The sequence below is a fragment of the Dioscorea cayenensis genome, unplaced genomic scaffold, assembly GCF_009730915.1.
Source record: "Dioscorea cayenensis subsp. rotundata cultivar TDr96_F1 unplaced genomic scaffold, TDr96_F1_v2_PseudoChromosome.rev07_lg8_w22 25.fasta BLBR01002019.1, whole genome shotgun sequence".
Lineage (NCBI taxonomy): Eukaryota > Viridiplantae > Streptophyta > Magnoliopsida > Dioscoreales > Dioscoreaceae > Dioscorea > Dioscorea cayenensis.
Window position 1 is genome coordinate 1 of NW_024088410.1, and position 62,117 is coordinate 62,117.

The window sequence follows — 62,117 nt, forward strand, 5'->3', positions numbered from 1 at the left end:
TGAGCTTCTTTTTCAAAAATTTTTGAAGGGTTAGTCTTCTCGTTCTTTGTAGTTTTTTGTCTCCGATAAATCCAAATTCACATAGATTCAGGTTGCAGAAGTAGAAGACAAATATATGCTTCCTATTAAATAATATGAAATGTTAGTAGTTTCTAATTGACTATTTACGTAGAGTAAAAATTGTTTATTATAATATTTTATACTCACCTTGGATTTGTAATATATCATGATCATTTAGTTGGGGAAAGTAGGATTCCCATATAATTATTCTAAATTCATCGGCACTTGTTTTTATTTAATTGAAGATGGTCAGAATATTGGGTAATTACATATATGTCAAGTGTACAAACTATATGCAAATATGTTTTGTTATTGCTTACCTTCGTTCTTTAATGAAGACATCTCTTTCTAAACGGTAAGAAAACTTGTTAATTGAATAAGCAGCACGTGGTCCCTAGCAGAGCGAAAATACCAAATGCGATCAGAGATGTGTGTACATATATTTGATTTTGTTAGTAAAAGTCATGACTATATATAATATGCGACAATATTGATAAAAATTAGAATTGGAACTTTCAGGTATCAGAAATGCGAAAAGGCCTGACTAAGTAATAAATATGTGAGTCTAATTGTAGTGTAGACTCAACATCGACTTCATCATTAGCATCAGTATAACAATGCAATTGAAGATGTCTGGTCATTGGTTTATTAACACCTCTAAGCACACTTTTAATTTCTTTCTTATTTCTACTATGCGTTCTTTTAGCCTTTATAATATCCATTCGTCTTATTCTGTTGCATGGAACCTCTGATCTACTCACCACAGGTAATAAATCAGTCTTTTTAATATAAAGGGGCTTACTCATTTTTGAATATTTCATGGATCTTTTATAACATAACTAGAGTAAGATGATCAGCAAGAAATAAGATTAAAAAATTTAGTATAATACTAACTTTACACAGTATAAAATATCATAAGAGCAAATAAGGAAATTTACCTCAAAAAGGAGTTTGCAAACATTAAAAATCATCAGTCAATATTCTAATCTAGCTTTTTTTAATCTGCATAAACATATGAATACATTGAAGAAATAAATCATCAAATTTGCAATGTAAGCACAAGGCATAATTCTGATTAAAATTATTATTGGATTTAAATTCAAATAGATTCTATATTAACTGAATACATAAGAATAAAAATGCATTTTTCCAATAAATACAATGAATAATCACCCGCAGACAAAAATGAGAGCATTACAAAGTTTATACTTATCAGCCAAGGTAATTGCTTGAAACATTATTGAATAAATCTATATTTTATAGATTTTGAATGAAAGAAAATTATCCAAACAAATTAAGTTATATTTTTAAAATCTATTATAAAGGTATTAATAGCAATTTTTTTTAAGGCGGGAGCTTTCAAAATCTTTATAATCACGAGCTTAATTAGCATTCAATTATTTGAAGTAAAAAATAATTCAGAACAGGTCAAATGAAGTGTTTTGGTTTAATTTAAAACTATAGATGATATTAGATTTATATCCATTCATAACCAATCTTGAGGAGGGAAAATAAAATATTAACTCTTCTCGAGTAGTTCCACTATTCTATTTCAATAATTGAGAATATAATTTGGCCTCCACCAATGAAACTATGATTTTAGCCTTATAATAATATATGCATGGTTCTAAAGCAATTCAATTGTGGTGCTTCTAAAACTTTGGGTTTCCTACTATTTCTACAACTACTGTCCCTTGTTTCGATTTAAGGTCCACTAAAATCTAAGTAACTTTTAAATGGAAAAACTTAATTATTTTTGTCATATTTGGTTTTATAATGTGTTCATAGCCTTCAATGAGTATGTGGTCGTTCGGATGAAGCCACGATGTATGTGCACTTAATTTTGGTGAGGTATCGCTTCAAATAATAAGTAAAGAGTTGATTCCCTTTACACTTTCAAGAATAATGGTGATAAATATATGTAAATAAGTCATCTACTTACATATTAATATGTAAAAACTGTTTTAATTACTTAATTGTTATGCAATGATAAGAAAAATTGAATAAAGCTTTGGGTGCTCCTTTTTCTTTTTTTCACCCGGCCTTTGATTAGGGTTTACCGGTTAAAAATAAATGGATGACAAATCATAATTTTATATATAGACTAAGGGATTATGGGTTCATGACATTCCATTAGGGGTATTACCCTAGACATTGTCTCGAGGAACTCCGATTGAGAAATAAGTGTGAAAAAGGAAATAAGTTGTGACAATAATTTTTCATTCATTTCAATAAATATGAATTTACAAATGTGATGTCACGAAAGGAATTTGAGAATCATCTTGACAATCATCTTAACTTATGGACTTGTATCCGAACTTGTGTCTTGGACATTTTGCATTTTTGGATTTGATTTCGCATCTTGAATTTAATTTGGGTTTCAAGTCATGAATTCTCCTATTGATGAACCATAAGCTTTGCTTTTCAAACTTTCATGCTAGAAGCTTCTTTTCCAATCTTGACTTGTGAAACTCTTGAGCCTTTGACTTTGATGTCTAGAGACTACTGAGTTCAAATATCGATTTATATTTTGACTTGTGAAACTCTTTGTGTCTTTGACTTCTGATATCATGAGACTGTTGAGTCCAATTGTCGATTTATATTGATTTTTTTTAACATTGACTTGTGAAACTCTTTTGGTCTTCGACTTTTGAGGTCTCGAGACCGTTGAGTTTAATTGTCGATTTATATAGATTTTAAGTCTTGACTCTTTTCATATCTTGAATCTCGACTTGGTTGTTTTGGTTTTGAATTTGAATTTTTTTTTTGTTATATATATATATTATCGCATGTCGCCGATACTCATGCCTTATCATCATGTCTACGTGCCTTGTTATCGTCTTTAAGATAATTATCTCATTATTGCTCGAGATTTGTATATTTATTCATTTATTTTAATTACCGCTGCCTCAAGATATGACAACTGATAATAAAATCAAACCCTAAGAAATATGAGGTTTTGAATGGGGTGCATAACCATGCCTTAACCTTGTTTTGGTGGCCTCAGTTTTCAATTAATTTCATTTGTTTGCCTTGATGAATTCACCAGCTACATCCTTGATGTTAAAAATGGGATATGAGTTGTATGGTGCATGGGCCATTCTTTTACATGATTATATATATTTCTTGATTATATATGAGTGCAGGTTTTTATGAAGCACTCTTTCAAAGTAAGACTTGCCTTAAGTGCCCATGCATGCATGCCATGCTTATATTCACCTTTAAAAAAATTTTATTAGTGCACGTGGGTATATAGTAACATGCTTCTCATTATTTTGAGAAAACAAACGCATGAGTATGCATGCTTCTGATCCTTTCTCTCATATATATTTTTTTTTAATCATGCACGTATACATGGATATTGCATGCTTTTCTCCTTATTTTTATAAGAGATTTTTTATAAAAGATTTTATATTATAGTTTGCCCCCACACCAGATCATCCGAGATCCAATTCACTTGCCATTTTTCTTATTGTTATTATTATTATTTCTTCCTATGCATATTCCTTCTTGGTGGGACCCACTGGATTTTATTATTATTATTATTATTTTAGTTTTATTTAAAGACGACACATATGCATGTCATATATTCTTTTGATTCCATTGCACACCGAGCAACACCACTTGTATTTCTGGATTTTTTAGATCATCGAGGCGTGTGATAAAGTCATGCTTTGCCGCTTAATCGGCATCCATCAACTGACCATTATATACATGTAAAAAAAGTTATATGATTTTATTTGATGTTACAGTTGTACACCACGAGAGGTGCTGCTGCCAATGGACTTAAGATCAATGACCTATACATTGATATATATATATATATTTATCTCCGGATGCGAATACCATCACTTCGTCAATGACTCCACTAGCATCAGTAGCAGGAACTTTGATAATGTGGGTAGCTATTCACTTGTCTTGGTCACACATTTTAATATCTTTTACTAATGAAAATGAGATCAAATCTATAAAAGATTATTGTCTGCAAATCATCGTTAGCCTCTGCACCCATCATTCCGGCCTATTTTGGCAATGGATATTGTTTACTGCTTCATGGCATTTTTTTTATTATTTATTTATTATTTTAAAGCATAAATCCCTCACTCATGTTTCTAATTATTACAAGCGAAGTTTTCTTCTGACTCCATTTGCCACGTGTATTGATCTTAAGTCCACTACCCTTGCCAAGTAGCCACCACGTACATCCCATGCAATTTTATTATTTTTATTATTATCACATATATATATATATATATATACATATACATTGCCTACTTTTGATTCTTTTTTTTAGTGGCACTTCTCTGGTTGCACCTAATGAGATCTCTCTCTTCTTATGTGGTCGGCTAGAAAGAAATAGCAGATGAAAGATTTTTAAAAGAAGATAAAAACTCAATAATTAAGGTCAAGTATGGGAATCAAATTTTCAATCAACCAAGCTCTAGGAGTTCAAATAACCTCCTTTTAGACTGCCAAAACACTTGATAGTTGAAGGATTTGTTTTTACTCATCAAACCCTTTGGATCACAACATGAAATCCTTGGCAAAATCCTTCTCACGATTGAACTTGAGAAGAAGTGAATTTGCAAGCACGATTCGACTTCCAAAGTGCAATTTGCTCACAACAATGCCACGCTCTTCTTGATCTTCTCGCTCGGAGACAGTCATTATCCAATGCCAGAAGCACCGAGGGCAAAATCGTGAATATCTTATATCGCGAAGCAAATCGAAATATCTCATCCGATGTTGTCTCCTGGTTCACATGAACTCACATAACTCTTCCGCTCTGAAACCATCTCCAGGTCAGCAGACTTCTTTGGCCGCATTGTAAAGTGAAGTTCTCTGTGTGTGTCCTCTCTGGAGCATTTCATCAAACACCTTCATGGCATTCTTCGGGTCACCAACCTAAAAAACAAAAATGTTGTAAGTGCTTGCATCAAGCACTACTTTGCTCTTTATTCCATGAAACAATAGCACTGCTTCTTCAGCCAAACAACACTTGCGCAAAGAACCAAGAAACAAGTTGAATGCATCCAATGCTGGCTCTTGTCTTCAGTTTGAACTTCTTCTTCTTGGCGAAACTCCAAGACATCGCAGACAACGCCGAATCTGCTTGTTCTTGTTAGTTCCTCCCGTGTGGTTTGTGGGTATATAGCACTTAAGCACTCATAGAAGTCTCACACAAACCAATAAAGAAAAAGCACACAAACAAACACAAGGAGACATACAACGTTAGTAACCTGCGCTCGCGCCCACTCGCTTACGTCCCTGGGGGCCAAGCCCCGAGATAAAACAATCCACTAAAAGAGGTAAAAATAGATGAGTACAAACACTTTGTCACTCACACTCTCAACAATAAAGATCACTACCCTCTCTAGATTGTTTGGTGCTCACACACTCTCCTCAAAGAGTCACTCAAGAGTCACACCTACAATCTACGAGCAAGGTAGCTTATATAGACGCCTCAACGTCCCAAATATAGCACATACCTCTTTTAGAATCTCCGCGGCTACTAATTTAAAAACTCGCTGAATTAGTCATGCTGAACTCCCGCTGTAACATAAGTTGCAACATGGCCCTCGATCGCGACTTGATCGAGTTCTCGTTACGCTATGGACGACCTCAAGACCCATCAACCTCCCCGATCATGCTTAGTCCGAGTCGATGAAGCTAAATCTCCCGATCCCGACTGCGCCAAGAACTCAGCCTACCTCCTCGCCTCCTCATCACGCAGTCCCCTCGCAAGGGCGCACGCCCCTTGTGCGTCTTCACGTAAACTCTGCCAAACTTAGTCTTCAATTCACCTAAATTTGGTCTTCAAAGATTCTCCAAACTTGATCTTCAATTCACCCAAGTTTGGTCCTCAAATCTTGCCAGTTAATAGACTTCAATGATTCTCATCAAGGATTCTTCAAATCATATCTCCTTCATTCACACCATGAATATATCTTTCTTTAATTAAGCTCCACCATATTTAGTCTTCAATCAAATCACCTAAATATGGTCTTGATATGATCTTGTCTTCAAGTTGTAATGCATTGCCAAAAATAACTCCACCAAGATCTTTAAGATAGCTTCACCATGATCTTCAAGATATTTGGCTCCATGTTAGAGACTTACTAAAAATAGCTCCATCAAAAATCTTCAAGATGTTTCGCTTTGCACTCCAAGTCTCCATGCCATGTCACCATGCTTGCCACGTCATCAATTATGCCTTGTCACCATGGTCGCCACGTCACTTGGTCTAGGTGTCAAATCATGCCAATAAATAGTGCGGTTGCACTAACAGTTCTTGAACTTGATGCTGGATAATACGTCAGTCATGAAGTTGTAGGTCTGGCATTCGTACGCGTAGCTATTTTGGTAACCGGCCCAAGTAAAAAAAAAAAAACTGAAAGGCGAGCTTTTTTTCGTAACGGAGCCTGTGAATGACATCAAGGACGAGCTCAGTGGAGAGTTCGATGCCGAATGAATCCAGGGTTGTCTCCAAACTCCGTCATCATGAGGAAATGATCTTCTTAACCAACAACTCTCCTTCTTCTCTTCTTTAGATTTCAAAGAGGGGGTGAAGACCTCGTGACCGACGTTCCAGTAAAGACCTTGTGACTGTCGTTCCAGCACCGCCATACATCTCTCGACAGCATCTTGCTGAGCCCGATCTGCAGCAACTTTGTCCTCTCGGTCATGATGGCCGTAGGATTTTGGGTTTGCATTCCTTCCTTGTAGTGTTCTTATTTTTTTTTATTTTTTTAAGCTTGACATTTCTGACATCTCCAACAAGCATCTTGGTCTTGAGAATAGCTTGAAGGCCTTTGGCGGTGTTCATGATCATATGCAGCATCGCTAACTTGTTCAGCATCTCAGCATTTGGATCGAGAACATGTAGAAATGTCTTTGCATGGGTGAAGCAAAAGCCGGTCTGGATCATTCAAATCGATGCTCTTAGACTCCCTATTCCATCTCACAGAGAGACGACGGCTGTAGCAGCAACAACATCGAGCAACGTCGGCAACAGCAACAGCATCAAACAGTGATAGCGACGCTAACAAAGGTATCATGCATGCTTGGTGCCATTATTTCAGCCACTCAAGCAGCAACGGAGGCTTCAACGACGAGCAGCAGGTAACAACATAAAGTGACGATGGCATCATGCAGTGGCATCATCAAAGAAGTATAAGCAAGCAAAGATTCACAATGAGCATAAGCAAAGCAGCAAGTGATGGCCCTCTCTTTATTTCCTTTATTTTTATATATACCCATATGGGAGAGAATGAGAACTTTATTATTATTATTATTTTCTCACCTTCTCTAAATTCTTCTCCCTCGATCTCTTTTTCTTTTTCTTCTTCAAATATTATGGCTTCCTCCTTCGTGGCATACTTGGCGGCATTATTTCAGCCAATCAAGCATGCCGCGGTGATGAACAATGGCAACGACAACGAACAGCGACAGCGGCATGCTTAGTGGCATTATCTCAGCCATTAAACATGCCGCGGTGATGAACAATGGCAACGCGACGAGCGACGACAGCGACTTCTTCCCCCTTTATATATATATATATATATATTATATGAATAAGCAAAAGAGAGAACCTTTTTCCTCTTTTTAAATTCTCCTTTTTCAATACTCTCCTTCCCTCTGGCCGATCCTCCCTTTTAAAGAATCTTCTCGATTCTAATCTTCAACATCCCAAGTATCCGAACCCCCTGCATAATCATAACCTTCATAGACCAAGCGAGAGAAAAAGGATAAAATCAAAATTTAAAATTTAAATTTTGAATTTTGAATTTTGAATTTTAATTAAATTTAATAAAATTTCGAGAGAGAGAATAAAAATCAAAATTTAAAATTTTACTTAAATTAATAAAATTGAATATGCCTCGGGATATGTGTTTGGGAGCCCCAGGATTTGCATTTTCTCATGTTGCCTTGAGATTTGTTCTCAAGCTACATGAAATTTAGGATTGCCTCAAGATATGTATTTGGGTTATCCTAAGATTTGAAATTACCTCGAGATATATATTCTCAAAGGCAATCTCGTAATTTGCATTTTGCCTTGAGATTTGATCTCATGGGCAATTTTGTAATTTGCATTTTACCTTGAGATATGTTGTCACACCCACCCCTTCTACTGATGTAAATGTGGCACCCATCAGTTAAAATTCCCTTTTAACCGAACCGACACCGCTTTTAAACAAAAATCGTATCTACAAATCACAATTTACAACTTTACACCAACTACAGTGTCTCAAATACATAAATACTCATGAATACAATAACTCAAATTTATGGGTACAACCGCTACAAGATCACGACAACAATAAATAGAAAGAAAGATATGGGACTCCACCGCAATCCCCTCGACTCAACTCCCGACTAGCTCTATAGCCTAACGCGATCTACTAGGGTCCTCGCCTCCCGCAACTACAAAGACATTCAATGGTCGACAGTGGCTCAAAAATTTTTAAATAATTAAATATAACGATATAAAGCATATATCAATTTCTCAAATAATTTTCCCAACTTTCGAGAATACCAAGATTTTAGAAAAATACAACTTTAAAAAGCTTTTGAACCGAAATTCAACTAAATCAAGATCAAATCGATTTTTCCTCATAAAACACAAATTTTCATGTGTAGGACCGCCCTCCTAAGAGTGGCACAATGGGCTTTCGCCCCTCACCACAATTCAAAAATAACATAAATCTCAAAATCAATATAAAACAATACCCAACACTCACCAAGCATAACATGGTCTAGAAAACTCTCTAAACCTTCGCCGTGGCGCTGTTAGGTCTCAGTCAGCCAAGGAACCCATGTCCTTAACGCCGACCCATCAGCCCACCCAGTGCCACGACCCTCGGCCACCCAATGAATATCCAGCCAGCCTCCGCCCCCACCCGAACCGGCCCCTCGAGAAATCAATACTGTGTCCACCACGCCACCCCTAAAGGTCGGCCCGTGGGGACCCACTCATCGCAGAGTCGGGCCTTAGCCCGCCCGCCACCGTCCCAAAACCATCAAGTAGATACAAAGAATAATACAATCGATATAAATCATATCACATGATCCTTATCCAGGACAAGCATTCACATCACGGAAATAACCATTATTTTCCACAAAGCCAATGCCAAAAGTATAACAATGTATAATACCAGTAAAGATCCAGATCCACGATACCATTCCTATACCAGGAATGAAAACCAATTCTACTAACAATGCCGATAAAACATCTTTTAATATGCTCACATGGTTTCGCAAATCACTCCAAATCAAAAGCATATATACCCATCAAAAATAAATACAAGAATCGAATAATTAAATCACATATACATGTATTTTTCACTATTCACAAAATACGATAATTATACAAACCGATGTATCAATACGTTATCATAGGGCACATCGAGGAAAAATAAATATAAATATATTTCAACCTTATACGATAATTAAACATGATAAAATGAAATACTTAAACATTTATTTCCAAAAATACTAGCATATTAAACAATTATTTCAAAAATAATAATAATAATTTATTTATTTTAAAATAATAGCCACTACTAACTCACCCTGTCTCCTTGTTTCTTGCTGCACTCTGAACTCCCTCCCAAGCCTAATCAACACCCTAACAGATAACACAATAAAATAAATAAACAATTATGTACAACTAAAAACATAATCGAACCCAACAGTAAAAATACATGAAAGCAATAACCCGACTCTAATTGGGCCCACTCACTCCAAATCGGCTCAAACCCCGACCTTGCACAATCAAATCGGTCTCCAATCGCACTTAAGCTCAACCCAATTCGCTAGACCATTCGGAACCAACCCTCGATTCCAATCGAACCAAACTCAAATTCACCGAACCAGTTTAATTAAACCCACTAGCCTTGAACCAACTTAATCTTATACAAATTCTGTTGAACCAGCTTGGTTCAACCGAACCCAATTTCTTCCAATTGGTTCAGCCCAAAACCTCTTTAGCCCAACATCTAAAACCAAACCCAAATCAACCTCAACCACGTAATTCTAACCAAACCATTCAAGTTCAACCATACTCAACTTGATCTGATCAAAAACCCGCATCTGATCAATTCAATTAAACACACACCAATTTTCTCATCCAAACCCAATTCCAATTCAATTAAAATGAACTTGGTTAAACCAAATCAAACTCAACTCAATCAATTCAATTCAACTCAAGCTAAATCAATTCCGGCTAAACCCAACCAATTCCAATCCAACCATCATCATTAACACCTTAATCATCATAATAATCAACTTAATTAACTAAACCAAACCCCACTTTCGCCACTACAACACAATGAAAGTGTCCCCTACTGCCAAGCCATCACCCCCATGTAACTCTCCCTCCTGACGATCTCCAATCCTCCACCTCAAATCTCCCATTTTTCTCCCTCATCTTCTTCATTTTTAACTCTCGGGTCATCGAGCAATATGGATGGAGAAGTAACAACACAAGCTCTGCATTTTTTCTCTCAATTAACTCTTCAGCTGAAATTCACTTTTAGTCCCCTGAAACATAATTTCACAAAATAGTCCCGAAAAACTCCCAAATGGTCCTTGAATTTGAAATAAGTATTCTCAAAAGGTCCTTTCAAATTACCCAACGGGCCCCAGGTTATAACACAACATTTTAAAAAGATCCCTTCCATCTTACCTTTCAGTCCTCGGTTTCCATAAACATTTCATGTCCATCCTTTTCATTTATTCTTTAACCCAAAAATCTTTTAAAAAGCTTACACTTAGGTCCTTATTCTTTCCACTGGGGTTTCAACAATATTACATCAGAGAAAAATCTCATCGCAACCGTAGTAATACCTCAAATATATTTTTCCAAAGAATTATCCAAAGGTGTCTGTGGGTATTACATATGTTCTCAAGGGTAATTTTGCAATTTGCAATTTGCATTTTGCCTCGAGATATGTTCTCAGGGGCAATTTTGTAATTTGTATGCCCTCGATTGGTATTATAGTCCAAAACAACCAAATAATCAATTAAGATTAAGATTAGGATAGTTAAATTTTAATTCTAAATATATATATGATTAGGATATATTAGAATTTAAATTAAATTCGGATTTGGGTTCCATTAGGACACTGGGTTCTATTAGGACATATATTACATTATTTATACATAAACAAGCTTTTCATTTTTCTTCATAATATTTCTAAACAAATTATTATAATCATAATATTTATATACAATCAATTTTCCATTCATAAATTGTATCATTTTAAAATAACATATTTGTTGTATATTACTTGGTTACTATAAATATTAATTGTATCTAATGAATGGGCAGATTGTTTTAATGATGAATTCTCATTAGCTTTCATCAACGATGGAATAATTATTCATCAATAATATATACTGTTTAAGAATCTTAATTGTTATATAATGATAAGGGAAGGAGTTTAAAATCTTTTCAATTTTATGTAATATTTAGAGACTAAGCATTGTATTTTATAAAAAAATATTACAATATTATGTGACAAAAACAATCATGTCATTAATTATAAAATGTGCAACATCATTGTTTTATTAAAAGTGGAAAATACCATTGTATAACAAATATTCAGATCATAATGTTAATTTTTTAATTGCAAAATAATTAGCTTAAAGTCATTCCATTAAAACAGACAAAAACTGTATTAGTGATTAAACTATGACACTTTTTTAAATACTAAATTTAAATGTAATATAAATTAAATAGAAGATTTATAAAAAAAAAAAATATGAAAACTTATCATAAGATTGTTATTTAGACATTACAAGTAGAACATAAAGATAATATAGATATGAAAAAAGAAAGTGTTCTTACCTCAAACAAATATGGTAAACTTTTGAATCAGCTTACCCTTGTTCTTTTAAGCATATGAAACAATAGCAAATGAGATACAATTTCATGATAATAAAAAGATTTGTTAATGATATTTTGATAGGAAATAGATACACACACACACACACACACACACACACACATATATATATATATATATATATATATATACATATGATATATATTATTATTAATTTAATGTCTATGATATATAATAAATGATATTAAATTTATGTATATACAAAATATTAATTTTTAGACAAACTTATATTTATATTTAATATTATAATAGTTTTTTATATATGGTTTGCATGAGAAATATTTTATAAGAACTTAACATGTGGCACTTTACTTAAATATTTAATATAATATAATTTATGCTTATATGATTAATTAACATATATAACAAAAGTAGTATCTATCTAATAATAATAACATATACAATGATACTGTTATGCATATAATTGCGGAAGAAATATAAAACACACATTTCATTACTTTTTTAATATAATTAATATTGCATAGAAATATTAAACACATCACATAATTTTAATAACTAAGGCAACTATGTTCTTTTTCCCACAGCAAAGGAAGGAAGCATGTATTGAAGCAAAGCTTCTTTTTTGCCAAATCACAAATAAATCTTGATTACTTTCATATTGTCTTGCTTCATTCAATCTAATCCTGGCCTATAGCTCTTCCACCTCATTAGAAAGCAGTGCAACACTTTCTGATAATATTTCTTTAACATCCTTTAATTCTTGCTATTCATCTTTAATCTCAAACAATTCTCTCTCATTTACATCTTTAATAATAATATTATAAATTTTTTTAAGGTGCTTTATAGAACGTAAGGTAGCATTATTTTCAGCTTTTTTTTTGGTAGATGCTTCCGATCCAAGCTGTTCATGAACTCCACAAGTATCTTCATATGTGATTTTACATACAAAACATGGTTTTTGATCTGGTCCATGTTTTCCACATTCATAAATTGTAGGTGGTGATATTAATTTTTTCAAAAGTTCTTTAAATATTACCTTAAATTGTACAACAATAACAACAACAACAACAACAACAACAACAACAACAACAGGCCCGACATCTTCCATTTTTTCCACCTGTTTTGATTTATTAAAATAGGTAAAAGTTTCAGTTAATAACTTAACCTTAAAAACACAACTGGGATATATAATTTTTAAATGGTCCAAACTTTATGGCCTATTTAGTGGATATGATAGCCTTTTATGGGCTAATTCCATATCAGCCATATTACTTTCATAGTAGTAAAATCTACTTTGTCAAAGATTTTTTTTTAACATATATAGCTTACTTGTTTTATGTTAAGCATAAATATTATAACAAAATATATTAAAACATGTATTAATTATTTTCAAAATTTATCTGATCTATTCAAAAAGGGTATAAATATCTTTATATTTGTTTTATGTAAAGCGTAAATATTATGACGATATATATTTAAAAATGTATTAATTATTTTCACAATTTGTCTAATCTATTCGAAAGGTGTATAATATTTTGCATTTATTTTGATAATAATGGGATTAAAAATTGTTTTATTTTTATATGTAATGGAAAAACTCAATATTATTCTTATTTTTTTCAGTATGTAATTTTGCCTAACAAATTCACTTTTTGAATTTCGTTCATGAATTCACACAAAGATTAATAAAAAAACAAAACTTTTAAGTCAAACAAATGTACAAATAATTCAACAAAAGAATGCTAAATTTTGCAATGATTTAATTGGTTATCTACATGAATTTGAATTATCATAAGCAACAAATAACATTATTTTAACTTCTATACAAAAGGTTTTTTTATCAGCATATGTCTATAACCATTATATTATATTACATTATCTTAACTTCTACAAAAAAAAACACTTGTAGCAGTTCTCTTAAAAAATCAAGCCAAAGGCTCCAAAGATTGTAAAACCAAGTCCTAGATATGTGAAATAAGTCTTTGATGAAGCTTTTGATGGGATTTACGTGTTTTTTTTTCTTTTTTTTTTATTCTTTTGAGAAGGGCAACAAACGATTTTGCTCAAAGGGACATCTTAAGTCTAACAAATATACAAACAATTCAACAAAAAATGCCAAATTTTGCAAGGATTTAAATGGTTATTTACATGAATTTGAATTATCATAAGCAACAAATAACATTATCTTAACTTCTATAAAAACGGGTTTTTTTATCATCATATCTCTATAACCATTATATTATATTACATTATCTTAACTTCTATAAAAAAAACTTATAGTTGTTCTCTTAAAAATATGATATATATTAGTCGGCTTGTATAATAATAATAATAATAATAATAATAATAATAATAATAATAATAATAATAATAATAATAAACCACTGGGGTTGCTTCAACAAACGAATTCTTTTTTTTTTTTTGTGGTTAAAACGTAACCAAGTTCTAATAAACAAATTTTAAATTATTGGTGGAATTAGACATTATAAGATGTTAATCTGATCCTAACTAGTCAACTTTTTTTTCAAATTATCATAAAATTAATATCAAGGATGTTATTTATTAACATTATCAAATAAAAAAGATCATGACTATAAATTTACCTGATTTTGGATAGCCTCAATCCGTCAAGCTTCAAACAATCTTAATTTTGGTGTAAAATGTGTATAGATCAAATTTAAAAGTGCAGCCACATACTTTTATAAGCAATGAATGATAATTCTTTTTTATTTTATTTCTTGTATACGTACATAAAAAGTCAAAACAGTTTCACTAAAATGTCAAAATGTCAGAAGATTCCCATGATCACATTTACAACAAAGTATACACATGTCAATAATTGAGGCGATTTAAGCATATTCGGCCCATGTTTATCCAAAAGTGGGCCCTGTAAAATAAATTCACATGAAAAATGAAATTAAAATCAATTAAATAAATAAAAAAGGACTGGATTTTCAAAGATACCTAACTGATTTCTTATCAAAAGAGTACTACCCTACTAACTTTTCGATTCTATCAAGTTCGTGTCATGCAGCTTCATAACTCCAAATGAGGTCACACTCTATACATAAGTCTATGTAATGGTCCCATTAGATGTACTTTGGTTATACTATATATATATATACATATTTGGAAAATCAAAATCCAAGCCAAATCTAAACAAAGATCTGGATTCTCAAAGATACCTGACTGATTTCTTATCAAATGAGTACTACCCTGCTAACGTGTTGATTCTATTCAGTTTGTGTCATCAGCTTCATACTTTACAAAGAGAAATAAATTAAAAGAAAAAGAAACAAACCTAACTCCAAATGAGGTCACACCCCTATGTATAAGTGCTTGTAATGGTCCCATTAGACGTACTTTGGTTATACTATATATATATATATAGAAAATTAGAATCCAAGTAAAATCCAAACAAAGATCTATTATCAATTATTCCAAATAGCTAGACACAGCTAACTACTGACAGAGAGAGAGAGAGAGATATTTGGAAATTTCCTAAGAAACATAAATTGAAACACTCTCTTACCAATTATTGTTCATTCTTTCATATGATCTGCACTTCTAAATATAATGCCACCCAAAAAGATTTTATATAACTTGGCTTTGATAAATCTTATTCCATAAATTGAAAGATGAGTAACATGGATCTCTCAAAAGATATCATTAAGAAAATCAGTACATAAAAATCCAATCTATGTCAATATGTGATATTCATAAGTGAAAACACTGGAGATTATGGAAATTAAACCAAATAACAAAACCAATATATATATATATATATATATAGATGCTTACTGACCTCTATATCACAACACAGTATAGAGTCCATTGGGAGTCTGCTGAGTTTATTATCATATCTATACACATATACACATGATAAACAACATATACAACATATAAAGACATTCATCTTGACAACTAATTAGAGGTACCAAATTTGGAGCTCTCTTACCTCAAATGCTTCATATCGAGGTTTCTCTTATGCACGTCTCCATATGAAATAACAATAGAGTTTCTCCCACCATTGAGCTGGAGCACATTATTAGAACCAAACAGTTAACAGTAAACCACTAAAGAATAGCAAAGCAAACCAAATCAAAACTAAAAACACTATCATTACCTTGGGTTGCAATAGTATGTAATGCAAACCTCCTCATCTTTCTTTATTAGTTTTATGCTACACACTATAACTCAAGGACCATATCCACACAATCCTACATTTAGAAATCACAGCTATAACTAAAATACATTAACAAAAAAAAGGTAGCATTTTGGCCAAAAAAAAAATCATCATTTAACAATTAACTTTCACTGCAAAGGCATGCTCTTGCAACAATTGACTAAGACAGTACCTCATCATCTCCTCTATCATTTGGTCGTTCAACATCCAAAAGATACTAATACCTTTATACTTTAAATGTTATAATTCCTCTAACATAATTGAAGTAAACTTTGAGGTTTATTGAGACATCAATTTTTTAAACTTGAACTCAGTAAGTGAAGTCATTACATGCAAAACTCAAGAAAAAGAGAGATGAAAAAGTAAGGACACCAATAAAAATCTTGGACGCACATCAGTACAAAAAAACACATTCCGGAATGAAAAACCTGAGCTTACTAACTTAAGTCATTACATGCATTAAGTTCATACAAAGAGGAAAATAATAGTAATTGAACTATGATCAAAAGACTGAAAAAAATGAAACAAATAAAATAGATTAACAGAGATTTCACCAGTAAAGTGCATATCGAGGATCAACTAAAAGAAAGAAGAATAAAAAATGATGTTCATGATTTCCATGCAAGAAAATAAGATTGATGAAGTTGAGAAATATTATTAGTATAAAGTACATGCCTGTTGCAGGCCAAATCGTTCGAGTTGAACTGATTTGTCTTCAAAGACATCCCAAAACTCTTGCTCATTTGATATCCACATCACCAATGTTTCCGTTCACTTGGACCGTAAAATCTCTTGTATTTTTTCCTTCCCAAAGAGAACATTACTAGTGACACTTGCCATTTGCTGCAATCTTCTGAACAAAGCACGCAGCAATCATAACAAACCAATAGCAACTTTTAAGCATGTAAAACGGGCAAATGAATTGATGTTAGTTGCTGGAAGCTACAAATTTTTATGAATATTTCCTTTGAGACGCCGCCCTAAAGGGCGTGCAAAAAATATCAGTTAATAGACATACAAAGAGAAGGAACAATCCAATTGATCCATCAAAATTCAGATCTTGCAGGATAACTCAAACGCTGTGCGGGCCATCATCGTCCGGGCACTTCTCATACGAATTTTACCCAAAAACTAATGCTTTCTCCATCGGAGTATGGCTCCAAACCTCATCAGAGAAAACCATCATCTGGACTACAAACATTGAAAGCTAGAGTTAGGGTTACAAAAACCAAAAAAAAGGTAAAAACACGAGGAACAAAGCCAAGAAATGGCTCGGCGGCAAACGGCGGGATTGGCAGTAAACCCTCCATGGTGACCTCCATAGTGCCCAGTCTCTCCCTTAGGCGTTTTCTTGATTGTAATGCGCTGTTTGAATCACTGTTGTTATTCTCAGCCTCGATCTGCTAGTCGCGGGGCGTTTGAAGGTAGGGCTCCAAATCTGGCGGGATAACTCGTAGGCTATGTAGGCCGTCGCCATCAGGGCACTTCTCATATGGATTCTACCCAACACCTAATGCCTTCTTCATTGGAGTATGGCTCCAAACCTCATCGGAGGAAACCATCATCTGGATTGCATACATTGAGAGCCAGGGTTAGGGTTGACAAAAAAAAGGGGGGTTTAAAACGAGGGGACAAAGGACATCAATGGAGCGGCGAGATTGGCGGCAAACGGCGGGATTGCCGACAAGCGGTGGGATCGACGACAGGTGGCAGGATTGGTGGCACTCTTAAGAGTGTAGGGGGCAGAGCTGGAAACACCATTGAGGCCTAAGGTTAGAGTTACGAAAGAAAAAAAAAATACCAATAAAACCCTTCCGAAGTGATGTTACACTGATCCGAAGGAGTAGAGAAACTAGTGTCGGACACTTCAGCAGGCCAATCATGGGATCGCAAAGTGGACGGTCATGATTAAATGGTTGATCATTATAGTCTGGTTTTACTTTCTTTTCAAAACATAAAAAGACCCCCGGAACAAATTAATGCGAAGTAAGGCTCGGGTATGCTTACTCGCGGGTGTTCCTAAAATTTTAGTGTTGTCGGCTTCACATTGGCCCGTTGACTAACAATAGGGAATCAAAAAAGATGTTAAAGTGGGCCAGTGGAGGTATTAATGATAGAGGAGATTGTGATGCTTTGGTTTTATAACTGTAAAGAAAAAACAAAACTCCCAACGAATCATAGATAGCCAAATGTCTCCTCACTAATCAACTTGTAAGTGGAGATTTTTAGGAGATAACTTTAAGAGTAAGTATATATATTTTACCCTTCTTTGACATAACAACATTTATTAAGGACAAAATTTAATCATCATAATCATATTTGAGTAATGATCAAGTTATTTGCATTTATAGCTTGAAAATTGAGATTTTTATACCCCCTCCATAACTAACCACGTGTTATTGTACTGAATCATTAGAAAAATATCAAAACTCATTAAAATATAAATTTATTTATAAATTTCAACTCAAGGTGTGTAAAAAGATTAATACATCATTTATAGTGTTATGTATAACTTTTCAAATATTTATAGATGTACAAGCAAAATATATAAAAATCAAATTTAATGATTTGATCACAAAAAATTATTTATTAGTTACCAAAATTTTTCAATCATCCAATTCAGTCATTCTATTATAATAATATTCCATTCAGTCTGTCAATTTTAGATTTAATTCCATCTCGTCTTATGGTGCTTTTTTTTAAATATTCCCAAATTATCATTTGGCTTTCGGACGTAACGTTGGCACCTAGTCTGATTAAGGTAAGACTGCTTATCCTATGTAGCTTGCTTGACAAGTTTTATCCTTCTTTTTACTTGCTTAATGCTTGCCATGTTTCCCTTGTTGGAGAGGTTTTTTATGCTATTTCTTTCTTTTTATTCTATTGTTTTTTTTTATTTTTGCCATTAGACGTGAAGAAGATTTTCCTTCACACCCCCTTTTTTTATTCCTCCAAGGGTTGGCCAAGCACGGAACACGGCTCAAGCTGGGTCGGCATATGCCAAGCTGAGTAGTCCGATATTTTATTTTATTTTTAATTAAAAATATCTAAAAATCCATAAAATTCTTTTAAAAAAAAGCCTCAAATTAATGCAAAATCCCTAAAATCCATAAAATACATAAAATTCTATTTTGCATTTTTACTCTCCAAAATTTTTTTAATGACCTCTTTGATATTCTTGCCGCTCGGGGTTTTAGTTCACGTTGGATTTCCTGGATTTCTAACATCCTCCACACGTTTAAAGCCAGGGTTCTTGTGAATGGGGAACCTCATGGATTCATCCGTTGTAAATGTGGTTTACGCCAGGGAGATCCCTTATCCCCCCTTCTGTTTGCGCTGGCTGCCGATGCCCTAAGTGCGATGTTCTCCCATGCACTTCGAAATCGCATCCTTGTTGGTGTCCCTATGGGTTCTTCTGATAGCATCTGCCACCTTCAATACGCTGATGATCTCATCATTTTCTCAGCTGGAGGTCATGATGATCTTCTCATCATCAAGCTTATACTATACCTCTTTGAAGGTGCTTCCAGTCTTACTATTAACTACAATAAGAGTTGTCTCTATTCCACCAATTACGGATTTCAACCAAGCACATTTTCAGCTTCGATTCTTAATTGTACTAGAGATTGCCTTCCACTCACTTACCTAGATGTACCAATCTCTGGTCGACGCGCCAAACGCGAAGACTGGACAAAGCTAACTTTGATGGTGAGAAACAAACTTTCTTCTTAGAAAGCCACTTATCTTTCTCTTGGGGGTCGTCTCACTCTACTTAACTCAGTCCTCTCTTCTATCCGTACATATTGGATGTCTGTTTTCAAATTACCATCCTGGGTTATAAAAGAGATAGATAAAATTCGCAGAGACTTTCTCTGGAAAAGACCGGACCTTGGTTCCAAAGGTCTTCGCTTGGGATAGAATTTGTCGTCCTCGTAGTATGGGTGGTTAGGGTATTCTTAATCTCCACTGCTTTAATAATGCCCTTCTTGCCAAATGGTGGTGGAAGATTTACACTAGACAACTAGGTTGCTGGACTAAAATTATCCACCTAAATTACCTTAGCAGAGGCCCTCCTGGGCCACTCTTCCATACCCAACCAAGGAACAAATCTTTCTTCTGTGCTGGTATCACCCCTACACTTCCTGTTTTTAGAGTTTGCACCTCAAAAATGATTCACAATGGTGCCTCTACTTTTTTCTGGTACGACAACTGGATCGGTGGTCAGGCCCCTAAAGACATCTGGCCTGATCTCTTCAACATTTGCCAGACACCCTGGATTACAATCAGGCAACTCTATTTCAATATTTCTAATCTTGAGTCTTTCTTCCTTGAGGCCTCTCCTGATGATTTCATTCCCCTTATTCAATCAATTCCCGATTGTTCCTCGTCACAGGAGGATACGAACATTTGGACTTTAGAAAGAAATCACACCTTCTTGGTTGGCTCATTTTATAAATTCCTTGTTGATGGTGGGTTGCATACTCCACTTTATCCGTCTTTCTGGAAAGTGAAATGCCCCAGCAAAGTCACACTTTTCTGTTGGCTGGCTAATGATAACAAAATTTCAACTTTATCTAATCTGGCGAAGAAAGGTTGCAACTTCCAGAATGCAACAGATACCTGTGTTATATGTTATAAAAATTCAGAAACTATTGATCATCTTTTGATTCACTGTGACTTTGCTTCTCGGATTTGAGCGTATTACCTGAACATTCTTAATTTGCATTCGTGTCCAAACTCGCTCGATCAAGTGTGGTTGTCTTGGATTCCTTCCCTGGATGCATCCCAACGACCTTTCTAGGATCTTCTTAATAGGGCAATTCTCTGGAATATCTGGTTGGAAAAGAATAGAAGAGTTTTCAATCTTACCTTTCTCCCTATTACATCAGTGATTTTTAAAATTTCTCATATGCTTATCGATTGGTATTCTACAGCTAGAGACTCGACTCAGCAAATCTCCAGTGATAACCTTCAGTCTGTCAAGCGCTCTCTTGACTTCCTGAGCGTCAGATCAGCGGATCTCGCGAGCAGTTCGATCCTTCCGCAACCTCAGGAGTGACCTCTCAGACCGACTGAGTTGACCTCTGTAGCCTCTTGGTGTACTTCGTCTTGGCAGTCTTCGGTTGGGGGTCATCGTCATTGTTTGATGTCTGTCTTTTTCTTTTCTCCAGTATTTTTCTTCTCTTTTTCGTCTGTTGTGGACTGTCACACCGCGGGTGTTGCGTCCTTTTATTTTTTCTGTTTATGTTTTGTAGTTTTTGTTCGGTTGGTTGTATTGTTTGTGTTGGTTGTTTGTTTTTGCTGCTCTTGATCTTTTAATAAATTCGTGGTTTATCCACTTTACTCAAAAAAAAAAAAAAGTTTATGAAAAAAATTAAACAATCTGTTATTAGTATTATGTATACAATTATAATATTTTGAAAACAATAAAAAAAATCAAATAGATTATGGAGCCAGCCCTATAATTTGAAGAATTCAAAGATTAGAGAAAAAATCTATAATTTCAAGAATCAATTATCTATATCATTTTATTTTATGTATAACACCTTTCTTTATTCAAAGGTTACGTAAAAAAAAAGTTATGATTTCATAAATCATCATCCATGCCATTACACGTACAATCCAAAGAGAGAGAAAAAAAAGCCCTATAAATCCCAAGTTCCCAACATCAAGAAAACCTTAGAAAAAGTCAACAACAAGAAGACTCCTATTACCTCCACCACTCTCCCCGGCGACTCGTGTGTCCTTCAAGCGGCGATCTTGAACCGAAGCTCCGACGCCCTCGCAAACGCCATCGCCCATCGACATTGCCTCTTGGCCCTCTCTCTCTCTCTCTCTCTCTCTCTCTCTCTCTCTGTGTGTGTATCATATAATATAATCTAGTATATTTGTATTTGGGCTGGGCTAAAACGGGTGAGTGATGGTTGGTTTTAGACACATTGAAAACACTAAAAAAAAAATTGAAAACACAAAATTACATGAATAGAAATTTTAAAATTTTTTATTAAAATTTAAATTAATTATTGCATGAATAAATGAGTAAGAACAAAGAAATTGGATAAACATTATTGTTACATAACAAATTGATATGAGAAAAAAAAAGTCCTCAAAAATATTGCCTTTTTAATGCAAAATATACATGTTTGTCTCAGAAATATTTTTAAAAATTCCCCCAATCTTGAAAATCTTTTTATATTTTTTTTAAGGAATCTTGAAGTCTTGATGTTGTAGATTTCGAAGACTTGAACTTTCGAGCTTTGCCTTTTAAGTATAACATTAGTTTAACCTTTCTACATCAATCTATATGCCTTCTCCACTATCTTCACTAGTGTTATGTCTTCCTTGATCTTGTAACCTTTTTTTTTGCATCAAATAAATCTTTATGATATATTCATATTTGCACTGTTTGATTTTATATTCAGATCCACCTGTCGTCTGGTACTCTTTTTCATACACTAAAACAAGATTCTAATGCTACTGTAGACATCAGTGGAGTTTGTAAATCACCTACCATGCTAACTAAAATAGGATAAATATGCTCCTGTGATTTCCACCGTGATAAAACATTAAAATTATCAATTTCTTCTAAAAGAACAAAAAAACTGTTAAAACCATCATTTAAACAAGGATTTAATTCATGCAAAGAACTAGAACTAGAACTCAAAGATGAAGACGCGCTTTCAATTGATGTAGATAAATTAGAACCTCATCTATCACCATATTTTTCATGGTATTATTATACCAATTATAAAACAAACAATGTTAATTTTCTTCATAAAAAGAATGATCAGATCCCATATTTTCATCAAAAGAATCAATTATTCAAAAGGTGCCATCAATTTTAAAACATAGGTCATGAATAATAGATAAAACCCGAAGTGGTTCAATTTTTCAAAAAATAATTTTTAAACTATACCTCTATAGAAGCAACAATAGGGGCAAAATTAGGATTATGTCTATATTTTGAGAAAAATCTTACTAACAATATATATTTGATTAATAATAATACAAGTACTCAGATAGTAGACATCGGAAAAAGTATTAATTGCATTATAAAAAATTACTAAAAAGCTCTTTTATGAAATCACTAACTTTCCAATCATAATTAGTAACTTGCTCTTTAGGAACCTTGTCATTACAAAACATAGAAGTAATTTCTCTATTATCATAACCACAATCCAAAAATTCTTAAGTTGAATTCCATCTATGCTAAACATCAATAAGATGTTATTATATTTTCTTCTTTTCAGTACAATATTTTTGAAATTCATGTCTTCGTTGTGAATCATTTCAAACATTTAAAAACAATTTCTAACTTTTCGATATTGGGTTTAAAGATTCATAAACCATCTTTAACACATATATTTAAAAAATGGCATGTCCAATGCTCATGAAATAAAAATCAAGAAAACATAGGTATTAAATTCATTTTTCAAAAATCAACCACACTATTATTGCCATAGCATTATCCAAAGTAATTGAAAATATAAATTTTCAATATTATACTCATTGAAAGTATAAGTGATATGACTAGTAATAACACTTGCGCTATGTCATTGCTCTAATGAGGGGTAACACAAAGATAAGTTAATTTTAAATTGAGAAATCCAAATATCGAAAGTAAGAGCAATTTAAAAGAACCTTTAGATATTTCTGAAATTAATGTTTGTCTGTAATCATCATAGATAATAAGACAATATATTCTTATAGTATTCCTTAAAAAAATTGAAATTTAAGATTAAAACCATGAAGAAGCATTTTTTTATAAAAGCAAGATTTTTTGACAACATATAAAAGTTGTTCATTTTGAATAATAAATTTTGTAATTTCTTTTCTTGCATTTTCATTATTAAAAACAAAAGTTTCAATACTCGAATTGGTAAAACTAATTTGCGTTTGAGTGAGATCGTGTTGCTTTGCAACATGCTTAATTGCTTGCATGCCTTTTTAAATGCCCGTCCACCCTAAGTTTGGCAAGAAAAATCTCTTTTACATCTTTTTTGCAAATCACCTGAGTACCTTTATTTAGAAATTAAACATTATTATAAAATTGCAAACCTTTAGAAGTTCATTTCTTGAGCTTGGCGGAGCCTTATTACTCGAAGGTCCAATAATAGGGGAAACTCAGTAACATGCCCAGCATCATAATCAAGAAAACTTAATGGGGTATTCTATAAAATAAAAATGGAATATTATCAAAGGAAAAATTGGGAGGAAAACCATCCATCATGCAAAATTAAAAATGAAGGTTTAGGTTTATGGTTACCTCAACTACTTTAACGATAACTAAAAAAGTTCAATGAAAAACTTGATGCCCGGATTTGCAAGCTTTGATTTTTAAACTTTAAGGTTTGAAAGCCAAAGGCTTGAATGTTTGAAAATTAGGTTAGAGAGAAGAAAACATAGTTTGGTGTGGGAGAAATTGTTAAAATTTATAGGGCATTTATAGGTTTTTCTTTTAATTTTTTTATTTCAAAAATACCCTCATAAGGTAGTCATTTATAGTTGTTGAGAAGGTTTAAAATGCCATTATTTTACTCCAAAGACTAAAATACTCTTTAAACTAGTCTTTTATAGTTGTTAGGAAGGTTAAAATTGACATTTTAAGTGATTAAAAAGAAAATTAAAAAATTTGGTGTGCCGAGATGTCCCACCAATTTACTGTTAAGTGTGGGCTAGCTAGCCTGTGAGCCTGAGCTAGCAGGGCATGCCGACCGTAGAACCTCAACTCAGTATGGGATAAGGTTTTTGGGCTGTACCCAACCCAAGCATGGTGCTGTACGTAGCACAATGTCCGGGGCCAAGCATGGCCTACTTCATGGCAATCTGTGATATGCCTTGGTTGGCACTGCCCAGGTGACACCTAAGTTGATTTATTCACGTATAATACATGAATTATATGGGACATGTGTATTTTTTTTTAAAAAAAAAACAAACATGAGTTTTAAGTACCCTTCGAAACATATGGAAAAACCCACTTTTAATTTCATTCAAAAGTATTAAAATTAAGAAGAACATAAAAAAAACTTCATTTTTTAAAACACGGCTTATCTTTTGAGTTTTGAGCCAATTGTGTACCTATTCTTTCTGTCAATGAAATTGGAGTACACTTGAAGCCTAAAAAGAAAAATCTCCAAAATTGTTAAATGAACTCATTTACATTCAAATGAATTCCAAAACGATGGAAAATTTTAATTGTTGGGAAGTAAGAAATATGCAATTTATTGATTTGGAGAAACTTAATGGATATCTTAGTTTGAAACATCAACCAAAAGTAGATTTGGGAGATGAAAAATAATAGTGACGAAAAGAAAAAAAAATCACATGTAAATAACAATTTTGATGATTTTTTTTTTAATGATTTAATGGATGATATTCACATTTTTTCCATATTATATCATGAACTTAATTGTTCAACATTATCTTTGGTGTTTTTTTTTGGGAGTTGTTTTCCGATTATAAACATATTGGTGGTTTGACTTTTGAGTTTAATTATATATGATATTCAAATTATTGATATGTTAATATGGTTTATTTGTAATATGAGCTATTTTTTTAGTTTTATGAATGTATTTTTCATGGCATAGTTGTTGATATAAAAAAACAAAACTCATAAATAGTCACCCGTACTAAGAACCGTTCCATTTTATTTGTTGTATTTTTATTTTTTAACTAAATTATGTATAATATATATCCAAACCTATCGCGTATCGTAAACTGGCCATACCATACTAAATTAACTATGGTTGACACCACTGACTAGAGCACTACCTTAGTGGCTATGGTCTTGTCCTGGTAAAACTACCTGATGGAGAACTCCAAGTAAAGGTTCACTGTAGTGCCCCTCAAAGCATAAATAAGATGGTGAAAGTGTAGGTTAAATGTGAGAAAGGAACTCCCATTGAGAAACCCCATATCGAGGTGTGGTTTTTTTCATGTTAACATGACTTTATTAACAGTCATGCTAACAAGTATCTCAGCTATGTGGAATTTTCTTATTGCAAGGCTTTGATGGATACATTTATAGTAGTGTGAGGTACCACGAAGATGGTTGTGTCTTCGGTCTCATAGTCTGAACCTAATGGGAGTAGATATTAGAGGAAATATGTGCATATGTGTGTTGGCGTTGACCCGTCTTCGTGATTGTAGCATGAAGCAGCACGATCTCCAGTTCACTCTCAGGGAATGGAAACATCACTTGTGGATATGGTTGCGGGATGGTGTTGAGATAATCAGTATGGGTTTGAGCATGGAGTTCTGCAATGAAGCATGGGAGAAGCATGCGTTTTGAATATGAATACTTTTGATTGGTTAATATATAAAGAACAGTATCTAGTTTAAGGTTACTACCCAATCAGGTGGAAGTTAGTGTGTTTGTGTTAACCAATGGGAGATTAAGTTATCAGTTTATGTTTACTTTTACCTTTTGACTATATATTTGTAGCTGTGGACTGTATGGGGATTGGCTGAACAACCAATGAGAATAGTTTAATCTCTCAAGTGTTTTTTCTCTTGACTGACCACTTCTTCTCTTCTCTGTTTTCCTTCATCTCTTCTCTCTTGCAGATTGAGGTGTAGCATCGCTCATCGGAGGTGTGATACTCAACACATATGTGCATATTGGGCCCTTGAATCTCCTCTAGTGAGAGTGAAGTATGTAATTCTAGATGAGCACAAGAGAATCTCTTATATTAACTCAAAAGGGGACTTGAGAGAATTTGTGGAGAAATAATCTTTAATCTCATTGTTCTCAAAGAATGTATAATGAATATATGAAGAAGAAAATTCTCATGGAAATCTCCTAATTGCCTCCTAATTTCATGCCTAATATGACTCTTTCCAGTTGTAGAATTATCCTACTATAAATATTCACAAGGTCAATAATATTCACAAAATATTCCTATATTTCCTATTCCCTGCCCCCAACCCCCTCTCCTTCTGAAATGGCCATAGATTAGTACTCAGCTTTGGCAGAAGAATGAGAAATTGTTTACTGCTTTTTAGTCTTCTAAGAAATCGAAGATTGTCCAAGCATCACAAAGCAACATGTTAAAGATCACCGAGTCAATGGACAACTAGCCCAATCCGAGTTGCAAAATGTAGACTAACACAAATCACTATCCGAATGAAGTAACACAGCTTGACATGGATTCCCTTTTAGATATTGGACAACCTGAAGTCCTACTTCCCAATGGTCTTCCAGAGGACGTTGCATGAACTGTGCCAAGACATGCGCACAATAACTAAGCTCAGGTCTAGAAATGGTTAAGTAAATAAGCTTTCCCACTAAGCGATGATATTTCTCTAGGTCTTCCAACAATGCTCCTTTTGCCAGTGCCAACTTATGGTTTTGTTCCAACGGCAACGATGATAGTTTGCATCCAAGTAATCCTGATTAAACAAAAATATTCAAAGCATATTTTCTTTGGCACAAGTATATCCCTTCTTTTCCTCAAGTAATTTCAAGACCCAAAAACTATCTCAAGTGTCCAAGATCTTTCATGTGAAAACATCATCTTAAATGTGCTGTGAATTATGCAATTTTCTCTGAATTATTTCCACCAATTATTAAATCATCCACATATACCAACACATTCACTAGTAACCCCCATTTGCAGTAAGTGAATGTGAATAGTAAGATAGAGATTGAATAAAACGATAAATTTTCAAGGCCCTTACCAATTTTGCAAACCAACATCTCGATACTTGCTTTAATCCATACAAAGATTTCTTGAGACGGTAAATCCTTTTCGTACCTTAGGTTGCAAACCAGGAGGAAGTTGCATGTACACCTCCTCATCCAAGTCTCCATGCAAAAATGCATTGTGGACGTCTAGTTGGTGTAATTCCCAGTTCTTTATTGTAACCACACTTAGAGAGGTTCTCACAGTAACCATTTTTGGTGACTACTGCGAATGTCTCATTGTAGTCAATTCCTTCCTGTTGTCTATTTTCAAAAATCAACAAATGCGCTTTATGTTGTTCCACTATTATACTTGGTCTTATACACCCATTTGCACCTAACGAATTTCTTCCCAGGCGGCAAGATTGCAAGCTCCCAAGTATCATTCCTTTGAAGTGCTGCAATTTCTATCTTCATGGCCTCACTCCATTTCTCCTCCTTCATGGCTTCAGAATTCCGAGTGAGTTCGGACACTGTGGTAACTGCAACCAAAAAGGCATTATATTTAGCAAAAAAAATTTAAGTTAGTACATGTCACATAGTTAGCAATAGGATAAGGAGTACTTAAGGATGTTGAATAAACGGGAGCAAAGATGGGTCATTAGAGCTAGAGCACTAAGCGGAATATGTCATAAAATTCTTCAACAACACAGAAGGTCGACTCACTCGCTACCCTCTACCATATTCGTCCTCATCCCTTGGACAAGAATCACCCACCTCATGTTTCTCGACACCTTCAGCATGGCAACTTTCTCATCACTGCTAGCAACAAGCAGTTCCTTCTCTGGCTGAATCATTGCATTACCCACCACAATTTCTTTCTTAGATGAATCAATAATCAAACTTCCTTTTTTTCAAGAGAGGGAGACATAACTCTCTGCTCAATAGTAGGCAAATGATCATTAGTGGGGCGTCCATAAGTGATCATCATACACCACTTCTTCTCTAACCATAGAACTTTTTGAATTTCAGAATTAATATAAGGAAATGAGTCTCATGAAAAACCACGTCACGTGAAATAAAATACTAGTCATTCTCAATATCATAGCTCTCCACCCCTTTTTCCCATAAAGATACTCAACAAAAGCATACTTCCGACTTTTCTCCCCAAATTCATCTTTGACACGGACTTGCCAATGTTCATGACAAAGGCATCAGAAGACTCAAAATTGTTTATATTAAGGAGGTTTCCCAAACAAGACTTCATAAGATGTTTTCCCATTGATTAATTCAGTGGGTGTTCTATTAATAAGGAATCGTGTCATTAAAACACACTCCTCCCCAAAGTTCAACTAGCAAACAAGCTTCAAAAAGTAAAGCCCTTGCCACATTCAATATATGATGATCCTTTCTTTCAACCCGACCATTTTTTTTGCAGAGTGCTTACAGATGAAGTTTGAAATACAACCCCATTCTCATTGAAATAAGATTTGAGGCAAGAAAAATCTGTTCCATTATCACTACCAACAATTTTAAATCTCTTGCCAAATTATCGTTCAATCATAGCAAAGAAATTATGCATAATCTTCACAACCTCATGTTTTTTAACAAGCAAATAAAGCCATTCTGCTCTAGATAAAGTCGTCTACAATAGAGGTGGGCATGGGCTGTTTAACTTGGCACGACAGTTTTAGGGCGGCCAAAGGCCGTCCCGTAACTGACTCGGCTTACAACACTGCCCCGCCAGGCCGAGTTAGCCCGGAGGACCAGCGGGTCACGGGTCACCTTTACCGGCCCAGGGCACTGCCACAGCTAGCGTGCTGGCACGCCGGGTTTTAAATTTTTTTTTTTTTAAATGAAATTATAAAATTTAATTTTGAAAGATAATAAAAATATAAAAATCAATACTAAACTTTGACTGTGCCTATGATTGTTTTTATATAGCCTGTTGCCATGTCCTTATCCTTAGATTATTTGATGTGGGACTAAATTTGAATACTGTAAGACTTACTTATTGTCTATATACTTTAGTAAAGAAATACTATCAATAAAAAATTTGTTGGTGGGTTGGGTTGAGTATCAATGTCATATAGATGGTGTCTTATGTTCAAATCTCATGAAATGTATTATTAAGGTTAAAATGGTTAAAAATTTATAATTAAATTTTTTTTTTAAATTACGTGAAAAATTTATTATTAATTTAACAAAAATTTATGTTAATTGTTTATTAGTCATAATTTCAACTAATAGTATGATTTCAAGTCCATAACTGTTTAAAAACACACAATAGTTTAGAGAATCCTTAAAAACGCAAAAATAATTATAAAAAGGATTATGGTATTAAATTAATAATATATTTATACTAGTGCACTATTGAAATTAAATTATGTTGTATTCTATAATAATATTTTTCTATATGAATAATTTGGTATCAATATTTCATTCATTTTAAATAATATTAATAATGGAGATAAATAATATTTATAAAAAAAAATGGATTGTAATATTAAATGATAATAATGTTTGGTAGTAACCTAGTACCAACTATTTGTAGTTCAATTGGTTAGAACTTCTCAACACCGCCAAGAGGTTTTTGGGTTCAATCCATGCCTAAGACATGATTGTTATGGGTGTTTTTAAATTATAAAAAGCTAACCCGGCAGGTGGACCGGGCCCAACCCTGCAGGAAAAGAACCGTGGTGACTCGCTTGGTCACAGGTTGGTAAAAGCCCAACCCATAACCAGGCCCGCTATAGTGACGGCTGATTATAGGTTGCCGGCCCTACTCACAGGGTCAATTGACACCACAGGTTTGTCCGAGCTGGGTCAAATTTCGGCCCGTGGCCCCAACTAATCTACAATAGTCAAAAAATAGTATGCACCACATGAAGCAGGAATTCTATATACTCCCCAAAGATCACACTGTATCAATTCAGCTTTACCATCACTAGCAAGAATACTTCTCGAGTTTGTTAAACATCACATGGTTCATCAACAATTCTACTTTTATTCTTAACATCAGGGATGAGAAATACTCTATATTTGGATGGATGCTCAAGTCTGCAATGCCATAGCTTCTTGTCGTCTACTTCTTTATCCTGGTTTGCACACCCTTTCTCCATTGCTCTAAAGAGATAGAACCTGCCATGATGCTCTCCCTCTCCAATCAACATCCTAGTAGTATGGTCCTTTATCATACAAAGATTATCAGTGAACTTGATTGTACAATTTAAATCTTCCATCAAACATGCTACAGAAATAAAAGTATAATTCATCTTGGAAACAAATAAAACAAAACAAATAAATTTGTTGCTGCCCAAGCACATCACGCCTTCCTTCATAGTGAATGTTTATTCACTATTTTGCAAATCAACCAAAATAGGTACAATGTCTTGTACGTTTAACAACAAATTGAGGCATCCCATCATATGGTGAGATGCTCCAAACTCTATAATCTATTCAATAATTTTTACCACTCAAAATTTCGGTTGGACTCAATTTCTAAATCTTCATAAGGTTTATAAGGGCTATCCAATCTTCATTGCTCAAGTTCAGGAAGGTCCGCCAATTTATCATGGTGTACACAACAATATATGACCTTGTCCCGAGTGTGGTCACTGTTGCATTTGCTCATGGTCCTCTACCTCCTCCAGAACTAGGCCCGCCAGTGCCACTTCTACCACATACCTTGTCTCCATATTTCTCGGTGTACCACTTGGGGAACCCAATGAGTTTAAAGCATTCGTCAATCTTGTGCCCGGGTTTGCTGCAATTTCCACATACCTTTTCTTCTCCTTGTCATTCACATATCCCTTGCTTGAATTTGGTCTCGTTGCAAACACCACAATTTCGGCTCTTACTTCTTTGCCACAGGCTAGATTCTTAAACTATTCTCTCATCATAATAGCATAAACTCAACTAACATTTGGTAAAGGATCAGTGGCCAAGACAATAGAGCAAGTCATCCTATGTTGAGGATTGTCCCGCCGATAAGCCTCCATCACCGTCACCTGTTGAGAGAGAGATGCTGAAAAATACAGAGAAACGATAGTAAAGAGAAGAGATAGCAAGCAAAAGGTCAGAGCTTGGTCAAGAGAAGAGTTCTCAAACTAGGTGTTCGCTCATCATCCAATGAGCTTACGGTCACTACCAACTTTATAATAGTCAAAAAGTGGATACACTACTGATTATTCCATTGGTCAGTCTTTTCACTAACTTAACACTGATTGGCTTAAAACCTTAACTTAGATACTATATTATAATAGTAATCAAAACATTAGATTAAAACCCGGGGTTCTTCTAAACTTCGAGTGCATCGCCAATCCTCGACTCCATCGTTTGCGGATCTCGCGCCCAGCTACACCCATGCTTATGTACAGCCACGCTCCATGCTCTTCACGACTCGAGTGATGGCTGCGCAGCACTAAGCTTCAATCATCTGGCCAGCTCAGCGTCAACACCCTCCCTTGATTGAAGCTCTCGATTCCCCGATTTAGCTTCGCATCTTCTTATGTTTCTCGAGGGAGTAGCGGTTTTGATCGAATGTCGACCCAGTTGATCTCGGTGTTGTAATCTTGCAGCGTGATCAATCCATCCGAGACAAGACTTGAATGAAATGGAACCTAACATCTATGTGTTTGGTCCTCCCATGATATCTTTGGATTTTTTTGCTACTGCTAGAGCTGATTGGTTATCACACCAAAGAACAGAGGATCCTTCACTCATCCTTCCACAATCACTGAGAATTCTTCTCAACCAAACTAACTGACAGGCTGCTGAGGTGGCCGCTATATACTCGCCTTCAGTTGAGGAAAGAGCCACAACATCTTGTTTCTTTGATAGCCAAGTTCGAACATGTTCCAATCCTGCATAGAATCCCTGAGGTGCTCTTCCTATCAGTCAAAGAACCTCCCCATTCGCTGTCTGTGAACCCTTCCAGACACCCGCTACTTTCACACGAGTAGAACACTCCAAATGATACAGTTCCTGTAAGATATCTCATGACCCTCTTTGCTGCATTAAAATGATTGACACTTGGCCTGCTCATAAATCTTGATAGGAGATTAACAGCATAGCAAATATCTGGTCTCGTGTGTATGATATAAAGTAACTTGCCAATGAGACTCCTGTACAATCCAGTATCCGTTAGTTCTTCCTGATCTTCTTCTGAGAATTTTTCATTTATCCCAATTGGTGTCTCAGCATGCTTGCAATGCTTCATGTTAATCTGTATTAAGAGTTTTTCAACATATCTCCTCTGTGAGATAAAAATTCCTTCGCTTGATTGGTAAACCTCCAATCCTAGAAAGAACTTGATTTCTCCAAGGTCTGACATATCAAAGTTGCTTATCATCTCCCTTTTAAATTGCTTGATCAGATTTTGTAATGCACTAGTATATACCATATCATCCACATAAAGACTGATTAAAATGTAATTTCCTTCTCCATCTTCCTTTTTATACAATGTGTGTTCCGTATCATTCTCCATATATCCATGATGTTTGAAATGAGCATCAATCTTGCTATACCACGCTCTCAGCACCTGCTTGAGCCTGTAGAGGGCCTTCTTCAGACGATACACCTTGTGTTCTTCACCGATAATCTCATAGCCCTTGGGTTGAGACACATAGACCTCCTCTGAAATTTCACCATTTAGGAACGCAAATCGTACATCAAAATGATACACTGGTTGGCAAGTTTGAGAAGCAAAAGCAAGGATGATCCTCACTGTTTCAATTCGGGCCACCGGTGAGAAAACTTCATCATAATCCAAACCATACTGTTGAACATATCCCCTCGCTACTAGCCTCGCTTTATGTTTCTGAATTTCTCCATTGGCTCCATATTTGGTCTTGAATACCCACTTGAGACCCACGGCCTTCTTTCCAGATGGTAACTCTACTAGATCCCAAGTGTCATTGCTTTGGATGGCCGCTATTTCTGCATCCATTGCCTACTGCCACTCTTTATGCTTCACAGCATCTTGATACACCTGTGGATCACCTACATGAAAAGCATAGGAGCATGAGTTATATACCTCAGTCAAGGATCTCATTCTCCTCGGTGGTGACTCATCACTTGATTCTCCTGTTGAGCTTGAGTCACCGGAACTTGGAGGACTTCTACTTCTACTTGTTTCTTCTCCAGCTGCTCTGTTGTTAATCGCATCTTCGCTGGTGTTCAAACCCTCCAGTACAACTACAGTCTCATCTCCATTTGCTTTCCAATTCCACCTTGAATTCTCATGAACAATTACATCCCTGCTTATGATTATCTTGGATGTCAATGGTTCATACAACCTGTAAGCCTTGGAATTATGACAGTATCCCAACAGCACACACTTCAGTGACTTCTCATCTAACTTCCTGAGCCTCTGTGAGGGTATTAAGGTGAAAGCAATACTTCCAAAAACCCTTAGGTGACTTACATTAGGTATTACTCCATGCCACATTTCAAATGGAGTCTTTCCCTCCAAAGCTTGTGTAGGAGATTTGTTTATCAGATACACTGAAGTTGTTGCAGCCTCGGCCCAGAATTCTGTTGGTAATTCTCCATCTCTGAGTAGACAACGAGCCATCTCAACGATGGTTCTTGTTTTACGCTGCACCACTCCATTCTGTTGTGGTGAGTAGGGTGCCGAGTACTCCCTCCTGATTCCAAGTTCTTCACAATATTTACTGAAGACATGGGAAGTGAATTCTCCACCGCGATCACTCCTCAACGTCTTCAATATCCTCCCAGTCTCCCTCTCTACCATGGTGTGAAAGGTTTTGAAGTACTCGAAAGCCTCTCCCTTGTATTCGAGAAAATAAATCCAGCACTTTCTACTGAAATCATCAACAAGGAGAAGAAAAAAGTTCTTACCTCCCAGTGAGGGTATGCTCATTGGTCCACATAGGTCCATGTGCACCAACTGTAGTCGGTCTTCACTCCTTCTACACCTTGTTGTTGGGAAGGAACTTCTCGCATGCTTGCACATTGCACACTCTTCACATTGAGCCACATTATACAACTTCGGTAGCCCAATAACCCTACCTTCGCGCGTGAGCAACTCAAGACTTCTATAATTCAAATGCCCGAACCTCCGATGCCACAACTTTGATGATGTATGCTTGTTTACAACCAAATTCAGTCTCCCTACTCTAGAGAGATTTACTGGGAACATATTGTTACTCATCCTTGGTATCTCAATCACCACCTCCCTTGTATAATCATCCGTGATGACACACTTGTTCTTTTGAAAGACCATAGAGTAGCCTCTTGTGAGGAGCTGCCCAACGCTGAGCAGGTTATGAGCCAACCCGGAAACTAGTTGAACTCCTTGGAGTTGTTTGGACTCGCCACTCTTCATGCTGATGGTGACTGTGCCAACTCCAAGCACTTCCATTTCCTTATCATCTCCCAGACGAACTGTAACCCTTTGAGACTCATCTAACTCAGTAAATAGACTTCTCTCGCCCGTCATGTGGTTCAAGCACCCCGAATCCACTAACCAGATTGAACTTGAGGTCTCAACTCCTTCAGTACTTGCCATGAAAACATTATTCACATCCCTTTCCTCCGCCACCAGAGATACACCCTTTACTGATGTCTTGCTTCTCTCGCGGCACTCAGCCTTCACATGGCCAAATTTCTTACACTGAAAACACTGGATGCCAGGCTTAGACTCACTTCCTTGACCCCTGGACCATCTTCCTCTTCCTCTCCCTCGTGAGAAACCTCTCCCACGGCCCCTGGTTGAGTTCCAACCGGATGAAGAGGTAGGACTGCTCTTCTCCTTCGTCTGTGTCCCTGAATTTTCACCCTTACATACAATGCTTTCTCACTTGTCTTTCCAAGTGATCTGTTCACCCTTATCTCATGAGCTTGTAAAGAGCCACAAAGTTCATCAAGTGTGAGCTTTGAAAGATCCCTGGTCTCCTCCATCACCGCATCTACATAATCGAATTTCGAGGGCAAACTCCGCAGCACCTTGGCCACTACTTCTGCTTCTGAGAGTGTCTCCCCAAGCGCCTTCACTTGATTCATAATCGCCACAACCCTGGTAAAGTAGGTTTGTATGTTTTCTGTCTTCCATTTGCAAAGTCTCAAAGCTCTGCTTAAGTGCTTGTTTCCGAACCACAACCATCTTATTAGAACCATGATATAAGTTCTTGATGATTTCCCAAGCTGCATGTGCCGTTTTAGCATCTGCAATCCGATCAAGGACCAGACCATCCACTGCCTGTTGAATAAGACACATCGCCTTCGCATCCCTCTTCTTGCTTTCTCTAGCCTTCACTTTGTCTTCCTCTTCAGGCATCCCCTTCTCTACCAGCTCCCAGAGCTCTTGTGACCGGAATACAGTCTTCATTCTCAAGCTCCATCTCCCATATTCTTCACCTTTGAAGACCGGGACGCAGTGCTGCGTAAGACTCACTGGAGCATCACTCACCATCACCACCTGACGCTCTGATACCACACTGTTGAGGATCGACCCGCCGATAAGCCTCCGTCACCGTCACCTGCTGAGAAAGAAAGATGCTGAAAAATACAGAGAAAAGATAGTAAAGAGAAGAGATAGCAAGCAAAAGGTCAGAGCTTGGTCAAGAGAAGGGTTCTCAAACTGGGTGTTCGCTCATCATCCAATGAGCTTACGGTCACTACCAACTTTATAATAGTCAAAAAGTGGATACACTACTGATTATCCCATTGGCCAGTCTTTTCACTAACTTAACACTGATTGGCTTAAAACCTTAACTTAGATACTATATTATAATAGTAATCAAAACATTAGATTAAAACCCAGCTTCTTCTAAACTTCAGTGCATCTGCCAATCCTCAGCTCCATGCTGCAGATCTCACGCCCAGCTACACCCATGCTTGTGTACAGCCACGCTCCATGCTCTTCACGACTCGAGTGATGGCTACGCAGCACTGAGCTTTAATCATCTGGCCACCTCAGCATCAACATCCTATAGACTTTTTCCTCAAGTCCCATCACAAACTAATTAACTCATTCCTCTTCTTGTCACTTCACCAATTCCGCCGTGATCTTTTACTTGCAACTTGAGCACTTACGCACAGGGATTCTCTCATAATTTGCAAGTTCATCCCATAGTTTCTTCAATCTTCTGAAGTAATTCATAACATTCGCCCTATGCGACTTGCAGTTAGCGATTTCAGTTTTCAATTGATGAATTCTTGGTCCATTAGCAATTGAAAATTATTTCTTCAAATCATCCCACAAATTTTTATCCAACTTGACATATATGATTTGTGAACAAAGGGGCAGTTCAATTGTGTTCAAAATCCATGATATGATCATTGAGTTCATCATCCACCAATCTTTAGCCTCTGATGAATCACTCACGAGTTCTTTAAGTGTTTCATCAATGAAACCCAATTTCTTCTTTGCTTGCAATGAGGTTTGTATTGCCATTGCAAACACTTCATAATTTATGCCCCTCAATTGAGCATTTGTAATTAGATTTCCTGGACTATCACTAGAACTCAAAAAGTATGACCCCAACTTCTTTCGGTGGTAATGGACATGGTGTTTCACCAGACATTTTAATTATCTTTCTCCTCACTGTGTTTCGGTATTCTTCCTATCATTTCTTTGGTTCCATGAGAAAATTTGTGGAAAAATAATCTTTAATCTCATTGTCCTTAAAGAATGTACAATGTATATATGAAGAAGAAAACGCTCATGCAAATCTCCTAATTGCCTCCTAATTTCAAGCCTAATATAACTCTTTCTGAATGTAGAAATATCCTATGATAATTATAAATATTCACAAGATCAATAATATTCATAAAATATTCCTATATTTCCCATAAGGCTTCCAAAGGATATGCAATATTCACCATATATTTAAGAAGAATGTGATCAATATATGGTAGAGAAAGTGAATGGAATGGTTAAAGGCACCTCTAGCTCATCAACTCCATTGTAAATATCATATCCTTTTTACTTTTTCACTTCTTCAAATTTCTAGACATACAGTTGTCTCACATTTTAAAGTGTATGATATGTACATATATGCATACTAATGATGATCGTTCTTTTGACTTTATGCTTATCTAAATGTTTATACCTATTAAAATTGATTTGTGGTTAGTTTCCCTTGTTATTGTTTCGTATTAACACCATCAGTAACACTAGCATTATCTAGTAGTTCAAACCAAGTCCTAGTTAATTTTGAAGCGGGCATGGAGATCCAGGAGGTTTATAAAGAAATATGTTTGCAAGAGATACTGGTTATCAGCAAGAAAAAGAAGGATATATTAAATTAGGTAATGACAACATGGAGACCAAAGCTAGAAAGGTTGCAACTAAAGATGCAACCCAAGTAACAGAAGGTGTGTATGCAGGATAACTAGTTAGAAAAGAAGATTCTAAAGACAAAACCAATTATGATGGTTTGGGTACAAAATAGGTCGATGTAGCACAACAAGCTACAACATATAAAGCTCAAGGTGGGTATCTCAACACTAATAGTAGAAAGAGGAGCAAAGTGCAACCCAAGTTACAAAGCAAGGTGGATCACACATAGTTGAAAGTGTGGATATCACAACTCTATTGCAACACAAACTACAGGAGGTAACGGTAGCTAGTTCACGTTGTGACACCCCAAGCTCAAGGAACAAATGGTGAATGAACAAATGTTACTATCATGTTGCAACAACCCCAACTGAAGGAGTATGTGTTACAAGTCACACAGCATAACCACCAATAACTCCACATGCAACACAGTCTAGAAGTTCAAATCCTACCTCATTTTCAAACCCTCTTTAGTGATTCTATGGACAGAGAGTTCAATAGGAAAGGACCTTTGATGATGAATGCAAGAATTTGTGCAATTATAGTTCTTTTTGAGATTTTTGTTTCATTAAGGAGTAGAATGATTAACTACCTTGACATCAAGTTTGTAAAAAAAGGGGGAGAATGGTATGTGCAACCTTAGTACATTGATTTGACAACAAAAGATATGGGTGAATTTGTTCAAGAAGTTGGAGATGTTACAACTGATATTACAACTTGACTTGCAATACAATCTAGATCCTGCCACAATTAGCAAGTTGTCTTTAGTGATTCTACTGGAGAAATTAATCAACTCTTACAAGCATCAAAAAAGAAAATTGTTAACTATTATTTCACTATATGATTTGTTACAAAGGTGGAGATGATATGCGGAGGCATGTAAAGTTTTGTTTTGTTGCTTTGGGGATGGTAAGTGCATTTTAATTTGACATTAGTTGTCAAAAAACAAGAGCGTAGTATTTAGTTAGTAAGTCTAAAAAATTTATTTTTGTCCTAATTTTGGTCGTGTGATAGCTACTAGTTACAACTGTTTTTGTTTATGTTAGTAGTCATGTTATAACTGTTGGTAACTTATTATGTGTTGAACATTTATATTAGTATGTTGTAACATTAAACTATTATGTCAATTGTGATAGTTGTTACAAATAATCCCAAAAAGGGAGATTGGTAGTGTTGGTGTTAGTGTGTTAATTTGTGGCATTATTTGTTATACAGGTATATAAGCAGTTGTAGTGAGTTGGTTTTGATGAGGTAACAATACGTTGAGGTGGTAGATGATGAAGTGGCAACCTGAAAAAATGATGGCTTGACCAAATTCAAATCACAAGCTATTCCAAGAAGGAAGTTATCTATGGAGGAGAATTTGAATTAAAAGTTTTATTGGAGAAGACTAAATTTTGATACTTAATTGGAAACTAACTTTGCTTAAACTTTGCTTATATAAAAATTGAAAGATGCTCAAAGAAACTATATTTGATGAAGGCTATTAGCAAGAGACTAAGTGAAATCTATTAAGACCCATATTTAAACAATTTGGATGTTATGTTTGGAGGAGCAATAATTGACAAGTGGCAAGTTTATTTGAATAAAAGATTTGATTGAAGATACTCCTAATATTTTTGGTTTGCTAGTGTTTGACTGAAGATTGAAGACCAAGGATAAAAGGCTGAAGATATTTTATGGAAGAGCTTTGCATGAGGCTAAATTAGGCGTAACTCAATTTGTTGATGATGATTGAAGGAGGAGTGATGGGGAGCTGATCGTGAGATGGTGTTGAAGATGGTATGAAGTATGGAGCTGGATTCTAGTTAAGTATGGAGAGCATGGAGTTGTGTTCTCTATGTCTCCACTTTTGTGTATTATATTAATATAGTAATGAAACTAGTGGTCAACATATCTATGGGTGTTTGAGCTAGCCAATGGGAAGTGTTTTAATGTGTATGGCTGGACCAATAGAAGTAGGGTAGTTGGTACTGACCAATGAGAGATCAGTAAGCATGTTTGTTTGTCTGGTTACATTTTGATTAGTCTATATAAATATGAAGAGAGGTAGTGGATGCTGGTTGGCCATTAAAAAGATCTTTGAAAAGTCTTTCTTCTCTTTAGAGGTTTATGCTTGATTTCTCTTCTTAGGCATTTCTTCAAACAGGTTGAGAAAAACCTATGTGCAAGTATCTATCCTCATCTCTGAACTCCAACAAATTGGGATCAGAGCTTGGAGCTCAGATCATGGCCGGAGATAACAACAACCATGTCATTCTCTCACAGTCCTCAGTGTTGGTGTATAAAGGGCATGACTACAGGAGATGGAGTCTTCGCATGAAGACGGTGTTCCGGTCGCAGGAGTTATGGGACCTTGTAGAAAAGGGGATATCTGAAACTAAGGATGAGGCGGTGGATAGAGAAAACAAGAAGAAAGATACCAGGGCTTTGAGTATCATCCAACAGGCTGTAGACGAACCAATTCTTGACCGAATCGCAGAGGCAGAGATGGCTCATGCAGCTTGGGTTATGATTCAGAAGCAGTACCATGGAACCACCAAGATAGCTTCAGTGAGGAAGCAATCACTCAGACAAAACTTTGAGGTGCTCTAGATGGAAGAGAGTGAACACATTCAGGATTATTGTTCAAGAGTGGTGTTTATTGTGAACTAGATTCGTGGGCTTGGGTATAAGCTCAGTGAAGAAGAAATGGTAGCCAAAGTACTCAGAAGCTTGCATCCAAAGTTTAACTTCGTAGCAGTTGCAATTGAGGAATCGAAGGACATCACTAAACTTAGTTTGGATGAGTTAAGCGGGTCTCTTCAGGCTCATGAGATTCGTGTGAATAGGGGACTTGTAAAGCTAGGAGAAAAGGCTTTGCATGTGAAAGATGATGCTATTGGCTCTCATTACAACAAAGGCTCAAGTTCAAACTTTGGAGGTTTTCTAGGGGAAGGCAGAGGTCGAGGAAGACATCCTGGTCGAGGTAAAGGAAGATCAAGTGCAAGAGGTAGAGAAAGAGGCCACGAAGACAGAAGAAACATACAGTGCTTTCACTATAAGAAGTTTGGTCATGTGAAGGCAAATTGTTGGGTGAGAGAGAAACAACAAAAGAAGGGAGTTAATCTGGTTGTTGAGGAGAAAGACATTAACAGTGTATTCATGGCTAGCAGCTCACAAGAAGGTGCTAATTCATCCATCTGGCTCATTGATAGTGGGTGCTCAAACCACATGACAGGAGACAAAGGATTGTTCAGTGTTTTGGATGAGTCTCAGAAGGAGAGTGTGAGACTAGGAGATGATAAGAAGATGCTAGTGCATGGAGTGGGTACTATGGGTTTCTACACTCAAGCTGGAGAAATGAAACAGTTTCAAAGAGTCCAATATATTCCAGGTTTGGTCCATAACCTTTTGAGTGTTGGGAAGTTGTTGTCAAGAGGGTATTCAGTTGTGTTTAGCCATGATGAGTGTGTTATTAGTGATAATCAAAGCCAACACCGGATCATTACTGTCCCCAAGACAAGAAACAATATGTTTCCTGTTGATATTACAAGCATTGGCGGTATTAATTTAGCTGTTTCAAGTCCAAGTCTGAGTGAATTATGGCATCTCAGACTCGGACATCTCAACTATAGGAGTTTGCAATTCATGGCACGCAAGAGCATGGCTGTTGGCATACCAGAGCTGAAGCATGACAGTCAATGTGAGGAATGTGTTGTAACAAAGCTAGCAAGAGCCAACTTTCCATCAGGAATGTCCCGAAGAGCAACCTCAGCTCTCCAGTTGGTGCATATGGATTTATGTGGACCCATGAGTGAGGAGTGTTTGGGTGCTAACAAATATTTTTATTTGATTATTGATGATTTTAACAGGTGGTGTTGGGTGTATCTATTGAAGAACAAGTCAGAAGCCTTCAAGATTTTCCAAAATTTTCATGCAATAGTGGAGAGGCAGACTGGAAAGAAACTAAAGGTAGTAAGAAGTGATCGTGGTGGCGAATTCTCGCCAGCTGAGTTCCAGAAGTATTGTGAAACCTATGGAATCAAAAGAGAGTACTCAGCACCCTATACACCACAACAAAATGGTGTGGTGGAGCGCAAGAATCGTACCGTAGTGGAAATGGCTCGAGCTTTACTCAAGAGTGAAAATCTTCCACCAAGGTTCTGGGGAGAAGCTGTCTCAATGGCTGTGTACCTGATCAACAGATCTCCAACACATGCTTTACATAACATGACCCCTTTTGAAGCTTTGCATGGTGTCAAGCCAGTGGTGAGTCATTTAAAGGTGTTTGGTTGCATTGCATTTGTCCTAATTCCTTCAGAGAAGCTGCACAAACTAGATGACAAATCAGTAAGGTGCATATTCACTGGGTATTTCTCAGAATCCAAGGCATACAGGATGTTCAATCCAGTGACAGGGAGGATCATCATCAGCAGGAATGTTATGTTCCATGAGGAGGTTCGTTGGTGTTGGAATGCTCCTCAGCCCACTCCACCAGTTATAGAGTTTGATGAAGATAAAGAAGACAGGATAAACATGCTACAATGTACTCCAAATTCAGCTACATCTACTGAGAGTGGAGTAGGAGCTACTGTGTCTCCAAGACTCAGAGATACATATGATGGTTCAAGAACCCGAGTGGCTCCCACTGATGGGTCTCCTCCTAGAAAAACTAGATTGCTATCCGATGTTTACAATTCGTGCACTTTTGCAATACACGTTGCTGATCCAGTCGACTACAAGGAAGCCATAAAGAGTAAACAATGGCAAGAAGCTATGAATGCAGAGATAGACTCAATTACAAGCAACAAAACATGGGATTTATGTAAGTTGCCTACAGGAAAGAAAGCAGTTGATCTTAAATGGATTTTTAAGACTAAATTCAATGCAGAAGGGGAGATACAGAAGTATAAGGCTAGAGTTGTGGCCAAGGGTTATTCCCAAACTCAGGGGATTGATTATGATGAGGTTTTCTCACCAATGGCTCGTATTGAGACAGTGAGATTGGTTCTGGCGGTAGCTGCACATGCTGGATGGGAAGTGTTTCATTTTGATGTTAAATCGGCTTTCTTGAATGATGATATACAATAAGAGGTCTATGTTACTCAACCTGAAGGCTATGTGAAGAGAGGTGAAGAACATCTGGTTTGCAAGCTGAGGAAGGCCCTCTATGGGTTGAAACAGGCACCCAGGGCCTGGTATTCCAGAATTGATCATCATCTCAAGGAGCTTGGTTATATCAAGAGTGACAGTGAGCATACTTTATACAGAAAGGAGGGCAAAGATGATGAAGTGTTGCTCATCATCTTGTACGTGGATGACATTGTATACACAAGTTCTTCATCTACTTTGTTAGAGCAATTCAAATTGGACATGATGAACACTTTCAACATGTCTGATATGGGATTAATGAGTTACTTTTTGGGTTTAGAAGTGAAGTAGAATTCAGAGGGAATCTTCATCTCACAGAGAAAATACATAGAGGACTTATTGATTTATATGAATATGAAGCATTGCAAGCCTGTGAGTACACCATTAGCTGTGAATGAGAAGTTAGAAGATAATGATACAGATAAATTTACAGACCCGGGTACTTTTAGGAGCTTAATTGGGAAACTGATATATATTACACACACTCGTCCTGATATTAGCTTCTCAGTTAATCTCTTGTCTAGATTTATGAACCAGCCAAGCAAATTACAGTTCAGTGCTGCCAAATGTGTTGTGAGATATCTCACTGGCACTAAGCAGCTAGGTCTGTGGTATTCACGTGGAGATGAAGGTGAATTAGAAGCCTACTCTGATAGTGACTAGGGTGGATCCAAAGCTGATCGCAAGAGTACAACAGGAATGCTATTCCGGTTGGGGTCTAGTGTGATAGCTTGGGGATCTAGGAAGCAAGAAGTCATGGCACTCTCCACGATTGAGGCAGAGTACATAGCCTCCACTGCAGCAGCTTGCTAGATTGTTTGGCTGAGAAGGGTATTACATGATTGTGGTAAGAGTTGTTCAAATCCAACCAAGCTATGGGTGGATAATCTCTCAGCTATTGCTGTGGCCAAGAATCCAGCACACCATGGGCGCACGAAGCATATAGATGTAAGATTTCACTTCATACGGGGACTAGTTACAGATGGAGCAATATCTTTGCACCATTGCAGCACAGAGGATCAGATCGCAGACATCTTCACCAAGCCGTTAGGCACGGAGAAGCATGTGCAACTCAAGAAACTGCTTGGATTATGCTCGCTTCAATCAAGGGAGGGTGTTGATGATGATTGAAGGAGGAGTGATGGCGAGCTGATCGTGGGATGGTGTTGAAGATGGTATGAAGTATGGATCTGGATTCTAGTTAAGTATGGAGAGCATGGAGTTGTGTTCTCTATGTCTCCACTTTTGTGTATTATATTAATATAGTAATGAAACTAGTGGTCAACATATCTATGGGTGTTTGAGCTAGCCAATGGGAAGTGTTTTAATGTGTATGGCTGGACCAATAGAATTAGGGTAGTTGGTACTGACCAATGAGAGATCAGTAAGCATGTTTGTTTGTCTGGTTACTTTTTGATTAGTTTATATAAATATGAAGAGAGGTAGTGGAAGTTGGTTGGCCATTAAAAAGATCTTTGAAAAGTCTTTCTTCTCTTTAGAGGTTTATGCTTGATTTCTCTTCTCAGGCATTTCTTCAAACAGGTTGAGAAAAACCTGTGTGCAAGTATCTATCCTCATCTCTGAAATCCAACACAATTTACTTAAAGACCAACAAGATTAATGAAAACTAATTAATTTAGCAGGTTGGAGTTCAAATGAAGATCACATGCAGATGATTGAAGTTCTCATGTTATTATCTTTAGAACGTGATTGAAGACTGATGGAAGATCTATTATGGTGTGATTGAAGAGCGCCAAGCTTGGGCATGCATACATGAAGACCGAGGAGGGTCCTTGCTGACATGGTGTGAAAGTTCCTTTGGTTACTATTTTAACACAGGAGAACTCAACTGGGAGGGTTGGAAGTGTTCAGAGGTGGGATTACAGCCAGGTGTTGTAATTATGCTAGAGTTAGTAGGTGAGTCAAGTTGCAACTCAATTGCAACTAAATTGTAATGCCAAATTTGGTGGGTGCTAGATTTTGAAGCTATGGAAAATCAAGTTGAAAGAGGAAAGTTTCATGAGGAGGTACTTGTAGAGGATTATATAAGTCTCAGCTTAAGGATTTAGGATGCAAGAGGAGCCTAAGGAAGTAGACATGGAAACATTGGTCAATTTTGTGGGAGAGAACTTACCATCTAAGGTGTTCGTGGAAGGATCCTAGTGGAGTGTCACATCAACAAGAGGTTGATTTAAGCTTCTTCAGGGGTCATTTACTATTGTTCCTTCGTGAGGGTATTTGTGTGACCGATTTACACTTGTTTAACTCTTCTAATACATTGCTTCTTGTAGCTTAGGCCTATAGACATAGGCATGTGGTGCCGAACTTCATTACCAAATGTTTGTGCTTCTTCTCTTGATTATTGTGATTGTACTTAATTATCAAAAATTACTAACCATAACTCCTAATAGAATTAACAATGATAATAAAAATCACTATTATAATAGAATAATTGATATTTTATTTTCCGATATTAATAAGATACGTCAAAGTTTAAATAAGCGATTATTTCACAATTTTTTTTAATTACAATGCATATGGTTTTATTTAATAAAAACAAATAATAGCCCATAAATACTGACCACTTTCAATATTTTGTATATAGTACCCTATTAAATTCAGTGGCCAAACTGGTAACAAAATTAAGCGAATGCTAAATTCAAATTTAAAAAATAAATTTTAAATTTTAAACCATTTCTTAATTAGATTATAATAATAGTCTATATAAAATATACATACATTTAAAAATTTTGGTTTAAATATAAAAAAAATTATCATATCTACATAATAAACAATTAACTCAACTAAGAACTAAATTAACAAATAATGCAATTTAAAAACAACTTAATACAAATTCATGATCTAATTCAATTAATAATTTAATGAATAATAAAAAAATAATCACAACAATTAATTAAACAAAAATTAACAATTTTCTACAATAATTTGCGCAATACATTCTCCATAACAAATAACTAAACAAATATTTAACAAATATCAAATTTATACAGAAAAAATAGTCAAATAATCAATGAAACAAACTTGGAAGAGATTGAGCGAAAAAAAAAACTCACCAATCGACCTAACCTGATCTTGAGAGAGAAGGATTACCTCTATTTTAAAGATTTTTGAGATAATAGTTCCATCTTTTTTTTGTTTTTATTTTTATTTACTATACTATTGGTCTTTACATTAATAAAAATTGATAATTATATATTGATAAGTACAATAAAAAATATATTTAAAATATAAAATTTTAAAAAAAAATATTATGAAGATCCATGTTCGACTACCCATTTTATATTATTATTTATTATTATCACTCAATATCAATTTTATCTAATATAATAATTCATTTTTTATTTTTATTCAATTTATTTTAAATAATGTGGGGTGGAATTAAAAAAATAAAGAGAGAATATTACACTCCTTATATACATTATAATTATAATATTATATATATATATATATATATATACACATATATAAATATATAACTTTTTCATGAGCCAAAACCCATTGGCCCGCTCTACTTCCACATATGCATTAATGCTATCATTGCTAGAAAAACAATGCACTACAAGAAAATTGCATTTTACAAACATCATTTTCCGTTTCTAATCTGTTGCTAACTCACTTTAGAAATATAATTTTTCGGTTTCTAAAAAAGGCATTACTAATTTTTTACAAATGAAATATGATTCCAATTCAGGAATTTGCAACGGATTTGAAACGGAATAAATTTTGTTTCCAAATTTTGAAAATCACAATAAAAATTATTCCATTTCAAAATTGTTGTTAAATTTTACAACAAAATTTATTTTGTTGCTAACCCATTTCAGAATTTAACAACGGATTTGCAACAAAATCATTTCCATTCTAGAATGTAGAAACGGATTTAAAATAGATCTGGGGATGTTTTAAATTTGTTTTTTAATTAGAAACAAAAAAAATATTCCGTTGCAAATCCGTTGCTAAAATTATAAATATATATATATAATTATATTTTTATTAATCTGTTTCTAATCCGTTGCTAAAACCCTAATTAACAAAAAAAAATATTATATTATATTTATTTATATAATTGATATATACAATGCCTGTTATAACAAATTAATTTGTCCAACTGATAAAGCTAACAAATAATGGGTTCATTAATGCATATAAAACACAAATGTCCAAAAACAAAGTTTAACAAAAGAAACACGCTAACAAATAACTAATAAGCTGTGAGCGTTGAAGGATCTTAGTCTCGAGCCCCATCATCATTTCTTACATCTGATGCATCATCTATTTACGATACTGATCTCTCTCCTCCCTCATCTCGTGTAGACTCTGCTGAAGCCCCTTGTTATCATTCTTCATCTCGTGCAGACTCTGTTGAAACCCCTTGTTATAATCAAAATTTTAAAATCTTTAACTAATATTCATTAAATCATAATCCTATAAATAAGTATCTCCATAATAAATTTTTAAAACAAATATTTTTAAATTTATCAATGGGAGTTTTGTTTCCGTTTCTGATTTACAAACAAAATTATGTTCCGTTACTAATTTTAGAAACAGATTTTTTATCTGTTACTAACTTACAAATGGATTATATATCCACATATCCTTTGGTAATTTACAAGTGGAGTTATGGGCTGTTTCTAAAATATAAACGGATTACCAACGGATGACATTTGCATTGCAATTGTTGAAACGGATATAAATTCCCTTTCTAAAACTAAAATGGATTGATAATTTGTTACTAATTTGTTACTAATTGATAACAAAACAAATCCATTGTTAAATTATGTTTTTCAATTTAAAATCTTCTTGTAGTGATGGTAGCACCATAAGCAACTTCAAGTTGGTCAAAGGACAAGCCAAGGCAAAGTCAACAATAATAAAGATGCAAACCCACCATCAATTAAGATACATCGAAGGTTAGTTTAGCGGTTACTTCACAATTTTTTTTAATTACAATAAATATGGTTTTATTTAATAAAAACAAATAGTGGCCCCTAAATACTCACCGTTTTAAATAGTATATATATATATATATATATAGTACCAATCAATGCCGTCATTGCAAGGAAAATGATGGCAGGCTTGGCAGCACTATAAGCTACTACAAGTTGGCCAAAGGACAAACCAAGAGAAGACCAAAGAGCAAACCCACCGACTGCCACCAACTCCCAAAACATAAAAAATAAAAATAAATAAAATTTAGCAACAACAACAAGAAAAACCCACCAAAAAAGAAATATATTTAATTTTTTATTAAAATAAATAAAATCAAATTTCGATTAGTTTGTATTTTTTTTCTTCAAATTTAAAATTTAATTTTTTTTTAATTCCTCACTTATCTCTTATCAAATATCTCTTTGTTTTACTTGGAAACAGTACTATTAGCATAATAGATTTATTAAATACCAAATTAACTTCCATACTCACATGCTCTTTTGTTTCAAGTGCATCATTGTCACCATCTCAAAATATTTGGAAGAGTTGTAAAATCACTTGAGAAGCCTATTTTGTAAGTACAAGCCTATAGATGTTTTACTGTTTTAGTGATGAGTCAAACAACTAGACGTAAAAAATTATGCTATTTTTAGCCAAAGAAAATGTATGTTTTTCCCATTATTAAAAAAAAGGGGTATACATTTATCCTTGAACAAATACTCTTTAATCATTTTCATTATTAAAATAAAAAAATACTTTATTTAAATTTAAGGGCTTAGTTAATTCTGTGAATAAAAGTGAACTTTATTTTTTACAAACTAAGTTTATCAAATAAATTCAAAAAATTGCTTTATATTTGATAAACCTTCCACCCTCACACACAACCCGACTCCTCAACTATATTTTGTAACAGAGTTAAAACTTCACCTTTTTGCAAGGTGGTTTAATAAAAATTAAATTTTTTAATTAAATTTTTTAAGTTAATAATTACAATTATTTTCTGCAGGAGATATGTAAGACATCTATCTCAAGGTTGTTAGATAGGTAGTAACTCAGATAGTAAAGTGCATTTGGAAAAATCTTAAATTATTTTTCTCAAGTGCAGTTGGAACTTTGGGATAACTATGATGACCACACTGATTATTTTTTTTTTCTTTTGTGAAATTTAATATTATCAGTTTAAAAAAAATCTTAAAATTTAACAATATTTATTTTAATCAGTATTAACTAAGTCAAAAAACCTTCATCAATTTTATATTAAAATTTCCTTTCAGAAAAATTCAAAATTCACAATGGCGGTCCATTTTAACTCCCTTTAATTAACTCATTGGTCACGTACACTACTGTCACAGTAACAATTATTTGAGTCATTCACTTAGAAATTCTAATTTTATAATTTTATAATTCAACATTTCATCAATTGCATATAAAAGATTTCTTTTTAGAAACAATTCAGAATTCCCTGCTTCAAACATGGATGTTTACACATTACTGTCACTGTAACAGTTACTTCAGTCCTTCACTGGTCAGATAATTTGATGGCGATTATAATTTTATAATTTAAATATGTATTGGTGCATCTCATCTCAAGCTGCACTTCAGATTATCAGAATCTGGAGCAATGCAACAGTAATTAATGATGTATGGTTTTATAAGGATTTATTAGGGTGTAGCAGAAAAGAATGCTGCATGGTTCACCAACAGCTTTTGAGGAGTGGATTTGGAGCACCTTGTTTTATAAGGATGGGAAAAAAATAAAATTTAGAAGCAATTGCACTGGAAATAGTCGATAAGAGAACTAGTAATTGAGTAAAATCTAGCAAACTGAAGCCTATAATAAGTTGTAAAGCTTTATGAAACATTGTGAACAAACTGTTTCTGTAATCCGAGTTAAACATTGTTAATAAACTAGTAATATTTATATATACAAATATACACACACATATACACTATATTCAAAATCTATTGTAATGGTTACACATTCATAATTTAGAAGATTAGGATAAATATGAACAAACTATTTTATTGGTATTTGACATCAATAATTTAAATCCAAAAAGAAAGATCTTAACATCTATTAATTTAAATATATATATATAGATATACACACATAGCCAAATGTTAAACCAACCATTAATCCCACGTACAGTAGCTCTCCATCATATGATTAATTTATATATAAATGGTAAATCAAACAAAATCGAGCCTCCCAGCGTTAATGGAATGCTCGTTATTACATTATATTTTGCAAAATAAGCCAAATAGTTTTTTTCCCCGACAATGAAGCCAAATGGTTTATAGCAAATTAAAATCGGAAAAATGAATCAATTTAAAACTTGGTTTAAAATTAATTTTGAGCTATAAAATCCAACCGCTAAATGCATTGTATTTGACTTTGTGCATGGATCTCAAAGTCAAATATTTTGATTAAATTGGGTGAACCACACAAAAGAAAATTCTTTTAATGCTAATGATGATGAGGATTCACATCTACGATCCACCAGTTTACGTACTCAACGCCAGCTAACAAATTGCATGAGAATGAACGTGCGAACCAACTATGCATGTAATCATGCAAATACTATCGTCCTCATGCGTTGCAAACAACCTACAAGAAGGAATTTAGAGACCTAGCAATCACCAGCAAATTCAAAGGACTTTGGGATACCAAATTGGGTTTCAAACTAGCATCATACGTGCCCAACCATATGCCTTGACAATTCTTACGTACCCGCCATGCATGTTGCCTATATTAACGGCCATCACCTCTGCATGCAGCGCCATCACATTCTATTGCATCTATCTCTGAGGTTTGATGCAATTTCAGAGTGTCTAAGGGTTGGAAGAAGACAACCCTAGACCGGGAAACCCCCAGCGATGGCCTTGGTAATGCCGAAGCTATTCTTTCCTGTCGTAGTTTGGCTTATACTTCTTAGAGTCTCAGAGGCTACTGTAAGCGACGATAATGTGAATTTACAAACAATTTCCCTTCCTATACCTCTTCCAGTTCCTATTCCTAAACCTCTTCCTTTGCCACCTAAAGACCCTCATCCTAAACCTCCTCCGTTGCCACCTAAAGATCCTCATCCTAAACCTCATCCTTTGCCACCCAAAAATCCTCACCCATTGCCACCCAAGAATCCTCACCCATTGCCACCCAAGGTTCCACATCCTTCTCATGGAAGGCCCCCTCCACCTCCACCACCAAAAAAATATCCACCACAAAAGTCACCACCTCCTCCTCCTCCATCACCACCTCCACCGCAAAATACACCACCACCGCCACCTCCGCCATCACCATCACCTTCTCCTCCACCTAATCCGTTGTCGCCTCCAATACCAATTTCACCATCACCATCACCTTCGTCCCCACCATCTCTAACACCATCATCTTCTCCATCACCCACTCCAACACCGTCACCTAATTCATCATCACCCACGCCGAATCCTCCAAGTGCTCCAGTGCCCTCACCACCACCTACACCAATATCTTCACCTTCCACTTCACCCACGCAGACTCCTTCACTTTCTCCATTACCCTCATCGAACCCTACACCATTATCCGCACCTTCTTCACTTGGCCCGTCTACATCTACTCCTACCCCTTCACTTGCTCCATCACCTTCACCATTATCTTCCCCATCACTCTCACCATCACCTGCACCTTCATCCCAATCTTCACCAGGCGAAGTTCCTGCATCTTCTCCATCACCCTTGTCACAACTCACACCATCCCCTTCACCTTTATCTCCTCTACTTGCACCAGTACCATCCCAACTCACTACACCCTCTTCGTCACCTTCTCCTTCACTTGGTCCATCTTCACCTACACAAACTCCTTCCCTTTCTCCAGTACCCTCATCACCGCCTACGCCATTGTCAGCACCATCTCCGTCAACTAGATCACCTTCACCTACGCCGAATGCTCCACTTGCTCCAGTGCCCTCTCCACCACCTACACCATCAACCACACCTTCCACTACACCTACGCCGACACCTTCACTTTCTCCATCACCATCATTGAAACCAACACCATCATCCGCACCTTCTCCATTGCTTGGGCCCTGCCTGCATCTCACTACGCGACTCCTTCACTTGCTCCATCACCTTCACCATTATCTTCTCCTTCACTCTCACCATCGCCTGCGCCTTCATCCCAATCTTCACCGCGGGTTCCGGCATCACCTCCTTCACCCTGCCACAACCCACACCATCCCCCACACCTTTATCTCCTCCATTTGCACCAGTACCTTCGCAACCTCCTACACCATCTTTGTCACCTTCTCCTTCACTTGGCCCATCTTCACCAACACAAACTCCTTCCCTTTCTCCGGTACCCTCATCACCGCCTACGCCATTGTCAGCGCCTTCTCCGTCAACTAGATCACCTTCACCTACGCCGAATTCTCCACTTGCTCCGGTGCCCTCTCCACCACCTACACCATCATCCACACCTTCCACTCCACCTACGCCGACTCCATCATTGCAACCAACACCATCATTGCAACCAACACCATCATCCGCACCTTCTCCATCGCTTGGCCCGTCTGCACCTACGCCGACTCCTTCACTTGCTCCATCACCTTCACCATTATCTTCTCCTTCACTCTCACCATCGCCTGCGCCTTCATCCCAATCTTCACCGGGCGAAGTTCCGGCATCACCTCCTTCACCCTCGTCACAACCCACACCATCCCCTACACCTCTATCTCCTCCATTTGCACCAGTACCTTCGCAACCTCCTACACCATCTTTGTCACCTTCTCCTTCACTTGGCCCATCTTCACCAACACAAACTCCTTCCCTTTCTCCGGTACCCTCATCACCGCCTACGCCATTGTCAGCGCCTTCTCCGTCAACTAGATCACCTTCACCTACGCCGAATTCTCCACTTGCTCCGGTGCCCTCACCACCACCTACACCATCATCCACACCTTCCACTCCACCTACGCCGACTCCTTCACTTTCTCCATCACCATCATTGCAACCAACACCATCATCCGCACCTTCTCCGTCAGCTTGCCTGCGCACCTCACGCCCGACTCCTTCACTTGCTCCCATCACCATCACCATTATCTTCTCCTTCACTCTCACCATCGCCCTGCGCCTTCATCCCAATCTTCACGCGAGGCGGTTCCGAGCATCACTCTTTCCACCCTCGCCACAACCCACACCATCCCCTACACCTCTATCTCCTCCATTTGCACCGTGCAGACCTTCGCAACCTCCCTACACCATCTTTGCTCACCTTCTCCTTCACTTGGCCCCATCTTCACCAACACAAACTCCTTCCCTTTCTCCGTACCCTCATCACCGCTCGCGCCATTGTCGGGCGCCTTCTCCGTCAACTAGATCACCTTCACCTACGCCGAATTCTCCACTTGCTCCGGTGCTCTCACCACCACCTACACCATCATCCACACCTTCCACTCCACCCTACACCGATCTCCATCATCATTGCAACCAACACCATCATCCGCACCTTCTCCATCGCTTTGGCCTGCCCGCACTCACGCCCGACTCCCTTCCATTTGCTCCATCACGCTTCACCATTATCTTCTCCTTCACTCTCACCATCGCCTGCGCACTTCATCCCTATCTTCACGGGCGAAGTTCGCATCACCTTCTTCACCCTCGTCACAACCCACACCATCCCCTATACCTCTATCTCCTCCATTTGCACCGCATGCCTTCGCAACCTCCTACACCATCTTTGTCACCTTCTCCTTCACTTGGTCCATCTTCACCAACACAAACTCCTTCCCTTTCTCCGGTACCCTCATCACCGCCCTACGCCATTGTCGGGCCGCCTTCTCCGTCCAACTAGACTCACCCTTCACCTACGTCCGATTCTCCACTTGCTCCGGTTGCCCTCACCACCACCCTACACCATCATCCACACCTTCCACCCACCTCAGCCGACTCCCTTCACTTTCTCCATCACCATCATTGCAACCAACACCATCATCCGCACCTTCTCCATCGCCCGGCCTGTCCCGGCACTCTGCGACACCCTTCACTTTCTCCATCACCTTCACCATTATCTTCTCCTTCACTCTCACCATGCGCCTTCATCCCAATCTTCACCGGAGGTTCCGGATCACCTCTTCACACTCGTCACAACCCACACCATCCCCACACCTCTATCTCCTCCATTTGCACCGCATTCTTCGCAACCTCCTACACCATCTTTGTCACCTTCTCCTTCACTTGGTCCATCTTCACCAACACAAACTCCTTCCCTTTCTCCTGTACCCTCATCATCGCCTACGCCATTGTCGGCGCCTTCTCCGCTCAACTAGATCACCTTCACCTCGCCCGAATTCTCCACTTGCTCCGGTGCCCTCCACCACCCTACACCATCATCCACACCTTCCACTCCACCCTACGCCCGACTCCATCACTTTGTAGCCAACACCATCATCCGCACCTTCTCCATCGCTGGCACTGTCTGCGCACCTCACGCCCGACTCCTTCACTTGCTCCATCACCTTCACCATTATCTTCTCCTTCACTCTCACCATCGCTGCGCCTTCATCCCTAATCTTCACAGGGGAGAGTTCCGGCATCACCTCCTTCACCCTCGTCACAACCCACACCATCCCCTTCACCTCTATCTCCTCCATTTGCACGGTGCAACCCGCGACCTCCTACAACATCTTTGTCACCTTCTCCTTCACTTGGTCCCATCTTCACCAACACAAACTCCTTCCCTTTCTCCGGTACCCTCATCACCGCTCACGCCATTGTCAGTCGCCCTTCTCCGTCAACTAGATCACCTTCACCTCGCGTGAATTCTCCACTTGCTCCGGTGCCCTTCTCCACCACCTACACCATCATCCACACCTTCCACTCCCACCTCACGCCGACTCCATCATTGCAACCAACACCATTATCCGCACCCTTCTCCATCCGCCAGTCTGCCGCGCACCTCGCCCGACTCCTTCACTTGCTCCATCACATTCACCATTATCTTCTCCTTCACTCTCACCATCACCTGCGCCTTCATCCCAATCTTCACCGGGTGAAGTTCCGGCATCACCTCCTTCACCCTCGTTACCACCCACACCATCCCCTACACCTCTATCTCCTCCATTTTCTCCTCCTACACCTATTTCTCCACCATCCTCTAACCCGGTTGCTCCAACAATGTCACCACCCCCTTCACCTTCAACTTCAGTTGCTCCAACAAACTCACCAACACTTTCACCATCTCATTCTCCTCCTCCTCTAAGTCCTCTTTCATTGCCCTCACCACTGTCATCTCCACCACCACCCCCACCTCCACGTTGGAAGCACCGCCCGCCACCCCCCACCCCCACTGGAAGCACCGCCCCACCACCCCCCACCCCCACGCTTTGGAAGCATCGTCCCACCACCCCCCACCTCCAAAAGGACGCCCTTTCCCCCACCTCATCATCCGCAATACTAAACATGTTATTTAGAAGTCAATGGCTTCTACAACTACTAATACCTCTACTTTATTCACGTAAGTACACTGCACACTATTTGGTGTTCTTGTTATATTAATAATGAGTTTGCTAAATATTTTCCTTCTATATATTTGCAGCACAAATTATAAGGTACGATGCGTATAACTAAAATAAAGGAGTTTAACTATCTCTTCTAAACTTTCAAGTTATAGTAATTTTATATGCATGAAAGATGAGCTTTGTTCCCTGCTGCAACAATAAAATCAAAAGGCGAAATCAAGATAGATGCAACAATGCGTAAAGCATGTTATAGCATGTTAAAGTGATAATACATCTATATTCTTGAATAAAATTAATCTTTGTATTGTGTTATGAACTCCACAATGTATCGGTGTTTGTCATGATGTACTATGTTTTCCCCTTCCTATAATGAAACTACCAAATAAAAACATTGTGAGCTAATTAATGTTCAACATATTCGACACTGAACTATACGTGTCCAATCGAACACAATTTATTTACATAAAATAAAAGCATATAAATCTTTCACCACAAGAAAATGCCAAATTTACATGGAAAAAAAAAACTATACCAAATTTTTCAAAGCATACACAAACATAGAATTGTGCTAGATGTAATTTTTAAAAAATTTTCCAATATCATATCAAATATCATGTGCCAAATATGTAAATTTAATAATTTTCCAAAATCGTGCCAAACCCATGCCAAATGTAATTTTTTGTAAGAGAAATAATTCACAAACGTCATGCCAAACAAAGCGCCAAACATGCAAACTTATAATTTCTCATGAGCGTGCTAAATACAGCAATAAATATAATTTTTTTAAAAACAATTTATTAATGGCATGCCAAAATAATGCCAAACATTCAATTTTATAATTTTCCATACATGACTGTGCCAAATGCCGTGTAAAATGTACTTTTAAAAAAAAAAATTCAATGTTGTTCCACACATTGTCACTAACATGTAAATCTAATAACTTTCCAAAGAGTAATGATATTTTTACTGAATATATTTACTGAATAAATTTCCCAAATGACATGGATGTCAAGTTGGCATCCATGTCAACAGCCACGTCATTCTTTCTCTCTTCTTTTAAAAAAATTAAATTAAATTTCTCTTTATCATCTAAATCCTAATTTTAAACAAATGGTGAACCAAAAACTCCCTCCCTAAACCCTAAATTTAAATCGCAAACCCTCATAGGGGATTTGCGATTTATTGTTTAGAGTTTAGAGCTTAGGATTTAGGATTTAGGGCTTAGGATTTTAGGGTTTAATATTTATTATTTAGGGTTTAAGTTTTTAAAATTTTGGATATAAATAACTATAGTATTTGGGTTTAAAATTTTAGTTTTTCAATATTGTTATTTATTGTTAAGAGTTTAGAGCTTAGGATTTAGGATTTAAGATTTAGGGTTTAGGGTTTAGGATTTTAAGGTATAGTATTTATTATTTAGGGTATAAGTTTTTAGAATTTTGGATATAATATTCTATAATATTTGTGTTTAAGATTTTAGAATTTTAAATATTATTTTATAATTTTTTATAATGTTAAAATTTAGAGATTTTTAAGGTTTGAATTTTAAGTTTATATAAAAAAGAATGACGTGGATGATGACGTGAATGGCAAGTTGGCATCCACATCATTCAGGAAACCTATTCGGTAAATCTATTACATAAATATAGCATCACACTTTTCCAAAATGATGCCAAACAACATGCTAAATCTATTTAAACAAAAAAAATTTACTAACATCGTACCAAGCACCATGCCAGACATGCAAATCTAATAATTTTTCAAGACCATTCCAAACACCGTACCAAATATAATATTTTTTGTAAAAAATAAGTTTAAAGCTTTGATTTGTGTTTGGATAGAGACTTATATTCCAAGTTAGTTAAAATTATTATTAACTTTAAATTGCCTAGGACTTTATATTAATTTTAATGAGTACTCCACTTGATCAAATTTTTTCCCCAATAAAAATAATAATTTATTTTCCTATTAATGAAATATTATTAATTTTTAATTCAAAAATTAATTTATATCCAACTAATATCTAGTCTAAGAAAGTAATAGAATTAATTATGTACACTATCTAATTTATTTATATTTAAAAATTATTTAAACCTATTTAATTTATTTGGAATAACATTTACTGATCGATACTCTCTTTTTTAAAAAAAAACTAATTCAAAATGTAGCCATATAAATGGAAAAGTTTAAAATATAATTAAATAATTTTTTTATAAATTTTTAATTTAATCGAATTAATATAGCCTAACTTCCCAATTTACTTATAATTGCAAATATGATCTTAGATGGATCCTGCTTGTATTGTTTAATCATAATCTAAGTAATATCATTCCAGTCGTCCATATCTCCTTAATATATATTTAATTCTTTCTAGCAAATATAAAAGTTCGTGGCTTAGCTCGAGAAGTCAATGGCAAGAAAGACCTAGTGAGTAGGGTGTAAAGGGAATTCAATGATTTTGAATTTTGTGAGTTTTGATTATTTTTTTATTTTTTGCTTGATACAGCTAGAATTAATTGTTACATTTCATCAAAATTTAATTACGACATTTATGTCGTACTATAATATGCAGAAGCAAGATCACTTACCTCCAGCCATAGCAGGTTGTTGAAGATGACGAGAGTCTTTAAGTCCACGCTTGAAGTATACTCTTCCAATCTATCTCGTTCTCTCCCACCAATGGAGCTAGGTATTAGTAAGAATGATAGATTGGGGACCCCTGCTGCTATCCTATATATAATCCTTACCATCAAAAGATTAACTCCACTTAAAAATTTAAGTAGATCATTATCCAATGTGTTAATTAGAGGTTACTTAGGATTCCATTAGATAAAGTCATGGACCACTTTATACAGTTTGAATTTAGGCTGAATTAATATCATCACAAAGTTAATTCAGAATAGAATTCAAACTAACATTCTACCACTTGGTCAATTTTTCATAGGTACAATAATATCCATTCACATTAACCCATAAATCAGTGTGTCTGCATCAAAGAAATTAATTACATGAATCATGACGGTAAGTCATCATTATAACCGAGTATTACCTTCCATGCATTACGATGCAATCTCTCTCTTTAATGCAAAACCTATATATGGCATTTTATCATAATGAATAAGCCGTATGCTTATTTGGCTCCAACACGTGCAAACTAATAATGCATAAACTTAATAATTGTCATTCTCAAACTTAATGTAAACGCTTAAAGAGAAGACAAATAAATAAATAAATAAATAAATAAAAATTTAAGAGTTTAATACTAAAGTGATATTAATTGTTCATAGAGAAGAACCATGTCTCACATATTCTACATGATCTCTAAACAATTTTGGTGAGATTTCTTTTGTTAATGGATCTGCAATTATCAACTTTGTGCTAATGTGTTGAATGATTACTTCATCGGCATTCACTCGTTCCTTTAGTTCCAAATACTTGATGTTGATGTGTTTACTTCGTCTACCACTCTTATTATTTTTAGAGAAAAACACTGCAGCAGAATTATCACAATATATTCTTAATGGCTTGGATATAGAATCAATAATTCTAAGCTCTGATGTGAAACTCCTCAACCAAATACCCTGGGAACTAGCCTCGAAACACGAAACGAACTCGGCTTCTATAGTGGAAGTGGCAACCAAACACTACAAGAAAACAGTTCAATACCGACGGAGTATTTCCGACGGATTAATTTTTGTTTGTAATATTTTCTTTTACCGACGAAATATGGATAGATTACCGACAAAGTACCGACGGAGTTTGGTATGAGTGAAATTTTTAATAGCGACCACATTACCAACGACGATGCCGACAGATTTCCGTCGCTACATTACCCGCCATATTTTCCCCTTGGTGCTAAAGGATTACCGACACATAATTTTTTGTTAATAATGACCGGATTCCGTTGGTCTAATTTAATAATATTACCAATGTATTATTACCGACGGAATCCCGTTGGTATTGTAGGGTTCATGCTAAATTTTTAGGGCTAAATTTTTACCGACAAATATATTAATGCTATTACCAACAGAATTGCGTCAGTATAACTTTCTTATAAGTACCGACGTACCAATCGCAATAGAATTCCGTTGCTAAATTACCCGCCATATTTTTTCCTTGGCGCCAAAGGATTACCAACACATCTTTTTTTTTTTTTGTTAATAACAACAGAATTCCGTTGGGCTAATTTAATAATATTACCAATGTATTATTACCGACGGAATCCCGTTGGTATTGTAGGGTTCATGCTAAATTTTTAGGACTAAATTTTTACCGACAAATATATTAGTGTTATTACTAATGGAATTGCGTCGATATAACTTTCTTATAAGTACCGACGTACCATTTGCGACAGAATTCTGTCGCTAAATTGCCGGCCATATTTTCCCTTGCCGCCAAAGGATTACCGACACATATTTTTTTGTTAATAATGATGGAATTACGTTGGTTTAATTTAATAATATTGCCAACGTATTAGAACCGACGGAATTCCATTGGTATTGTAGGGTTCATGCTAAATTTGTAAGACTAAAGTTATACCAACATATATAGGTTTACATACTAAATTCAGCAGTATTTTTATGTAATTTATTATCTAAAAATTATTTATATTAATTATTATTTATGTTAATAAATTATTATTAATATAAAAAATTATCAAGAAAATATTTTTAAATAATTTTATGATAATAAATAAAGAATAATAATTAATTTATATTAAACATTAGTGTTAAATTAATATTTAAAATATAAAATTTTTTTAATATTTTTAATTATCTAAATAGTGTAGATCTATTTTATCCATTGTTAAAATTTATATTTTATAGTTAGTTATTAGATTGGAATAATCCCAACATTGATTATTGAATATGATGTGGTAAAAACCCTAGCCCCCAATGTCACCCCTCATCTACTAAAATATTAGCTGCCTCATCCTCAGACCTCATCTCCATCCTCCTCCTCCTCAACCCTAATCTGGTTCCTTGTCGGTCTCCTCTTCATTTTTTGAGTCTTCCTCAACCTCCCAATCCCACCTCGCTTCGTCCGCTACACCTAGTGTCTCACTGGCATCAAGCTCATCATCAACGACAACCCTTCTCCTCCCTCTTCTCCAGGTTCTCCAGGCGTCATCCTCATCTCCAACCACCGTACCGCTCTCAATAATCCGATCATCATCTCCATCACCCTCGGTCACCAGGTATCCTGCGTCCCTGAACCATTAACAGGAAAGTCCATCTCTATTTCTCTTTGTGTTGTGTTTGATTTAGCCCGAATGCTTTGGTTCAAAAGAAGATGAAGAAACGCTGAGAGAGAGAGAGAGAGAGAGAGAGAGAGGGTCATGGTGATGCCATTGGTGAAGCTAGGAACTTAGCGGTGAAGACGTTATCAAAGGCCATAGCTAACAGGCTCAAGAAGGAACTTAGCGGTGATCATTATGACTAGTTCTCTTTCTCTTTTATCTCTTCTTCAAGCTTTTTTGCTTCAACTCTAGGATTCATGGCTTCTTTATATTAAAGCCAAATCATGGATGTTTTGATTTTAATGTGAAGGTTGAGTTATTTTATCGTATGAAGCTTAATATTTCCTTGATCTGAAAAGGCATAATAAAATGAAGGATGGATGCATATTAACTGGTCTTTGTTTGCAATTTCGTCTTGAGCTTTGTGGATATTCCCATAAAAACATGGGACTAGAAAGTACCTAAACTATAATTAGTCTCATGAAGACAAGCAGTTATTCATCAGCCGACTATGTCTTCTTCATTATTATTGTGTATCTTATAATATCTTGGGAATTAACATTATGTATTTTGTTTTGCTGATATTTTTGCTTAAAATTTAGTCATGATAAATCACTTTGTATGTAAATTATATGAACTTCATTATGGTGCACAATATTTCATCCTAAGTTCCTGACTCTTAATTCATGTCTTCTACAATTGTTGAAACACTTTGTAAAATGAAAAAGATCTTTCCTCCGGGTTTCTTTGATAGCATGGAGCATTTACCTATACACCTACCGTATGAGGCTAAGGTGGGTGTGCCCGTAGAATATCGTTGGATGTATCCATTTGAGAGGTGTTATAAATTTCTACCTTCATTTATTTTATCTTTATAGTTAATGGTATTTGATATATTGACTAGGTAAATGCTTAAGCTGTCTTATTATATATGATTCTCAGATTTTTACATCATATCAAGAAAAAGGTGAAGAATCTTGCTTGTGTTGAGGGATCCATATGTGAGGCATACATTATTGAAGAAATTTCATTTTTTGCTCGTTATATTTTGAACCTACTGTTGAAACAAACATAAATCGGGTTCCACGTAATGATGATGGTGGTGACATAGAACCAATGGGACGTTTACCAATGTTCACACATCCTGTCCGATTTCTCAGTGCTAAACCATTCATTCTATATCTTAAAGATGACGAGAACTATGCTGCAGAACTATATGTTCTAATGAATTGCAACGAGGTCACCCCTTACATTGAGTAA

At 36.0% G+C, this 62,117-nt stretch overlaps 1 protein-coding gene across 1 annotated transcript; it reads left to right on the forward strand.

Moving 5' to 3' along the window:
* The first annotated feature begins 50,930 nt into the window (after positions 1–50,930).
* Positions 50,931–52,027, forward strand: LOC120257331 (vegetative cell wall protein gp1-like). The gene is made up of 2 exons (XM_039264819.1): positions 50,931–51,841; positions 51,892–52,027. The coding sequence occupies exons 1-2, from the start codon at positions 51,003–51,005 to the stop codon at positions 52,025–52,027; spliced, it is 975 nt and encodes a 324-aa protein (XP_039120753.1). The 5' UTR covers positions 50,931–51,002.
* The last annotated feature ends 10,090 nt before the right edge of the window (positions 52,028–62,117 follow it).

Coding starts and splice junctions, on each gene's coding strand:
- LOC120257331 (XM_039264819.1), top strand. CDS start 51,003: ATGGCCTTGGTAATGCCGAAGCTATTCTTTCCTGTCGTAGTTTGGCTT. Junction 51,842..51,891: donor GCATCTTCTCCATCACCCTT/GTCACAACTCAC, acceptor TACTTGCACCAG/TACCATCCCAACTCACTACA.